The 62,660-nt window shown below is 42.4% G+C and overlaps 1 protein-coding gene across 1 annotated transcript; it reads left to right on the forward strand.

Moving 5' to 3' along the window:
- Positions 1 to 13,929: 13,929 nt before the first annotated feature.
- DNAJC27 (DnaJ heat shock protein family (Hsp40) member C27) lies at positions 13,930 to 44,288 on the forward strand. The gene is made up of 7 exons (XM_080813889.1): positions 13,930 to 14,165; positions 22,361 to 22,443; positions 26,176 to 26,245; positions 30,738 to 30,902; positions 31,557 to 31,679; positions 37,070 to 37,230; positions 40,366 to 44,288. The coding sequence occupies exons 1-7, from the start codon at positions 14,079 to 14,081 to the stop codon at positions 40,496 to 40,498; spliced, it is 822 nt and encodes a 273-aa protein (XP_080670015.1). The 5' UTR covers positions 13,930 to 14,078; the 3' UTR covers positions 40,499 to 44,288.
- The last annotated feature ends 18,372 nt before the right edge of the window (positions 44,289 to 62,660 follow it).

The raw sequence follows: 62,660 nt of genomic DNA on the forward strand, positions 1-62,660 counted from the left end.
TCCTCTTATTTTCCAGCCCTCAGCCCCTCTCCCAGGCACCCACAAATGCCAGACTCTCTGCAGGTCCAAAACCATGGGTGTGCATATTCTTAAAACAAACAAACCAACAAGAAACCTACACATGGTGGTGCTGCTTTCCACCTGGCTTTTTCCTTATCTATCTCTTGGAGAGAATTTCCCATCGCTGACACAGAGCTGCCTCATTCTCTTTCCTAGCTGCCTATGGTCATACTATCATAGAACTAAAGCTCCTCCCAAAGGACGTATGGGTGGTTTCTGATCTTTTAGTCTTTGTTTTCATGATTGAAACTGTTAATCAGATGAAGAGAGATGAAAATAGCTCTTGAAAACCAACAGCCTCAAGGTTGTCACCCATCCTATATAAGTCTTTGTCAGACTCTATGACATCTCCCACACAAATCAGCTGGTGAGTGCTTAATGACTCTTGGCAGGCTTTCTGTCAGATCTTGGATACCTGCTCAAGAAGACTGAACATCTCCTGATGGGGGACACCAGGCATACATATGGCCAATTTTGAATACTCATCTCTAGGTTCCCCTCTCTCTTTTCTCTCCTCTGTTTTTATACTATACGTGATAAAATAGCAAAATAAATGGCATAAACAATAGGGAGCATGAGAGTTTGGAGGAAAGAAATTTACATGAGCTGGAGAAAAAAAGAGATTTTGGAGAGAGTATTTAAATGGGGCTGGGCCAGGGGCTGGTAGAAAGGAGGGATTCATGAGTTAAGGCAAGGAAAACAGGGGCACTTGGCTGACTCAGTAGGTGGAGTATGCAACTCTTGATCCCAGGGTTGTGAGTTCAAGCCCCACATTGGTGTAGAGACTGCTTAAAAATAAAAATCTTTAAAAAAGAAGTAAAGGCAAGGAAAACAAGAAGAGCAAAGGCAAAGAGAGGGGAGGTAATAGCCCAAGGTTAGAAGACAGGGAGAACACCAGATGGACTCCAACGAGCATTTCATGCTGAGGAGTGATGGAAATATGACAATCTGAGTCATAGACAATCTGAGCTCATGGACCGAGGGTGTTACACTTCACATTGGAGGGTCTACAATAGGTCTGGCTACCTGGCAGGACAAGTTTTCCCAACTTGTTCTTTTTCAGGTGTGTCTTAACAAGTATTTGTCCTTTTCTCTTCCATATAAAATGCAGAATCACCTTGTCCGGTTCCTTTTGGGATTATACCTGAATGGCATTGATTCTATAGGTCAATTTAAGAAGAACTGACATCTTAATACTTTTTTTTGACATTTTTATACTTTTAATTTTTTTATAATTCTCAGGAGATTTCATTTTAATTCTCAGGAGATCTCTACAAATAATTTTCCCACTCGAAGTCAAAGATAACCCAGCATGAAGGGAACGAAGCCAACATGAGAGAAGGCGGGCCGAAGGAAGAGGCAATGGAAATAGACCAGCAAGGACGTCAGACATAGAGCTTCGAGGTACAGATTATGACATAACAATTCTTACTGGATTTAAATAATAAATAATAAATAAATAAATACAAGAATGGCTCACGAATGTTTGCAGGGATAAAGAAGCTATAAAAGTTTGCAGAATTGTTCACTGCTAAATGGCCAGGGCCTGGACCATTGCCTGGCACACAAAAAGTACGGAGCAAATAGTCGAGGAAATGACCGGATAGCTATACCCGCAGCCTCCTGCCTGGGCTCTTGTCACATATTCAAATGCCTGGTGGTCATCTTTATTAGGATGTTCTTTTCTTTGTTAGCCTCAATTCATGCTCAACATAGCAGAAATCTGCAGCATGTTCAACACAGACCTCACCACCGTGTACACTGCTTACCCTTTTTTCTGTCCGTGTTCTCAGCATTACCTCAGTTGGGCTCTAAAACTTGGGGTCCCCTTTTCCGCTCTCTGTTTCCCCCATGCCTAGCAATTACTGAGTCTTCTATTGTTCTTCCTCTCTCTGTCCCTTGCTGTACATCCCATTGTCATTGGAGTGTAGGGTTTTTCTTTTTTTAAAAGATTTTTAAAAATTTATTTGAGAGAGAAAGCAAGTGAGAGCACGAGCGGGGTCTCCATCCCAGGACCCCGGGATCATGACCTGAACCGAAGGCAGATACTTCACTGACTGAGCCACCCAGGCACCTCCGGAGTGTAGGTTTTTTATTACTATACACCTGGGTAACTACTGGGCTTATTGCCAACCATCCCTACTTCTGTCTACACTTTCTACAACCCCTAAATGAATCTTTCTAAAATGGCATTCTGTGCATGTTAATCCCCTCTCCAAAATGTCTACCTGTTGCACAGAACAAAAGCCAAGCACCTTGGCCAATACAGAAGTCACACAAGCACAGCTTCCTCAGAATATCTATCCCTTAGTCATCCAATTCTTCAACAAATACCAACTGAGATTCTGTTCTGTACCGAGCTTCGTTCCCAGTGCTGGGAAGTGAGTGAGTGACAGAGACCCAGTTCTTGCCCTCAGGAAACTTGCTGTCTACAGGGGAAGATAGCCACTTTAGGTAACAACCGCAGTCCTGTGTGACAAACGTTATCATAGGGGAAGTTCACAGCTGGTGCAGAAGCATGTGACGGAGAACTTGGGGAAGGTAGGTTTAAATAAAGAAAAGAAAAGAAAAGAAAAAAGTGTTGGAGAAGGTTTCTCAGAGTAAATAACTTTTTAAGGAGGTTCCACACCTAGCGTGGAGCCCAGCATGGGGCTTGAACTCACAACCCTGAGCTCAAGACCTGAGTTGAGATCAAGGGTCCCACCCTTAACCGTGGAGCCAGAGTAGAGAACTTTTGATCTCATTTCTTGTTATGTCCCCATTGCAACTTTCTGTTGCGTTAGTCATCATTCCTTCTGTGTCTTATCTTTCCTTCAAGATCCATGTTAAATTCCCTTCTCCCCTCATCTCACACCCATGGGTACCATCTCCTTCCTAGCTCTAATAGTAATCCTAAGGTGGTGCAGAGGCTATGTTGAACTTATGTATGTATGTAATATGTATACAGATGTACAGGCATACACACATCAGGATGAGTCACACAAAAATCACTGAATATTTAACCAATTTTACCCCACAACAATGGCAGTTCCTTATGGTCCAACCATATGACTTGAAAGCTTTTCCTGGAGCTCTCCCTGCATGAATCCATCATACAAACTTACAGTTTAGCTCCAAGACACAAACTTATAAAGCAGCCCCACAAATGCTCTCTCATGTACAGCCTACATATTTCCATAAGTGTAAATTCTCATTTACATATTTTACATCTGATCACACGTACGTATATAAAAACACAAAATGACAAACTCATTCACAAATGTCCTCACACACCACACACCCAATATACACACACGAAACTGACAGATGTACACGATGGAAACCTACACATGCTCTCTCACACACATTCAGCAGAACCAACACACTGGTGTACACATAGAGTTCCACAGATTTACTTACCCATCTCCAGATATATCCAGAATCATTCTCAAACTTAACAAAGCCAGACACACGTGCACCGATTCGGGGAAAATTTCACCACCAGCCCCCACTTTTAATTGGTCTTTTTATAGACCTAGAACACTGGATATCGAAGGGATATAACTATGTTTAAAATAAGAATTAGTAAGCTCTGAACAAAGACCTGAAGAATTCTGCTGTAGGTGAAGTGCACAGCCATGAACGCGCAGACTTTAACATTCATGGTCACCGCTTGAAGACGCTGTCAGGCTACTGCCTACAGGAAGGTTCCACTCTGGAACCCAGGTCAGCCCATAAGTAAGCTCCAGGTAGTGAGATGTTAGCGTGCCTCATCCAGAGAAGGCTCCTTCTATTTCAAGCTCCTGCCAGCCCAGCGCTCCTGCTGGGTTAAGGAAAATGGAAACCAGTCATGGAGAAGATGAGCTAGAGCAGGTTATGGGGTGGATTCCCACTAACTTACGACAAGCAGTCTTTGTCACAGTTGACCTAGGCAGACAGTTGTGTTAGCAGGGAACTGGTGGTAGCTTGAGTGGGATCTGAGAGTACGCTGGGATGGGTGGGGAGATGCCAAGAGTGTCTGTTCCTTTGTCGCACGTGCCTCTTCCTCAGGCTCCAACCCCTACTTGCTTGCTTTCCCACCACACTCTCTGTCTGGTTTCCATGGACACCAAGATCTATCACAGCAACAGCATGAGATACTCCAAGCAGAGAAAAACCATCGAGCCAAGGCCGCTATTTTAGCTCTTAGGCCCTTCTGAAAATTAGGTAAGAATTGTCCTTGTAAATGCCTTTGTGTTGAAGTGTAACATACTACAGGAACATGCACAAATCCTTAGTGTGTAGCCTGGTGGATTTTCACAACATCAACACACCTGCGTGACCACAACCCAGATCAAGAAATAAACAAGGCCAGCATCCGGAAACCCTCTTTACAGAGCTTTTCATTCACTGTGCCCAAAGATAACCTGAATCCTGACTCCTAATACCGCTGATTAATCTTATCTATTTTTGAACTTTATATAATTAGATTAATACCCTTTCTGTTTAACCTCTTAAAATCAATATTATATTTATGAGATTCACACAAGTAGTACAGTATTGTACAGCAACAGCATAATCGTCCATTGTAAGTATATACTGCAACTTACGTCTCCATTCCTCCACGGCTGGACAAATGAGTTGCTTCCAGTTTTCGACTACAATTTATAGGACCGGTACTTCTGCCAGCTGTATCTATCTGACAGAGGATACATATCTAGAATATATAAAGAATTTCAAATCAATGAGAAAAAATAAACAACTCAATAAACTGTTGGACAAGATGATTGAACAGACACTTCACGCAAGAGGAAATGACCTATAGACCAATAAAACAGCACCCAACCTCATTAGTCATCATGGGTAGACAAGTGGAAACTACAATTGGATACAATTACAAATCTATAAGGGAGGCTAAACTGAACAAACCGACAAAACTGAAGTCCAGTGAGAATGTGGAGGGACTAGAACTCTCTATTCACTGTTGGTGAGTATAAATTGATAAAGCCTACTTTGAAAAACTATTGGTACCAGCTACCAAGGCTGAATACATATCTATCCTATGACAAAGCAATCCAGCCCATAGACATGTGGACTCCAGAAATTTTGGTGGATTTTGCAAAATGTTAAAATTGCTTCAAGCTACGAATATGCATGACTAATCTATAGCAGACTGGTCTTTTAAAAATCTTTCCAACATAATCATCAGAGTTCCTATTTTTTTATGATTATTGACAACTCTTGTCAACTTTTCTGCTCTACCTTGACCTGAACTGCTGAAGAGAGCTGGGTAAGAAGCAGAGTCCTATGGCATAGCACTAGAGACTTCCTTTCTTCTTTGTTTCTTGTTTTTTTTTGGCGGGAGTGGGGGGTGGGTGGAGGGACTGAGGGAGAGAGAAAGAATCGCAAGCAGGCTCCATCGCAGACCCTGAGGGGGGGCTCAATCACAACCCTGAGAACATGACCTGAGCTGAAATCAAGAGTCAGATGCTTAACTGACTGAGCCACCCAGGCACCCTCCTTCTTTGCTTCTATTTTTTTGTCATTCCCTTCTTTTCCTTTCCTTTCCTTTCCTCTCCTCTCCTTTTCTTTCCCTTCCTTTCTTTCTTTAATTTGTTATTAGGCAGTGAGAAGTACCATTAACTGTAACTAGATTTGTAAAAGGAAAATGTTGGTTTATGCCAAAGTCTTTCCCCCCTGGGGGGGTTCCATACCAGTATGGCTAGAGCACCTGGAGATCTGAAGAACAGTGTTTCAGGCAGAAGGAAACTAAGTACAAAGGCCAAGAAGTTCAAATGAACTTGGCATCCCAAGAATGGAAGGAAGATGGCATTTGAGCTTTCTATAATTCACCTGGTACCCCAGGATGTCTACCCTAAAATTGGCACCTTGGTCTGTGCTCAAATTCCTTCATGAGGTTAATGGCAATTTTCTACCTGTCTACATTACTGAGTATCATCTGCTATATATTTCTTAACTGCTACATTCCGCTTCTTGTTGGCATCCTTGTTTCATTGCCTTGGCACATTCAAGATGGCTCAATCCCATTGCTGGCAAGTTGGTGCTACTTGGCATATGGGAACTCAGCTGTGATTGTGGGTGGGTGTGGAGGACCTCTGCTCCTTTCTATGTGGGCCTCTGCATGAACTGCTAGGGCTTCTTTACAGTTGATATCTAGATTCCAAATGTGAGCATTCCAAGAAAACTAGAATTTGCATTGCCTTTTATTAGTTTTCAAAGTGTTGTGATGTCAATTACACCATAGTCACAAGACTACGCAGTTTCAAGGAAGAGGGAACATGGACACCCGACTCCCATCAAGGGGAGGCATGTCAGTCCCATTGTAAGACTAGCATGAAGGAACCTTAAAGTCATTATGCTAAGTGATATAAGCCAGGCACAAAAGAACAAATACTATACAATTCCACTTATATAAGACATAGAGACAGAAGTGGAATGGTGGTTGCTATGGGCAAGGGGGAGGAAAAAAAGGGATTCAAGTGGGTACAGGGTTTTAGTTTGAGTAGATGAAAAATTCTGGAGATGGCTGGTACTGTACCAGTGGTTGTACAACAATATGGACATACTTAATGCCACTAAGCTGTACACTTAAAAATGGTCAAAATAGAAAATTTTCTATATATTTTAATTTTACCAAAATAAATCATGTGGGATGGGAGATAGTGTTTCATCCCCATTTGGAAAATGCAGACTGCCAGGCAGTCCTTGGGATGGTAGTAGAAAGAGTGTGTAGATGTCTATATAGTATCCTAATGTCCCTGTCCTTTGATACGATGTTGTACTTGCTCAGAATTAAAATCCTGTATGCTAATAGGTAAGACAGAAAGGGCTAAGCAGAGTTGGTGTGTACTCAAGTCTTTGTACTGATCGGGAGAAACTCATCCCATGCCAGTCATTTCTCCAAGGCTTTTACTCCCTTCCACCATCTGTCTGATTTTTATTACTTCACAATCTGCAGATAGCGGTTTTGCATTTTTCCCCCAGAGTTTGTAGCTGTCAGTGGGACCATTGGTCTGCAGGGACTTGCACTGCCACATCGAAGACAGACCTTCTCAAGAAATGGAATCTGTAGATAAAAATTTTTCATTTTCCATCATTCATTTTCTATTACCACATAACAAATTACCACAAACTTAACAGCCTTAAACAATAGGCATTTAATATCTCCCAGTTCTGTATGTCAGGAGCTCAGGAACAGAGTAGCTAAGTTTTCTAAGCCAGAAATCTCACAAGGCTGCCATCAAGGTATCAGACAGAGAGCTATGTTCTCCCTGGAGCTCAGTCTCATGTAGGTTTTTGGCAGAATTTGGTTACCTAAGATTATAGGATTGAGGTGCCCATTTTCTTGATAGCTATTGGCTAGGGGTTGCTCTCAGCTCTGAAAGGCCACTCTTACATCCTTGGTATGTAGTACCTTCCATCTTCAAAACCAGCAATGGAGAACCTCCCTCATTTCGAATCCCCCTCGTTCTTTGAATATCTCTTGCCAGAAGAAGCCAGTCCTATTTAAGGACTCACCTGATTAGATCTGGCCCACAGAGGATAATCTTTCTATCTTGAAAACAACTCTTATATTGTTGATAGAGCTGAAGCTGGGAAATGAGTATATGGAGGCTTGGTTACATTATTCTCTCTTCACATAAATTATTGTATGCATTCTGTCACATAAATTATTCCAGCATGGAAAATGAGACAAAATTTCCAAATGTTTTTTATGAAGCAAGTAGAACATGAATATTTAAATGAGCTGAAGTTTCACACAATTACTTAATCTGTTATTTAAGAATATTATTTAATTCCAATATTAAGAATATTAATGCAAAATTTCTCAAAATGTTACCTTACAGAATTGGGTAATATATAACAAAACTGGATATGCACTTAACTTTGACCCAGTAATGTTGCTTTTTAAGAAATTGCCCCTAAAGACATACCCACAACAATATGGAAAATACATAAATGCCCAGAAATATATTGAAAAAATCATAATAAATCTGCACAACGAAGTCCTGTTTCACATGGCTGCAAAAAAGAATGAGTATGATCTTTGTGAACTAACATGAGGTGTTTTCTAGGATATATTGTTAAGTGAAAAAAGCAAAGTTCAAAAGAACACACACACACTTTTGTGTAATAAAGGGGAAATGAGAAAACATACATGTAACAGCTTACTTTTTATAAAAAGAAACATAAGAAAGAATAAACCAGATTCTAGTGTAATTTGTGGCCCCCAGAAGGTCAGTGGGAAGACAGGAAGAGGATGGCAATGGGGGTGACAGTGACACTCTGCTGAGTACAGCAGTTTTTATTGTTTTGACTTTTTTTTTAAAGATTTTACTTATTTATTTGACAGACAGATCACAAGTAGGCAGAGAGGCAGGCAGAGAGAGAGAGAGAGAGAGAGAGAGAGGAGGAAGCAGGCTCCCTGCTGAGTGGAGAGCCTGGTGCGGGGCTTGATCCCAGGACCCCAGGATCATGACTTGAGCCAAAGGCAGAGGCTTTAACCAACTGAGCCACCCAGGCGCCCCTATTGTTTTGACTTTTGAAACTACATTCATGTCGTATTTGTTCCAAAAATTAGTAAAGTCAATAGTAATGAAGGGGAAAAAACCAGAGTAAAGTATGAACAGAAACAAAGGAACTTAACTGCATTTCAAATGAAAACTATAAGTGCACAGAAGAGAGAAAAAAGGATTAACCCAATTAACTTTTGAACATAATATTTATACTATATGAAACTATATGAAGAACTTTATTTGTCAGTTTGAGACAAAAATAGCTATGGGGTGCCTGAGGGGCTCAGTCAGTTCAGCGTCTGCCTTTGGCTCAGGTCATGATCCCTGAGTCCTGGGATCGAACCCCACATCAGGCTCCCTGCTCAGTGGGGAGCCTGCTTCTCCCTCTCCTCCCCACCTGGGCTCTCTGTTACTCTCTCTCTCTCCCTCTCAAATAAATAATTAAAATCTTTGTTTAAAAAAAAAAACAGCTATGGGGCACCCGGGTGGCTCAGTGGGTTAAAGCCTCTGCCTTTGGCTCGGGTCATGATCTCAGGGTCCTGGGATCGAGCCCCGCATCGGGCTCTCTGCTCAGCGGGGAGCCTGCTTCCTCCTCTCTCTCTCTCTGCCGCCTTGTGATCTGTCTGTCTGTCAAATAAATAAATAAAATCTTTAAAAAAAATTAAAAAATAAAAAAAATTTAAAAAACAGCTATAACAACAACAAAAAAAGCTATAACAATAGCTGTAAATAAATACTGAATTTTGGTTTAAAATGTTTCCATTTAAAAAAATAAAAAAAATAAAATGTTTCCATTTTTTGAAATAGTATGGTTTAGCATTCTGAAAGTACTTCCTATGTACTGTGGGTTGAGCAAATGGGTAAATATATTGAAGATAATGAGATCCAGGTTTCTTACTTTTGAAGCAGAGAGTTATAAATTTGGACAGGGGGAAGACTAGAATGAATTCTGTTGTGCTAAAATGGGGATATCAGTGTGAAATATGTTTTAATATATGGATTTAGATGCATATATATATAGACACATACATTTATGTATTTTTTTTTTTGACTCAGTTAATTGAAAGGGCCCAAAGCAAAGGCACCCAGATCAATGAACACACCTAGCACTCAAATTATGGTTTCTAAATACCATTCTTCACTAAAAGGACTTGGGGATCCAGGGCTCATTGTGCCAGAAAGCTCAGAAGTACTCAAAAACAACAAAAAAATGATGGAGACATATCAAAAAGACATGAGCCAGCTTTAGCATCAAAACAAATAATAGTAATAACAGAACATTCATGGAGTAAAATAAACATGTATGAAGGCATCCTGATATAAATGAATGAATGAGAAAGGAAAGCCCTCCCTTGTGGTAGACTACTAAATAATAAATGTAGGAGAAATGATGGAGTTTAAAAAATCACCATTTCTCATCCATCATAGCAATAATCTCTTCGGTCATGAATCCTCATTGGATTATGAAAACTTGTGGATAAAAGTTCAATGGAGAAAGGATATCTATATAATTTCTAAGTATCGCCTTATAGATTACTTATTATAAAAGGAAAAATTCACTTTATTGTGAATTAACCTAGTAAACACTGGACCGTAACTAAAGTTAACATACTATTAAGTGGAACGAATTGACATCACCCATTTTCTAATATGATACCCTTAAAAAGACATAATGCCTTTCCTGTGGTATTTTAGCCAAACATTATTGAATCTAATTATAAGAATATATCAGACAAACACAAACTGAGGGATATTTCAAAAATAACTGTCATTTTGGAAGATAAAGAAAAACTAAGGAATCATACTAGATAGAAGACTAAAGATGCATCACAACGAAATGATGCTGGATGAGACTCCAGACTGGGGGAGAGGGGAACAAAGCTATAATGGATATTATAGGCACTAATGATGAACTGTGGGTTAGATCAAGGTTTCCCAAATGTCCTTCATTCCAGGCACCCTCAGTATCTCCATTTTTTTTTTCAGAGTGTTCCTTGGTCAAAGGAAATATTCAGGTTCAAACAACTTATTAAATATTTATACCCTAACAATTTTAGTTGCCATTTAAAAAAATAATACACATAAATTGAAAAAAAGTTTTTTATTTCATCTTAACCACAATAGGATTTGTGCACCTGTTGGGCATTGCACAACTTCTCAAACCTTGGAATCAGATTAGACAAGAGCACCATCATTTCCTGATTCTCATTGATTTTGGTGCTATACTTGCTTATTTATCACAACCCCTGAAAAATCCAGCTTCCCAAATACATGATATATCCAAGGAATATGGTGCCACCTATTGTTGAAATTGTAAACAACCTTGAGCTAGTAGTTTTCACTTTGCCTTGAAAACTTAGAATGTAAAATATTCCACAGATAACCCCTTGGATTAGCCTGAGAGGATGTGGGGACCCCACTGCACAGTTTGAGAGCCATAGGATTAGATAACAGTGGTGTTGTTACAATGTTACATTTCCTGATTTCCATAAATTTCCTATTGCTATGCAAGGGAAAGTCCTTAGGAAATACAAATTGAAGTATTTATGGATAAAGAAACATGTGTAAACTACTCTCAAATTATTCAGAAAAAAAAGTGTGTGGGGGGATGCCTGGGTGGCTCAGTGGGTTAAAGCCTCTGCCTTCAGCTCAGGTCATGATCCTGGGGTCCTGGGATCGAGCCCCACATCAGGCTCTCTGCTCTGCAGGGAGCCTGCTTCCCCCTCTCTCTGCCTGCCTCTCTGCCTACTTGTGATCTCTGTGAAATAAATAAATAAAATCTTAAAAAAAAAAGTGTGTGTGTGTGTGTGTGTGTATATACACATGAATATATAGATAGTGAGTACAACTGATATAGTAAAAGAGGTATAATGTCAAAAATTGATGAATCTGGATGAAGTGTACATACAACTTTTTTCTGTTTTCTGAGTGAAATAATTTCATAATAAAGATTTTTTAAAATGCAACACAATACTACATTTTAAGGTGGTATATACATTGGTAGTAAAACAATTTTTAAATGCCTGGAAATTAAAAGAACCAATTCAGATAGTTGCAACCTTTTATAAAGAGGGAGGATGGACGTATTGGGAAAGCACATACAGTATTAGTGATATTTCATTTGTTAAGCTATGCGGTGGATGCAGAGGTATTCATTATATTATTCTGTATACCTTTAACCAGGTCCAAAATATTTCATAATTTACTTTAAAAACACAGATTTAAATATATGTAGTCTTTAATACATAAAAATAAAAAAACACGAGTATAGGAAAGCATACGGCTAGTTACTGGGGAACTATCATGTACTTCATGTGCATTATCTCTTGCAATCCTTACCCTCACCACATGCCCATCTTATGCCAACGAAAACTGTAACAGGGCTGACTCCAGAGTATATGTCCCTAATCCAGAGCATACATTCCTAACCCCCACTTTCTAGGTTTGTACTACAAACAGCTAATGCACACTTTCTTCCTTTTTTTTTTTTTAACTTTTATTATTTTTTTAAAAGATTTTTTTTATTTGAGAGAGAATGAGGGTTGGGGAGGGGCGGAGGGGGAGAGAGAGAGAGAGGGAGAGAAGCAGACTCATTGATGAGCACAATGTCTGATATGGGGCTCTATCCCAGGACCTGAAAATCATGATCTGAGCTGAAGGCAGCCGCTTAACCAACTGAGCCATTCAGGCACCCGCACACGTCTTTCTTCTTTCTGTATTAAAGACTGGAAAATAAAAGGGGTGGGGAGAACATGAGGAAGAAGAAGAAGAAGGAAAAAAAAAAGACTGAAAAAGAAAGCTAACTCTTTTGCCTTTTCATTCCAAATTAAATTGCACACCCAATAGTAAATATGGCTGTACATTTTCAAACCTCAGAAACATCAATATGAAACAATGGTAATAAATTTTAATCTTTGGACTGTTTTACTGCCCATATGCTCAATAGTGTCATACCTAATCAGTCTTTTAATAAGTGTAGGTTTGACATTTTGCAATTATTCTTCCACAACAGTTGTATTACAGGGCCAAAGGTAAACTAGCAAAGAAAAAGATGTTTATTGCTTTGATTTATTAAATTATACTGAGCGGTCAGCATCTAGATTTGTGAAGAATCAGTATAAATTCAATTTTTTTGAACTTTAAAATATCAAAATTCTGACCAGAACTTATATTTCATGGTTGTAAAAAACCTTAAAAGCTTCATCAAACTAAATTTTATTACTTGGTGATTATAAATACAACCCAGAGTAAGCTTCTTTCTTAAAAATCACTTTTTAAAAATAAAATGTTTGAAAATAAGAAATTTTAAGGCTTTATGCGCTGTCTTCCTGGGATGTATTTCCTTTAAGATGTTTAAAGCTACGTGAGAACAGAAATAATGCTACTTTTGCCCTTGTAATTTACTCGGAAGTTGGCAGCCATTCTTTTTCAAGGTACTAATCATTTGTCAAGTTCTATTTAACTTCTGTAACTCAACATGATGACTCAAAAATTTACTGCTCCTTCCAGACTCTTTTTTTCTCTAAGCAGATCCTTTTCTCATCCCCTTGAATGAGAACAGAAAAGTGGTTTTCTTAGGATTCGCTATTATTCTACGGTCATATTAAAAGTACAGGGAAGGTGAGCACAGATATGGGGTTAAGTTTGAATGTGAGTGGGAGGGAGAGGAAAATGAAGGAGCAAACAGCTACAAGGACACACACACACACACCCCTTCATAGGACTGGAAGAGTCTAAGAAATGTCTAAATCTGAGCTTTCTTCCTACAGATAAGGACTATGTATTAAGAAGAGCAATGACTCAACTAAAATCCGTCTTGACTCCAAATGGACAAGATATTTTTTAAAAAACAATAGTTAACGGGATTCAGATCTTGCCTAACGCTCCTGTTCCAGAACCAGGGCCCCGACTTCTCCAACTCCCCGCAAGAGAAACATAATATGGGGAGGCGGGGGTTGTTCGCGCAGACGGGCCCATAGGGACGGAAGAATTCAGAAAAACACCCCCAAACGTACTGTGGTCTATTTCCGAATTTTTAGCGCGACTGGGCCTGGACCCTCAATTCCAAACACTCCCAGCCCGAGGATCTGCCCCAAACCCACAATACATTACTACCACTCGGAGGTGAAACGTTAACAAATGCCGCTGCCCTGGCGCCCCTGCACCCCCGCCGCGCTCCGGGGGTAAACCCAGCACTCCCCAACGCCTACTTCCTGCGGAGGGACTCAGCCCCGCACGTTGGCGCGACTCCTGCGAACAGGTAATCAAAACCTCGTCCCCAGAGCCCGGTGATGACGTCACGCCGCCCCTTTCTAGCATCGCGAGACTGTCTGCTCCCACCCCCAGTTCCCAGTGCTCCCAACCGCCCGCGCCCGCTGCTAGGCAGCGGCGGGGATGGCGAGCCGCGGAGCCGGGGCGGTGACGATAGCAGCGAATCCACCATTGGACGAGGAGCCCTGAGGGACGGGCCAGCCTGGTGAACAAGGAGATAGCGAGGCGGGTGGCCCCGAGAGAGCGAGGGCAATGGAGGCCAACATGCCGAAGCGGAAGGAGCCTGGCAAGTCCCTGCGCATCAAAGTCATCTCCATGGGCAACGCTGAAGTGGGAAAAGTGAGTACCGCGCTGGGAGGGGCGGGACCTCAGCGCGGCGGGGCGACGTGCCCATTGGCTGGGAGGGCGGCCACTCAACTGCCCGGGGCCCGGCCTCCTCCCCGCCCCTGAGCAGGCCGGGGTCTCCTCCTAGGGGATGCGCCTCCGCGAGGAAAACTCTCCTGACCTTTTTGACCTTTGGTTGCCCCCCCTCCTCCTCCACTGACGTCACTCTCCATAAGAAGGTGTCTCCTGTGACCGCTAACCCTTGAATGTATCCCCAAAAGAGTAAGGAGGCCTAGGTCCTTATGTCAGATCGTCGGCCTATTACCCTATCTGCCTTCTAGGTGACCTGTCCAGGACTTAGAGGTGGAGAATAAGTTTAGTTACCCCAGCAGTTCTTGGGAGCCTAAGGGAGCTTACTCGGGTGCATGTGAGGATTGGAGTTTCTGAATGTTGCTCCGCGGACATGGAGCCCAGAATCTATTTTAAGAGCGCAACTGAGGGTGACATTTTTCGCAAGGGAAGTGCAGTGGATGTCACGGAGCCTGCATTTTGTTTTGTGTATTGCTTTCCCGCCCCCCCCCCCCCCCGGTGGTGTCATCATATTCATTCTCTCAAAGCCTTCGTCCTACCACCTTTCTCTTGGCTGGATCTAGTGGGTCCCAGCTGTAAGCTCTCCCATAGTTGGGGGAGTGGGGTGGTTGTCGGGGGGGTGGGGCAAGACGGACCAAAGGCCTTCCCCCAAGTGAATTCTAAACTGTCTCCTCTTCACCCAAATTGTCTCCCTTTCTGGGTAAGTGGAAGCTGTTGGTTAAGAACCTCCCAAGGTCATCAAATCAATGACAGAGACAGAATTAGAACTTGAGTCTTCACAGCCTATTGCAGTTCTCACTCCATCATGGTATGCTGTGAAAATCAAAAGAGCCCTTAATGGAGGTGTTTAGGCCGGTGCTCTGCCCATAGTTGATGCTCAGTAAATGTTTATTAGTGCCTTTTCTTTCCATTTAGCAATATCCTGTACTATTTACGTATCTCTGTATATGTATGTATTAACAGAAGTTCACTGAAACTCAACATTTATTGAAAACAGCTATGTGTCAGGCATTAAAAAGGAAAGAATAAAGCCTTCAAAAGGTTTAATAATGAGCTGGCTAAGTAAGCATGGATCACTTTTACCATTTTCCTGTGCTTAATGGTGCAACATTAAAAATAGCCCGAAATGCCCAGTGTCACATTTTAACATTGTTCTATATTTATTAGCCAATGCAATTAGACAAGAGGAAAAAAAAAATGAGATACTGAAAAGGAGAAGGCAAAATGATTATTATTTGCTAATGATATGATTATTTATCTTGAAACCCAAAGAGAATTAACTGAAAAACTTTTAGAAACAATAAGAAAATTCAGTAAAGCAAAATTAATATGCAAAAATTAACAGCTGTAGTATATCAAATGGTATTTTTAATATATAATTGAGAAATTATTTTAATTTACAATAACAGCCAAAATAAAATGCCTAGGTTTAAACTTAAGAAGAAATAGGTAGGACCTATATAAAGAAAAATTTAAAGCTCTACAAAGTGACATAAAATTACTTAGGCACATGGAAAGATATACTTTCCCCTTAATTAGGATCACTCAACATTTTAGAGATGTCAGTTCTTTAAAATAATCTACAAATGTAATTCAATCCTAGTTAAAATACTAGTTAAAATAAAAATAGTTTTTTTTCCTTTCAGAACATAATAGAAAGTATTAAGGTCCTTATGAAAAACTAAACGTGAGAATAACTAAGAAAACTGAAAAAAAAAGAAAACACCACCAGATAATAAAACATATTTTAAATTACCAAGTTTTTCCTATTGATGCTGGGAAGGACATAGAGAGACATCAGTGGAGTAGACTGGAGTCCAGAAATAAATCCAAACACATAAGGAAATTCATAACAAATTTATAACAAATATAGTAAAGTGGTAAGAAAGTAGGGACCATTTAATAAGAACTGCTGCAACAACTATTTACTGTTTAGGAGTGAGGTGGATTCCTTTGCATTGCTTTCTCAAAAATGAATTTTAGGTGGATCAAAGATTTAAATGTAACTTAAAAGAAAAAAAAATTGCCAGGGCACCTGGGTGGCTCAGTTGGTTAAGCATCTGACTCTCGATTTTGGCTCAGGTCATGATCTCGGGGTCATGAAATTGAGCCCCATGTCAGGCTCCATGCTGGGTATGGAGCTTCCTTAAGATTCTCTCTGTCCCTCCCCCCCCCCCTCCCCTCACATGCACTCTCTCTCTCTCAAAAAAAAAAAAAAAAAAAAGCCTTGCTTATAAAAGTAACACATATTCATTTTAAAGAATTTGGAAAATACAGAAAGATAAACAATTTTAAGTTAAAAATTAAGACATACCCTAGTAAATAATCTTTGGCTCAAAGGGTAAATCAAAACAAATGACAAAATAACTAGAAAGCAGTTAAAGAGATTCTATACTGAAAACTTCAGGACAAAATTAAACCTGTAGTCAAAGGAAAACACATTATCTTATTCATTTCTAAAGAAGAGAGAGAGAAAAACTAAAGGAACTTAATGGTTTTACAACTTTGTGAGTGTACAAAAAACCACTGAAGTGTGTACCTTAAAAGTGTTAATTTTGTAATATGGTATATCTCATTTCAAAAGACTAAAAGAACTTAATACCTAAGACATTAGGAAAATGTCACAAAATAAACCAAAAGAAAGTTTGGAAAATGAAAATTAATAAAAAAAGAAAAGTGCCTTAAAAAATCTATTTAAGAAGAAAATAGAGAAAATGAAAAATTACAAGATTAGTACTGAAAGGGAGACATAATCACATACTAGAAGAGATTAAAAGAATGACTAGGGAATATTACATCCAGTTCTGTAAAAGCACATTTGAAAATGTAGGGAAAATGAAGGACTTCCTAGCAAAATATAAATGACCAAAACTGACTCAAAAAGAAGTAGAGGGGCACCTGGGTGGCTCATTGGGTTAAAGCCTCTGCCCTTCGGCTTGGGTCATGATCCCAAGGTCCTGGGATGGAGCCCCGCATCGCATCGGGCTCTCTGCTCAGCAGGGAGCCTGCTTCCTCCCCCTCTCTCTGCCTGCCTCTCTGCCTGCTTGTGATCTCTGTCTGTCAAATAAATAAATAAAATATAAAAAAAAAAAGTAGAAAACCCAATCTCCTAGTCACATAAGAAGAATTAGAAAAACAATGAAAAGATTTATCCTTCTAAAAGGTATCAGGATCAGATGGCTTCATGAATAAGCTTTATTTAAGCTTTAAATAACATATAATTTCAGTTACTTAAATAATTTTAGGGCAAAGAAAAAGATGAACAGCTCTCCAGTTTATTATGTGAAGTCATGGTAACTTAACTAGCAAAACTTGATAGAATATCAAAACAGAAAAGTATATCCCAATTTCACAAATATAGAGAGATGTATAATTTCTTAAATATCAACAAATAGCATTCAGTAGTATATCAAAAATAATTCCCTACTAGCAAGGAGAGTTTATCCCTGGAATGCAAACATGGTTCAATATTAAGAAGTTCGTCAACATAATGTGTTACATTAACTGACTACTGGAGAAAATTTTTTCAGTACTGGAAAAACATTTGATATAATCAAGTAGTCAAATCTAATAAAAACTTTAAGCAAAATCAGAATAAAATGAAACTACTTAAATATGAAAGACAATATTTATTATTAGCCAACAGCAAACATCATAGCAAATGGTACAATGCTAAGTCATTAAAAGAGTCATTAAAAGAATTTCCATTAAAATTAGGTACAAAAAGGATACTTGCTATTTTCCTTTATTACTCAGCATTGTTTTAGAGGTTCTAGAAATTCAGTAAGAAAAAGGGGATTTCCAAGGGCTTAATCTTCTCTATGGGAGAATCCTGAAAGTTCTCTGTGGTCTTTGTGTATATCTGATTCAGCGTTCTGCCTTGGCAGTCAACCTACTCCAAAGACTCAGTCCAGTTCTCAGTGTCCTCTAGGGTCAGACTCTTTGTAACATCCAACTTTGAAGCTTGCCCTAATTTCAGATTTCCAGTTATATTTAATAAATATTTTTCTGTTAAATTAGTTGAATTGAGTTTTCAAATGTTCTACAATATTATATATACTTCTTGGAGTTTACTTCTCTGTCTTAACAATAGATATGATAATCCCTCCAAGTAATCCGATACAGCTCTACTCTTTTTCATTTGTATATAGTCCACAGTATGCAAACATTCCTCTGTTGATGAGAATTCATGTCGTTTCCAGCTTTTCCCCTACTACAAACAATGTTGCAATAAATACTCCGTGTGTGTGTGTGTGTGTGTGTGTGTGTGTGTGTGTACACACGTAAATACTGGTTTTCTAATTTCTATAGACTAGATTTCCAGGGCTGGAATGCTGAGTTCAAGAGCATATTTTAAAATTTTCATAGCTATTGCCAACTCTTCTTCAAAACACTGTGTTTCTACCAGCAATATGGTATGGAGGTACCCTTTTTCTCATATCCCTGCCAACACAGGTGGTGTCATTCTTTTAATGACTCCCAGTCTGGTGAGTGAGAATTATTACTTTAATTTGCATTTCATGGATTACAGATGAAGTTGAGCACCTTTTCATATGCTTATTGGCTATTTGGATTTGCTGTTCTGTATATTTATATTCTGTATTCATTTTTCTATTGGATAATGTGTCATTAATTTTTCTGGTTCAGGGACATGAGAGATAATAACTTTTGCCAGTCATATAAATAATGAATATTTGTCTGGATATGTCACTGTCTTTTAATATTTTTACAAATATTTTGCCATACAATTGCTTTTGTTATTATTATTATTTCTTTTTTAAAATATTTATTTATTTATTTATTTGGTAGAGAGATACAGCCAGAGAGAGAGCACAAGCAGGGCGAGTGGGAGAGAGAGAAGCAGACTCTCTGCTGAGCAGGGAGTCCAATGTGGGCTGTATCCCAAAACCCTGGGATCATGACCTGAGCCAAAGGCAGACACTTAACTCACTGAGCCACCCAGGCACTCCTATTATTATTATTTTTTATATACTCAGTTGTGCCTGTCCTTGCTTCCTTCCTTTTTTTTTTTTTTAAATTTATTTATTTATTAGAGAGAGAGTGGGGGAGGAGGGTCTGAGGGAGAAGCAGACTCTCCGCTGAGCTCGATGAGGGGCTCAGTCCCTGGACTCCAGGATCACAGCTGGAGCCAAAGGCTTAACCGGCTAAACCGCCCCCATACTCCTGTCCTTTCTTTTATGGTTTTTGAGTTTCCTTTCTTGGTTGAAAATGTTTCCCTAAGGTTGTACATATGTTGCACATTTCTTTTGCACTTGATCTTAGCCAAAGGGCCGAGAAGTGTTGGTGCACATTTTCTTCTGAAATTTTTATTGTTTTATTTTTAAATTTTGAAATCACAAATTCATCTGAATTATTCTGTATTTAGAGAAAGGCCTAACTTGTGTAAGTAGCATTGTACCAAATAAGTCACTCTTTTCCCCTTAACTTTAAAGATTTTATTTATTTATTTGAGAGAGACAGTGAGAGAGAACATGAGAGGGGAGAAGGTGAGAAGCGGACTCCCCTTGGAGCTGGGAGTCTGATGCAGGACTCGATCCTGATAGTCTGGGATCATGACCTGAGCCGAAGGCAGTTGCTTAACCAACTGAGCCACCCAGTCGCCCATTTCCTCTTAACTTCAAATATCACCTTGGTCACTTTTAAACTCTCTTCTTTTAATAGGATCTATTTCTGGGCTCTCTCTTCTGTTCTACTGACCTATTTGTCTATTCTTATGCCAATATAATATTGTCTTGATTGGTTTCAGACTATATTTTAATATCTATTAAGGTAGGTTCCCTCTTCTTTCTATTGTCCTGCCCCATTCCTCTTTTTCCTATTTTTTTTAAAAGATTTTATTTATTTGTTTGACAGACAGAGATCACAAGTAGGCAGAGAGACAGGCAGAGAGAGAGGAGAAAGCAGGCTCTCCATGGAGAAGAGAGCCCGATGTGGGGCTTGATCCCAGGACCCTGGGATCATGACTTGAGCCGAAGGCAGAGGCTTTAACCCACTGAGCCACCCAGGCGCCCCTCTTTTTCCTATTTTGATTAGTTCTTCCCAGATAGTTGTTCTTTCATATGAATTTTGGAAACTTCTATTAAAAACAGAGGCCCAAACCTGTTAAGATTTTAACTGAATCTGTGTAAAAAAAGAAAAGTACCTAAAAATCTATTTAAGAAAAATAGTGAGAGCAAAACATTCTCTCTGTATTTATGTTATTTAACTTATAAGAGCTTATAAGAGCCTAAGGACCAGGAGCCCTATTTATGTAATAGGGAGTGGTTATTAATACAATTACTTAAATATGTGTCTTGTGAAATACTTATAACTAGTGTTTAAATAGTGTACTGTAGTTAAAGGACTGCCAGGCCTCTTAATCTCATGAATAATTTAGAAAAGGCTATATTCATTTTCCCAAGCCATTGTGAGAGAAAATATTTGTGAAGTGCGTTCCAGCAATAAAATGCTTTTAAAAGTATAGCCTCTTAGCAGTAGTCACTCCAAAGAAATTTTTCCTTCAGTTCACAGTAAGCTTATTAACTGCTTTTTAAATTAAGTATCCTATTTAATTTAGGTTAACATTCATCGGGGAAGGATTTGAGCAAAATAAACTCCGTTACTAGCACTCCCAAGTAAATTGTACGTTTCCTGAGTGCTAAGGGTTGTTATTAATATACAAGTCTTTTAAAATTGGTTTTCATGTCACTGAGCAAATTTCAATGGCATGAGCAAAAAGATAGAAGTAAAATACCAGCATTTGTTGTCCTCAAATAGTTTACCATCTAGCTGAAGAGATAATGTGAATATGTACATGCAAAATGATAACTTACAATACAAAGCCATGGGTGACTGCTGGTGTGTGTGTGTGTGTGTGTGTGTGTGTGTGTGTGTAATATATGTGTGTATATTAGTATGTGTGTAAAGTATTGGAAGAGTTCAGATGCAGGCAAGATCTCTTAAAACCTGGAGCTCAGAGCTTGAGCTGGGCCTTAAAGGACAAGTTAAGATTTGGAAAGAAGGGAGAAAGCTCATTCCAACTAGAGGGCTAGTCATGACAAAAGCTAGGAAGTCAGGTGTCCAGGAGTTTTGCGGAAATGGAGAGTTTGTATTAGAAGAGTTCAGAGAGGGAATACAGATTAGGGCCAGATTATGGAGGACCTTAAATAAAGGACAAAGGAATTTGGGTTTCAAACTTGGCACTGAGAAACCACTGACTATTTTTGAGTTAGGGAAGTGAAAAATGTCAGTGGTGTGCCGTATTGACTGAGGTTGGGAGGAAAGGAAGGCAGAAAGACCAATAAAGAATTTCCTACCGTTGTCTAGTAGATGATGAGAATCTAAACCAAAAATGTGTAAGTGGGGATTGGAATGAGAAGGAGGCAGGAAACCTTCAGAAGGTTTAGAAAGGCTCAGAATCAAACATGGCTTTAATATTCTGATCCTCTGCGGTTGGGAAAATGGTGGTATTAACAGAACCAGGATGTCAGGGGCGCCTGGGTGGCTCAGTCGGTTAAGCGTCTGCCTTCAGCTCAGGTCATGATCCCAGGGTCTGGGGATCGAGCCCCACATCAGGCTCCCTGCTCAGCGGGGAGCCTACTTCTTCCTCTCTCTTTGACCCTCACCTGTGCTCTCTCTCTCATGCTTTCTCTATCTCAAATAAATAAAAAAAAAAAAAAAAAAAAAAAAAAAAAGAACCAGGATGTCAGCAGGATGAACTGTTTTTATGTATAGGATTAAGCCATTTTGGGACATGTCGAATTTGAGGTAACAGCAGGACACCCAAGTAGAAAGTAGTCTTAGTATTGAAGGTATAGATGTGCTTTTGAGAAGGGAGGTCAATGCTAAACGTTTTGGTGGTATTGTTGAAAGCATAAGAGTAAGTCTTCAAAAGAAGAGAGCACAAGGATGGAGAACTAAACTGAAAACATGTTTGGTGTTAGGGAAGAATATTTAAGTAATTTTTCCTTAAAATTTTCACTTTTAGCATTTGTTTTGGCTCTTTGAAAATGCTTTCTCTCTCATTTTAGTGAGTGAAGAAACCATGATGAAGAACTGTGCTTATTTTGTATGTTTCCAGAGTGTATTTACTAAAAGCCTTTATTTTTTTACCTTTTTAGAGCTGTATTATAAAACGATACTGTGAGAAAAGATTTGTGTCTAAATATCTTGCAACCATTGGAATTGACTATGGAGTCACAAAGTAAGTACATTGTTTTTTTGGGCTTGTAAGTTACATAGACCTTTGAACTCCTATAAAATGATGTGTCTTGAAATAGGTACTCTGAAAATAAATCAGGAAAGATAGGAATAAGAGACCTTTACAGAAATGTAGTGATCATATAATTTGTTCATAACTGAGCACATTCTTTTTTGCCAAGCCCTCCCTTAGGTATAGGGTCTACAACAATGAGCAAGTTAATATAAAGCCCAACTGACAGATGTACCTTTTTATGACACATGTTTGTATAAATGGGTCCTATTAGCAGATGTGTTTATAGAGCATTTTGAGATATTCTTTCTAAAAAGTCTAAATGTTATGTGGAAAATTTTCTACCAGACGACATCATTTATTGGTTTATGATCTTTATAGCCTATTGGTATCTAGAAAATGATCTGAGAGAAGTAAAACTGGAAAGAAGTGGGGATTTATCTGGAGATGACTCGGCGTGGATTGAGCTTGGGGAGATAGGATTACATTAGCAGGAAATAATACTGCCAGTGCATAGAATTGAGGTGTATAGCACTCTCCCGAAGGTGGAATTTCAGGGACTTAATATTCTGGCCCTAACCTGCCTCTTCTTCCCTCTTGTTTCATTCCTTTACACACTTTACCCTCCCTCCACACTGCCCCACTGTCCTCATATTTTTCCTGTTTCAGTGTCATTATTTATTCTGTCCACCTGAAATGTCCTTTCCCCTCATCTCTCCATCTGTCAGACTTTTCAAGACGTGAAATGATCTTGTTCCCATGAGGTCTTAGAATACCTCCTTTATTAGTGAGGACTCTTTTTGGTTGCAAATGACAGCAATATTAAACTTTTCTATGCTGTTTATGGTACTTAGAATAAATTGCCACATGTCACTATTTTTATATGTTAAATGTCTCCTGCTAGATTATAAGCTCCACAAAGAAGGGGCTATTAGTATAAGTCATCCCCAAGTGCCTGGTACAGTGCTTGTACAGAGTAGATACTCAAAAACTATGTATTATTAGGTAAGATAGGACTGAAGAGGAAGTTTACAAGATTAGAATATGAGGGCAACTTTCAAGAAGGTGGACTAAAGTGGTGGGTGTATCTGTACTTCAGGACACAGAGTTTCATCAGTGATATGGCAGGAGATCCTGTTTAAGGCGGTTCTGTTTTGAATCCATATAAGTAGCTAATTTATTCCCCTAAGAAATGAGTATCACCATATTATACCATAGAACTGTGGTCGTTTAGTCAACAGACTATTCTATTTCGGGCTGAAAGTTTTTGGGAGAAAGATGGTTGTCCCATGGTGAATCAGGAGAGGAACCCAAGTCAAACCAGCTCAAACAAAATAATCATCATCATCATCATCATAAATAAAGTATATTAATAAATTCACATAATCCAGTTATAAGGATGGTGGGCCTTGGAGATGGCTGGAACCAGGGACAGAATAGAGCCACATCATTTACTACATCTCTCTCCACCTTATAGCTTCCTCTACATGGCTTCCAGCAGATCTCAGACTCACAGTGTGAATTTTACTTCCAGAGACGGACCAAAGTTAGTATACCAAGTTTAAAAATCCCAGGGAAGGGGCACCTAGGTGGCTCAGTCATTGAGTGGCTGCCTTCAGCTTGGGTCATGATCTGGGTCCTGGGATTGAGCCCCACATTGGGCTCCCTGCTCAGCGGGAAGCCTGCTTCTCCATCTCCCACTCCTCCTGCTTGTGTTCCCTCTCTCGCCGTCTATCTCTCTGTCAAGTAAAGAAATAAAATCTTAAAAAAAAAAAGAAAGAAAGAAAGAAAGAATCCCAGGGAAGGTTTGATTGTCCAGGTGGGGACAGGTGCCTTTCCCCAGCTCAGCTGGCTTTGGCCAACAGAGTGGGGTCGCTAAGAACGTAGAGCCGAACCCATCTGAACCACAACCACAAGAGGAAAGGGGAATACTCTGGGATAGTCAAAATAATGGATACCCATTCCATCCTCCCTGTTTCCAACATGGTGAAGCTCAAATTCCGGCATGCTGAAGAATTACTTGTAGAGTTTGTAAAAATGCAGATTCCTAGGACCCACCCATCAAGATTCTGATTTGCCAGGTCTGAGATGGGGCACAGGAATCTGCATTTTTAACGGTCTCTCATAATAAGGATACAGGTGGTCTTCAGGCCATAATCTAGGAAAGCACAACCTCGAGGTAGTGAATTACCATTTTTCTTAAAGTAATTGCCTCTGTCTGGCATCTGAATTAAATTAACCTCTTTGAGTTTCAGTGTGTGAATACATTTTTGTTCATTCCTGATTTTATGGCCTTTAGTTACATCCTCTCTCAGCTGCTATCTCTTTAAGGCAAAATTTTCTAGTATAAATTATTATACCAGATCTTCTCCAGATGCTCTCAGGCTCTGTTGTTATTTTGTTTTGCTGTTCTCACATCCTCTTTTGTAAGATGGATCCTGATTTCACAGATGTTAAAATGAAAGCAAATATGCATTTTGGAATTGATGAAATATGGTAGAAAATTCAGGAATAAAGAAATGATTAGTGGTTAGCTTAATTTAAGTCTACAAGTAATATAAAACAACTGTAGGAATTGTGATTTCAGAATAGAAAGTGGATGTTATAGATGCGGACAAGGGAATAATAACAATAAACAAACCAGGAGGTAGTACAGGGACAATGAGAACTAGTACTGATGTCCTTGTATCCTGGAGGAGGGGTTCATGTCAATGCTGTGTAAACTGAAACATGTCACTTAAAAACATAATGCTTCTACCCTGTTAATTTATTGCGAATAATTCCTATTCTTAACTTAGAGGGGTCTTTTAGGAAATATTTCTTGCGATGAGGAAACATATTTAAAGTTCAATAATTCTAGTTCACTTCAGTTCCCTTTTCTTTTGTTAAATTCAATAACAAGTACATTTCATACTTTTTATTTTAAAATAGCATAATCCCATTTTTATAAAAAAATACTTATGCTCATCAGTCATATCTATGCACAGAAGAAGACTGCAGTGATGTTCATCTATATTGACAAAGGTTTTTTCTGGGTGATAGGATTTGGGATAAATTTTAAACTTTCATCTTTGTATTTTTCTTTAGTGTTTGAAGTACATACAATATTTCATTAATTTATTTGCCAGTAGTGATTTTTCTGGAAAAAAATAAAAAGGTCCAGATGCAAATATGCTACCATGTTGAACAGTATTTAATTCTAATGTGAAGGTTATTATTTTTCCTTTTTGTTCTTTTCTCTATTTAAAAATTTTTGAAAACAAGTTGACTTGCTTTTGCTCAATGAAGATCACACAGTTATTGTCCTGCGTGGTAACCCAGCATGACCACTAGTAATTAAGATGTCTTCCTAAGTGAAATAAAATATTTTGTTTTCCTTCCTCTCACTCCTACTTGCCCCACATCAGTTTTCTTAGTTTCATGGTAATAGCCACCATTTGTTAGTTAAGGGGTACGGACTGAAGCATCTTGAGGTAAGCGGAAGGTAAATTAGGGCGCTTATTACAGTGGGCTCAGTGTTCTGAAAATAAGGAGGGCAAGATGATCTGCCAAATTACCAGCTTCTGTTGTAATGATTATCTGTTATCAAGAAGAGGCACTAAGAAAGCCTCTTTTCAATTTCATACACATACCTTCTTAAAATTAATAAATGACATAAATGATTTCAATGGGAATGCAGAAGCCATAACCTTCTTTGGAATTGTTTCCATTTGAACATTTCAGGGTACAAGTCAGAGACAGAGAAATCAAAGTTAACATCTTTGATATGGCTGGCCATCCCTTCTTCTATGAGGTAAGAAAGACTTTATGAGAAAATCTGCATCCAGTATTGTCCAGTATTGTCAGTGGGTTAGGGAAAGATCCCAAGTTATTAGAAACTACCAGTATGCAAATCATGTATAAAATGAGGTGAATTTAGCTGGTGGGTGTGGCTTCCTTTCTGAGCCTTAACTGAATGGAAACCTGTTGGTCTTTTGTTCCATCCCCTAGATAGTGGTAGGAAATTCCATTGCTAATGTTTCAAACACTTAGATAAGACATTTTAAATTTCAAAGGACTGTTGCTTTTATGCTTTATACATTCCTGATCGATGGTCGTCATTCATTCACCGCATACCAGTGTGCCAGTTTCTGTGTTGGACGCTGGTAATACACAGTCCCTGTCCTCGTGGAACATAAATATGTCAGAGAAGACAGATGTTAAACAAATGACAGAATGCTTGGGAGCATTTAATATCTAGCCTAGTATCTGGGAGGACAGGAAGTCTTGTTGAAGGAAGCAACATTTAAATTAAGCGTTGATGGATAAGTAAGAATTACGTAGATTGGTGGGAATCCAGGGATGATGTGATACACAGGATAGTTTTGAGTGGTACAGACTGTAATAGTTTGGAGAATGAATGTCTCCAGTGATGGGTCACACTGCCTCACAAGTTCATCCTTTTCACCGTTAAAAACTCTAGATTAACAACGCCCTTTTAGGGACGCCTGGGTGGCTCAGTTGGTTAAGCAGCTGCCTTCGGCTCAGGTCATGATCCCAGGGTCTTGGGATCGAGTCCCACATCGGGCTCCTTGCTCAGCGGGGAGCCTGCTTCTCCCTCTGCCTCTGCCTGTGTTTACTCTCTCTGACAAATGAATAAATAAAAATCTTTAAAAAAAAAAAAAACGCCCTTTTGAAGGCTGCCTTCCTTTGACTTTCACTATTGATCTTGGCCTTGTTTTTAGAACAACATAGACTGAGTCTGTGCTTCTACAATGGAACCTTTCTAATATTTGTTAATCTGCTCCTTTTCAGGTAAAATATTTCCTAGTCCTGCCCCAGCTAGGCTTCTCAACATCCTTTGTAGATAACCTCTAGTTAGCTAATGGGGAGATGACAACTGAGCACAACATTCCAGATATTGTCTAGTGAAAAACGCTGAGAGTTCCTTTACTTTCTGTCATTAGACACTAGATGTCTTATGAATGCAAACTGAAATTACAATAGCTTTTTCCCCCAGCAGCTCAAAAAGATAACAGTATAATTAATAGAAGTTTCTTGAAATCACCACTTCTGACGTAACTTTTCTCTGAATAGCTTTGATTTTTTCTTTTTTTGTCAAATACTTACTTGTCTGTAGCTCAAACCCTCCTTTTTGACAAGACCAAAGCCATCTTCTCCCTAAGCCCCAAACTGACCAAAGTATATTTTTGCTCAGCACACAGCGGGTGAAGCGTCCATAGCCATTGTCATGATCCCTGACTTCCCCCCATCCTGGAGGCCTGTCTTCCATTGAAGCTACTACTGTCATCTGTCCTCTCGACAGGTTTACCCAAAGGGCCTACTGAGAGAGGCCCGTCTGCTTAGCATGTGAGAGAGCACTCTCAGAGGAAAGTGTCAAAGAGAGGACCGCGAGGGAATGCCAGGCCTGTATCTTAACAGCGATTTTGCTTCCACTGATGCACACATCATTCTGGGACTTGCTGGTATGAGTTAGACAGTCTAGAAAATTCTTGAGGCCCGAGTGATATTAAACTAACAGCTTTCTGTGGCCTACAAGTTAGAAAGTTTACCATCTCTGCTCTAAGAAATAATCCCAATTCCCTTAGCATCCTACTTAATTAAACTTTGGATGCTGCAAGACTTCTAGGACTAACATCAGAGAGCTGTTTTGGGAGCTGAGAATAAGAGAGCTGTGGGGGACCATTGAGGCTTCTCCTTTTTTATTTTACAGATGGGAAAACCAAAACTGGAGGTGGTAAAACCACTTACTCAAGATTACAGAGGTAGCCAGTTGCTGAGCCCAGACTTGAACTTGAGTCAGTTGAAAGAGAAATCCATGAGGCTTGCCTAAACCTCTATTTACACGCAAATCTCCCTCTGGATAGCATAATTTGCATTTTGAAATTCTTTGGCTTCTGCTTACATTCTCTACATTCAGCTCTTGATTTAAAATGTCTTGAATACTTACACCTGGTAGGCCCTGTTGGCTGACACAAAGATGGACATATCAAGACACATGCCTGTCACTTGCGGCCTACTGGCAGCTGTATATGCTACCAACTATAAAACCAGACAGGAAGAAATATGAGCACTACTAGAAGCACAAAGGCTGTGGTATTTCAGGGATATAGGGGTTAGATTCTGTTTGGCAGGGGTTGGGGGTTAGATGATAGGTGTGGGGCAGAAAAAACTCCATGAAAGATGCAATGTCATAGCTAAACTAGAAAGATTAAAGATAAAGAGGTGTCTGTTTCAAGATGGAGTTAGAGAGGCACAGGGGAGGTTTAGGGAATGAGAGATTATCCACTTTGAAGGACACTAGGAGGAGGAAAAGACTGGGAAGCTGGTGGGGGACTGATCAGAAACTTTCAACACCAGTTAAAAGAATTTGAAATTTAAGGGGTTGGCAGTAGGGAAACACTAAAGAATTTTTGAACCGGGCCTTTGAAAAGATAAATATGCAATGTGTATAATGTTGCTGGGGAGGTTACTTAGAAAATTCTTGCAGTAGAAGTCAAGAGGTAGTGTAATGTTGGCACATGGAAATGGAAAGGAAGTGACAGGTGCAGGAAATCTGGCAGAGGCAGGCCCTACAGGATTGTTTGTACCTGTAGAGTGAAAAAGAAGAGGAAAGCAGCAAAGGTGAACACTAGACTTTCAATCCACATGGCTCAGAGAATGGTGTGCTCCTTTCATCACTAGAAGTTCAAGGGAAGGAAAAGATTGGGAAGGAATAAGCTGGAGGGCTTCCTGCTGTACATATTGAATTTGAGATTCCAGCAAGACATTGAGCCGGGAGAGTCTACAGTTAACTAGAAGCGCAGGTCTGGAAGCACAGATGAAAAGGCTCACCTTGGAGCTTCTCCCAGTTGAAATTATGCAGGTGGTTATGTTGTCTGAGTTGGAAGGAAGGACTGAAAAAGAAAGGCTGTGGGCCTGGGATGGGATTAGGGGAATTACAGCAGCCAGCTGGAGTGGGAGCAATGGAGAGAGGAGGAGTTGGTAAGAGACCAGACAAGAAAGAACCTGGAGAACGTGGCGTATGGGAGCCAAGGCAAGGAAGAGCCAAGCCTCTTCCTCTTCGGGGAAGAGGCAGAAGCCCATTTTCACTTCTGCAGGTGGGCTGAGGACCTTGAGAACTGAGGGGAGAAGCCTCCTGCTGTTCATCACTTTAATTCTTTCTGATTTAATTGGTTTTAATTTAGGAGATAACTGCTTCTGTTTCTACAAATTAATAGACATTTGCCTTCTTGGCCCAGGTGTCTGTCTATACTCAGAAACCTAAATTTCATGCCTGATGTGTGTAAGAAGTCTTCTTTTCTTACAACAGACTGGCGTGGGTGTGTGCATACTGGAATTCTCTGAGACGAATGAGTAATACATGGCCTCTGTCAAGGTTCTTACTGGAATTTTGGCCTGAAACCCCTGGTCTGTCAGTGTTACTCCTCACCCACTCGACTTACCCTTCCTCTGCCACTTTCATGTGCCCTATACTTCGTGCTGCCTCTTCCTAGAATTATAGATATGCCCCAGAAGCGAGTTGCCATTTCTAGCAAAAATATCGAAGGTGGACCATCAGAGGAGGGTGAGGAAGGCAGGCAGAAGATGCAAATACACATTGTTTCACAGGCACCGTTAGGTGCTTTGCCTTCATCATCTCATGTAATCCTCGGAATTACCCCGTGAAGGAAGTAGTACTGTCCCCATTTGATAGATGAGGACACTGAGACGCAGAGAGGTTAAGTGACTTGCCCCAAATCACACAACTAATAAGTAAGAGTGACCCCAGATTTGACTCTAGAGCCATTACACCACTGGGGCTCTGAGTTTGGAGTTCTGAAGTTAGTGTGGAGACCCTAGAGTCAGGGAAGCTCTACCCAGCATCCCGGGGAGCCTGCTCCAGGCTCTGGTACATAAATAGCCATACCTCTTGCTGATGCTTGTGTCATTTTTGCCTGAAGTTCTTCGTTCTTCCTGAGAAGAGCTTTATTCTATCGAATTTGTGTTATATTAAGCTCTACTAATGAGAATTGAAGATGGATTGCCTCTAGGGAGTGGAGCTGGAGGTGAGAAGGGCTGAGGCAGGAAGCTGTTACTTTCATCACAAGACCTTGTCCTCGTAGGGTTTTTCTTATCATGTTACTTTGATTTTATAAAAAGTCCTCCAAAGACCAGTAGATATTGAGATACAATAGCAAATACTATGTATGCACAAAAGAATGCCCTTTGTTATGTTAATGACTGTGAGATATAGTATAAAATCACAAAACCTCCAATATGCACATCTGTTCTTTTATGTGAAGGTTCGTAATGAGTTTTACAAGGATACACAGGGTGTAATACTGGTCTATGATGTTGGGCAGAAAGATTCCTTTGACGCCCTTGATGCGTGGCTGGCAGAGATGAAGCAGGATCTTGGACCTCACGGAAACATGGAAAATATTGTATTTGCAGTGTGTGCCAACAAGGTAACTGCTTTGGACATTGTATGCTCAACTTTCCGGATCCATTATGGGAAGAGTGCAGCTCTGAGTTTTGGGGAACAAATGAAAAAAAAAAAAAAAAAGAAATCCTTATTCTGTACTATAGGAATCAACAGATTTTCAAAACATACATCCCTAAAACATAAAGAATAAAAACACAAATTCCCGTATGTTGGGGTATTTATCCATTTTTTTTCTGGTGCTATACATGGGGAAGGGTATTAGTGACAGAGCAGGAGAAGGGGATCCTAATAATTACACTCTGGCCTTGATTAGAGAAGGGACAGTAATTAGGTGCGCTGTGTGGATTATGGAAAGGAATGGAAAGCAGACTTGAGTGTGGGAGACATCATTAAGCCAACTTTCACAGAGGTGAAGTTGAGGTGAGGAGTTTTCTTCGAGGATAAAGTGGGAAGTGTGGGAGCAGGCACTTGTCATTTTGCCATAGAAAATCAGTCTATGTTCAATATTGGCAATTTTTTTTTTGTCTCTTTTGGTCCTCGTAATTGTATATACTGGTGCTGGAGTTCATTTAAGAGTAGTTTTTGCCTCAGTAAAAGATTGATGAAGACCTCACAGGGCTTGTGCTAGTGGGTCAAGGTTGGGGTCTTCTCTCTGCACCCCAACTTTCTATTTCAGATTGACTGTACCAAGCACCGCTGTGTAGATGAAAGTGAAGGGCGTCTGTGGGCCGAAAGCAAAGGCTTCCTGTACTTTGAAACTTCTGCACAGACTGGAGAGGGAATCAATGAGATGTTCCAGGTAAGCTGGCCTTGTTTTGTTTGTTCCGAGGCTGACCATGCCAAATTTTAGTTTAAATTATGAGAAGCAAAAATGTAATAGGAATTTCTCATTAGAATAAGCTTGTTCTTTTCAGAAGCTGGTGAGAAAAAGATTGAGAGAGAGAGAGAGAGAGAAAATGTGTGTGTGTGTGTGTGTGTGTGTGTGTGTGTGTGTGTGTGTGTTTGGTATCTGCCTGCTGTGTACTTGAGACCAGATCTGGCTGATCATCAGAATAACTTTGGGAAATTCTTAAAAATACAGATTTCCAGGCTCCAGAACTCCTGGAAGCTTAGTGCTTGTGCTGGAGCTCGAGAATCTATATTTTGAAAAAGCTTTCCAGGTGATTCTGATGATCATCAAGTTTAACAACAGTTATTATATACTCATAATAGAACAAAGATTTTCTTGAGAACCACCTTTGGTTAATGGTGTTACATTTGCATGAATAGGTAGATGGAAGGATTACTTTGGCGAAATTGCCTTGCCATAGCTGATATAATCCTATATCGCAGGGGCGCAGTTAGAGAATAGGAGCCTGGCATTGCAGAGTCCAGCCAATCACACATAAAAATAAGGTCTTACCCACCAAGTAGACAATAGAAGGATGTACTCATATTGCAACCTGAATGGATGGTGATTTTTTAAAAATTACTAATCTTGAATGATTTTAAGGGACAAGGTTTATTTATTTATTTATTTTATTTTTTAGAGAAGGAGGGGGGAGGGCCAGAGGGAGAGAAAGAATCTGAAGCAGGCTCCATGCCCAGCACGGAGCCCAGTGCAGGCTTGAGCTCACAACCCTGAGACCATGACCTGAGCTAAAATCAAGAGTTGGACACTTAACCAGCTGAACCACCTGGGTGCCCAGAACAAGACCTTTTTTTTTTAAAAGAAGATTTATTATTTTAGAGAGAGAGAGAGAAAAAGAGAGAGCGTGAGCAGGAGGGGCACAGGGACAGGGAGAGAGAGAAACTCAAGCAGACTCCCGAGCTGAGCAGGGAGCCTGACATGGAACTCGATCTCATGACTCTGAGATCACAACCTGAACTGAAACCAAGATTCAGGTGCTTAACCAACTGTGCCCCCAGGCACCCCCAGAACAAGGCTTTTTTTAAAATAATAAATTATAAAGTCAACTCTTGATTACAGATACATTTGGAAGTAAGTGGTGACATGAATTATGCATTTTTTTCTCTTATGAATATATCTTGATATTTTGGGAATTTTTAGCATTTCAAATAATGTAGCTATACTGTAAAGAGTTGTTCTTAATTATTGAGTGGGATTTTATTTAATCTTTTATGCTGAATTTCTTTCTCTTAAGATGTCATTGCCCCTATTAGAAGACAGGTTTCATCCTTGGCTGACAGTTTGAATCGGGCATCAGTAGCTTCTGTTTCAAGACCAAATAAGGTCGATGTTGGCTTGCCACATCCTGTTCTATTGAGTACATGAACCTATGTGAGTTTGTACCTATTTTTGTGCAATAACGGTACTTGATCATTTGAATAGTGTTTTACTATTCTGGAGAAGTTCACATGTTTCATCTCATTTGAGATTTAGTGTGTAGCAGGTTTTATTCTCATTTCAGATTTTATAACATCTAAGAGTACTGAAGTGACTTGTCCAAGGGTATAAATAATGACTGTTGAAGATTAAATTTCTTTCAGCCCTTTAAAGAGGTTGGTCCATTCTCTTCTGGCCTCTCTTGCAACTCATGAGATGTTAGTACCCATTTGTACTCTTGTTTTTTTGTTCATAATGTGTTGGGGATTTTTTCCCCTCTAGCCACTTTCAAGAGTTTTTCTTTATCTTTGGCTTTTGGCTTTGGACTGTGTGACTAGATGTGATTCTCCTTATATCTATCCTGCTTGGTGTTTGTTGAGTTTCTCGGAGAGCTAAGCAGGTGTTTTTTATCATCATTTGTTAAAAAATTTTTTAGTTTATTTTCACTCATTTCCTTTCTGGACTCCAGTTACATGTATATTAGGCCATTTGATTTTGTCCCATAGTCCTTGAGACTATGTTATTTTTCTTTCCTTTTTCTCTATTTTTTGGATTGCATAGTCTCTATTGGTCTGACTTTCAGCTGCTTTTAAATCTGAGTTAATTTTTCAACTCCTTACTTTTCAGTCCTAGAATTTGCATTTGATTTTCTTGTGTAGGTCCTGGTTTTCTGCTGGGATTCTCTATCTGTTCACTTATTAAGACTATATTTTCATTTATCTCTTTGAAATATTTATAATAGCTCCTTTAAAGTCTTTGTCTGCTAAGTCCAATATCTGAATCATCTTGGGCCCTGTTTCTGTTGGCAGTTTTTTTTTCTTTTTTTTTTTTGCCTGACTATGGATCATATTTTCTTGTGTCTTTGTATGAATAGTGATTTTTGATTGAATACCAAGACACTGTCGATAATACATTGTAGAGCCTCTAGATTCTTTATTTTCCTCAGCAGAATATTGGTTCTTATTTCAGCAGGCAGTTACCAAGAGATTACATTGAATTTGCATGGGTTTGGTTTTTTGCTTTCATAGCAAGGATCTGAAGGAAGCCCAAATTGTTGTCTAAGCCTTTCTAATTTGGTAGAATTCAGCCTTCAAATTCTGTCTCCTTTTAGACCTTGTCAGCTCTTGGTTTTCGGTTTTGTCAGGATGAGTTTACTACCAAGCCATAGTCTTTCTGTGGTGTCTCAGCTAGATACTCGGGATACTAATGAAATAGTAAGCAATGTCTGCACTCTGGCAAGGTCAAACTGTACTGTTCCTGGAATGCCTTTTCCCGAAGCACCACTAGACTTCTAGTATATTGGTTCTCTTCTCAATCCCATGGTCAGCCTCAGGTGATCTCACCCTGTGTATTTATATCCTAGACCGCAGCTACAGATTAGTGGAGCACCCTCACATGGACTTCTGGGGCCCAATCCTGCCTTTCTCCTTCCTCTCCAATGCCCTGCTCTGCAGATTCCAGCCCCTTCAGGATCCTTAAACTCTGATCTCTGTCTCTTTCATTCAGTGGGACTGTGGGACTGCTCAGACCAGCTCTCTGTGACGTGGCCAGGAAATGGGCTCCAGGTAGAAACCGAGGGTCAGTACTGTGCTTGCTGTTGTCCACTACCTGGAAATAGTTGCTTCCTCTATCTGTCCGTTTTCATAGCAGTTTATGGCAGGAGTTCTAGCCCAGTCCCTGTCACTCCGTCATGGCTGGAAGTCAGACATGGAATGTAAACAGACCCTTGACTTCAGTTCTCCTGTTCTGTACGCCACACCACAGCTGGCGCTTCTAAACCATGTGTGTTATGAGTGAATGCTTGTGTCCTCAGAGATCTGGGAGTGTTTATATTTTAGTTTAACTGATAAACTAGAAGAAAACCTTACTGATACAGAGCAGAAGCAAACATCAGTGAACTGTGATGACTTTTAGGTTGCTTTTATCCTTTCAGATAAATCTTGGGTAGCTCTCAGGGATAAAACAGTGTGTTTAAAAACAGGCTAACAAGGAATGTAAAAAAAAAACACAACAAACTATGTAAGCAAACGCTTAGAAGCAGTGCTTTCCTGCTGGCTCAATTTAACTAATATTTTCTTTGTTTCCTATACACTCATAGACACCTTATGTCAGAAAGGAACTTAGTTTTGTCTTTTTCACATTGTGAGCAGAGAGTAAGACAGACTAATCACATTAACTCGTCTTTTGTCTTGGTATCTAGTGGCTTTTCCTTTGGCGCCCTCCTCACAAATCAGGCTTCTTGTTTAGGTTGTCAAGTCTATTAGCTATTACTGGAGATAAGGAGGAGGAGTCTAAGAGAAATGGAAAATTTTTGGACAATGACAGGAGTTATAGAAATATCTGAAAAAGAAGAGAGATTTAAAAAGAGATGGAGGGAAGAGGAGATGTGTCAATTTGAGAGCAGTATAGTGTATTAAATGAGTCTTTTGAGGAAAGTTATCTAACAATAGTAACCGAACTATGAGTAGGATCAAAAAATAGTTTTCGCTTTGAAAAACATCAAAAAAAATGGGCAAAGAATCTGAACAATTTAGAGAAAAAGGAAAGGCACTAAGCATATGAAAAGACACTCAGTTTCACTTAAAGAAACTTTAAATCCAAACTGTGTGCTATGCATAGATTTGGCAAAAGTGAAGCTGTGTGAGAATGCCCCATAGTGACAAGGGGATGGAGAAATAGTGTGTCGGACACTGTGATGGGGCTGTAAACTGGCACAGTCATTTTGTAGGAAAGTTGTCAAAATCAAAAATTAAAATGCCTGTACACTGTTACTTAGTACTTCTCCTTTTAGGAATTTATCCGAAAGCAGTATCTCCACAAGTATGCAAACACATAGACACACACACACACACAGTATTCATTAAACCACTGTGTGTAATAGCAACACCTGGAAATAATTGACTTGTCAATTGGGGAAATAGGGAGTTGGTTAAATAAATTAAGATACAGTCACATAGTGAAATACTGAATAGTCATTAAAAAAGATGAAGAAAGTGTCTATATGCACTTTCTCTTTAGAGAAAGAGTCCAAGGTGTATTTTTTTTAAAGATTTTTTTTTTATGTAATCTCTATTCCCAACATGGGGCTCGAACCCACAATGCCAAGATCAAGAGTTGCACACTACCAACTAAAACAGCCAGGTGCCTCTGTATTTTTATGTGAAAAAGTTTGAGGAGCTAAGCAGTACGTTTAATCTGCTTTCTCTTATGTCAGTGTTGAGTGTAGAGATGGATGTATCGGTATTCTTTTTTTTTTTTTTTTAAGATTTTATTTATTTATTCAACAGACCAAGATCACAAGTAGGCAGAGAGTCAGGCAGAAGCAGACTCCTTGCTGAGCAGAGAGCCCCATGCGGGTCTCAATCCCAGGCCCCTAGGATCACGACCTGAGCTGAAGGCAGAGGCTTTAACCCACTGAGCCACCCAGACCCCCCCGATATGCTGGTATTCTGATAGAAAATTTTTCTGGAAAGATACTCAAAAAATATTAACAATGGTTACTTCAAGGAGAGGAACTTGAGGGACAGAAAGACAATTTTCATTTTACACTTTCATTTACTATTTGAATTTTTCTAACAGTATTCACCGACTACCTTTTAACCTCAAGAGTGTTATTTGAGAGGAAGATTATGAGCCATTTAAAGTTTATTCCTTATACTTTTGTGTGTTAAAAAAATACACAAGCATGTGCATATACACATAAGCACACCTATAAGATAAAAGAAAAAAACCTTCCAAACTATCTATTTGCTTTATGGTGAATTTTAAGTTATTGTAATATATTAAAAGTCTTTAAGTTATGCTTAAAAGAAATTCCTATTTTCATAAAATCAGTTCTCCTCTGGGATGATTTCTTTTTGCAGACCTTTTATGTATCCATAGTTGACTTATGTGAAAATGGAGGGAAACGTCCTATCACGAATAGCAATGCTAGTTTCACCAAAGAACAAGCAGACACCATTCGCAGAATTCGAAACAGTAAAGACAGTTGGGACATGTTGGGAGTCAAACCTGGGGCCTCAAGGTAAGCTGTACTCTAGGATCTTAGTTCCAAGTTCTGTCCTGGGGAAGAACTCAGCTGTCAACATCGTAGGTCTGATATATCTTCTTGTCATTGACTGGAAATATGAAGATGTGTGGAAATGCATTCGCTTTTGTAATAACTTTTCTTCAGCGAATTAACTGAATGCCAGAGAAACAAAGTAGAGGACACAGTGGCCCGATGAAGGAACTCTGCAGTGTATTTGCATGAATACGTTCGGTAATGGTGTGTTCTGCTTTTGTCTGTGTTGAATAGGAGCCTTGAAGCAAGTGTAACCTTAAAAAAATACCTTACAAAAGAGAAATCTTAAATCATAGAATTTTAGAAGAAGAAAAGGATATTAGCAGCTTCTCCAGACATTTCATTTTATAGGTGAGAAAACTGGAATTCAGCGAGACTAAACACATGTTCAAGGACCCTAGGAGTTAGTGGTAGAATTGGTTCTTGACCTTGAACACTGTGTGTCTGCCTGGCTCTGTCTCTTTCTATGGCCCTCAGAATCCTGCTAGGTCCTCGTCTGTGTATGAATTTATGTTAAATGGTTTTATTTTTAGCCAAAAGAAATATTTGGGAGGAAGACAAATACAATCACTATTCTTTGTTGCTTGTGCAAGAATAAATCCTTGTTCGGTATGATTATATAATTTTTAACAATAGAACGCTTCTGTTACTGTACATATTATGATTTTTATTGTAATTGTAAGCGTTCTCAGGTTTTTTTATTTTGCACCATAACTTTCCTCCCCAACCTTGTCCCTTTTTACTTTGTCACCTTGATTCACACACACATGCACACAAAAGTACGTGTTGAAACATCTTGTTGATACCAATGGCATTAAGTTTCTCTTTTCCAGTTTGGTCTCCTAGCCTGTCTTCAAGCCCAGAAGGCAAGAGGGCAGGGGAAGAAGAAAACAGCTACTGGTCACCTCGACTTGCCAGGCCTTACAGAGAAGGCTTTAAACACACGAACATTTCAGATGATCTTGTGTAAATAGCACAGTTAATTGGCATCTTTTAAATGTCCTTTGGGATTTCCATAGTCTCATTCTAACATCTTCTGTTTACCTCCAAGGGAGATTGGCTCTAAAAGAAAGAAACTTATAGTTAACTTAGTACAGTGTTTATTAAAGAAAAAGAAACTTCAGGTTCCTTATTTATTTACTATCTATATTAATTGGAAGCTACCAAAATACACGGGAATTCCACAAGTTCTCTATCACTGACCAACATAAACGTGTTCTCCTCTTACCTCTTTCTCTGGGTCTATCAAACTAATTTTGTATGGCAGTGATCACATTCGAGCAGAACCTAGAAACAGTATTTTGAAGGTATAAAGAGTTTTAATGTTTGTTCAATATCATGTTTACTGTTCTTGAACTTTAAGAAAATCTTCATCTTCAGCAGAATTAATGTATTTGTTACTTTGTAAATGTATTTGTTAATACATTTGTTATTTTGGAGAAGAATTCTGGCAATTCGAATTTCTTCAGAGAGGGAGAATATGATTCTTGTTAGCTAATACCAGAATTGTGTATGTAAAAAAGCCCCATGCATGTTTTAGAACAAGAGAATTCAAGGGGCACCTGGGTGGCTCAGTCGTTAGGTGTCTGCCTTCAGCTCAGGTCATGATCCCTGGTCCTGGGATTGAGCCCCACATCGGGCTCCCTGCTCAGTGGGAAGCCTGCTTCTCCCTCTCCCGTTCCCCCTGCTTGTGTTCCCTCTCTTGCTGTCTCTCTCTGTTAAATAAATAAATAAATCTTTAAAGAAAAAAAAAAGGAGAATAAGAGAATTCAGGATTTGTTTAAGAGCAGAAAGCAGAAAAAGCCTTAGAATACATGCCCCAAGCCTAGAGAACTATGAACATGGACCTGTGACCTCAGTCTTTCCAAGTGGACACCCAAGACTTTCCATCACCTGCGAGATAATCACAGACCATCTCTCTAATTCAGAGAGCCAAATAGAAATCCTTCTGATAAAACATAAAGGAGAAAAACTAGAGCGTTTGGGAAAGCACCATATCCAGGCTAAAAGCATAACTGGAAACCTGAATTATAAAAAGAAGGTGGGAAATAAAACTATCTGGTAAGGACACCTTACTACACCTGACCAGAGGAGGACCTGGGTACTTAGAAGCTTCTGGAGGCCTAACACCGGAGGATGATGAAGAGCAGGGAGAGGGACAGGTGGTCTCCCAGAGCTCTCCTGGTCTTTGGGACTCACTTTACTGCCCCTTTCCTTTATGAGTAATGTTCCCTTCTCTTTTGTTTCTTCTTTGGTCTCAGGAGCTCGCTGGAGCTCTCCGATACCCGCATCTGCAGCGTCCCTTTCTTGGTCAATGGTGTCACCATCTTCCCTGAGCCTCAGCGTCCCCTTGACCCTGGAACTCATTTTGGCCCTTTTTCTTCCATCTCCTCGACCTATATGTCCAGTTCGTCACCTGCTTCTGCCAATTCTCTCTGTGTGTCATCCCTTAGCCTCCCTTGATCCAGACTCTTGTAATCGTGCTTGGCTTCTCGTAACAATCTCCTAACCTCGAAAAACAGCTTTCTCAGCACCTTTTTTGTCATAAAACACTTACTAATGTCATTGTTTATCAAGTCTACTTTTTTGTTGTTGTTTTGATTTCAAGGCCCCTCTCTTACTGACCTGTGCTTCCTGGCCAACTTTTGTTTTTGTTACCCCCAGCAAAGTCCTTGTGGAACTTCATGCCATGGCCATGCTGTTCATAGTCCCTAACTTCTGCCGGCTCTCTCCCAGTGGCTCAGTGTCTCCCCATCTCCTTCAGAACCCCACCCCACAGGCCTTTCCTGATCACCCCATGCCCTCATCACTTCAGAGAGCAAAGATTTGCCGGATGCCTGCTCTGTGCCAAGGACCTTTCCATGGATCCTTCTTTTACCAGGCATTTTCTTGGTGTTTCGATACTCCACATTATATTTCTTTCTCTGCTCATCTGTAACGTATTGTTTACTTGTTTATTGTTTGTTTCCGAGTCCTTTAGTCCCACTTTTGAGAAAAGGTAGTAATGCAAGAGATATGATGTAAGTCTAGACATCAAACTGCCGTGGGTGGGGGCTGACCCTGTCGCTGACATAGAACTTGGCTTCTTTCTTGTAGGGATGAAGTCAACAAAGCCTATCGGAAGCTCGCTGTGCTGCTTCACCCCGACAAGTGCGTGGCGCCTGGTAGTGAAGATGCCTTCAAAGCGGTGGTGAATGCCCGGACAGCCCTCCTGAAAAACATCAAGTAGGAAGTCAGAGAAAAAGACAAGTGCGGCCCTCAAGTATAAACTGACTGTCCCTAGAAGTGAAATAACCTCCATGGATTTTTTTTTTTTCTCCACAAAAATCTTACTGCTTTTTTCTCTTGTGTTGTCATTTGTAAATTAGAAATTCAGGTGCCTGTGACCATTTCAGACATTTTACAGAGCAGTGAAGACAACCAAGCGCCACTTGTACGTATAGTTCATTTCCTGTTTCCAAATAATCTGAATTTTGTTCCTCCTTCATTTGTGAACTCGGTAATGGTAGCATCACTCACGCACTTGACTCAGGACAGTCCAGGAGGTTTCTGGAGGGAGGAAGGGGCACAGGAGGACCTTTCGCTTTTCTTTTCCTTTTTTTAAAGTTCATCGGAGAAGGAGACAGCAGAAACAGAAGGAAACGATAACACAACCCCCAAATGTGTGGTGGGACCTCACAAACAAGTCACTGCCTTTATGAGTTCCTTAGGATTTGAACCACCGGTCCATCTGTAATTAATGAACTCTGGAGAGCCCTTTGGAAGTTTGTGAATCAAGGTAATACCGTTCCAAATTGAGCAGTCCTTTGTGGACATACACACTCTGTCCCCTTCTCCAGCCACCAGGGGGAGAGACAGGCCAGTCCTAGGAGAGAAAATGCAGTGGCAGCCACGAGTTCTGGAACACCAGCTGTTGCTCGTCTTGCCCCTGGATCTGAGGCCTTTCTCCAGCCCCGGAAGCGAAGCCGGTAGCAGTAGGGAGCATCGGGCACCCAGGAAGCAGGAGTCAGGTCCCACAACAGACGTGCTTGCAGGGCACATGAGAGCACATGAGAGCTTGTGTACGCATCCCCGAGGGCAAGGCCAGAGGCAAGGCCCAAGGGCACAGCCAGCCTGGCTTGGACTTGTCTGATGCCCCTCAGAGAGCCTGTGGATGAGGCTTCTGCCTTTTCTTGTTTCTGCATCCTTTGCCACAGGTAGGTAGGAAACGCAGGGGCACTCCTCTACCGCCTGGCCTCTTCACTTACCTACTTGAGTTCCTTCCTTTTCGTTTTCTCTTCCTTATTTATTTTTTTAAATATACCACATCTGTCATTTTTCTCTTGATTGCCTGGCTTTTGGCCACTGCCTCTAACATCCTCCCTTACGAGGCTTCACCTTACAGTCCTCCCGTACAAGCCCCGGTTGACCGGAGACAAGTGTGGATCCTTTGGGTGTTGGTGGAGGGAGAGATCGTAAGGCCTGTGTGGGAAGAATCTCTAATTTTTGCTTGGGCTCCATATTTCTAAATAGTAATATATTTACACTCTAGATTATGAAAGCTAATGTAATGTAGAGAAATCCATTCTCTTGCCATAGTCTCCTCCTTCATATCCACGGAACAGAGGAAGATCAAGTATTTAGGACCAGCCCTTCCTCCAGAGCTTTCAGAACTGGTCTGGCTGTTTGACCCATTGTGTTGTGAATCTCGGTACTTTACTCATCTTTTAGCTGCAACCACTCTGCACTAATTGGGCTTTAAGGTACATAAAATGTGAGTTTCAAGCAGCTATCCCTTATTGATCACCAGATAGCATTCACCTACCCAAAAAGAAAAGCCACTTGGGTTTCATTCCAGCCCTCTGCAGTCTTCTGGATCCTCCTCTCCAAAGCAGTTTCCCTTTGCGTGTCTGCCCTTGGGCTGCATTGAGCTTGTTGTTAGGAAACCAGAGCATTGTTTTCTAGTATGGCTTTTCATCTTGGTAATACTGAAAATGCTCCTTTTTTATGAATTGAGTCTAATACATGATTTCCTGGGGATTTTCCTCTGGACTTGTAATTTTAAATAGCTTCTGGGACTATAAAACGCTAACCCAAAGTGCTTCTGAATTTAAATTTTACTTAAGGCCTTCATCATGCCTAAAGTAATTAAAATGTGGGTCTATTCTTGTAAAGGAACTAGAGTTAAATAAACGAGGGACTGTGCATGGTAGCGTCAGCCCAAATTGACATGACAGCTCACTGAGTATGTGGCCCTGTATGGAGCCTGTGCTAGTTTTTATCACTGTTGCTAAAGACCAGGTTGGTCACCTCATTCAACTACATTGTGCAGATGAACAGTTACAACAGAATTTGTTAGTGCTTCCGTTCCTATATAACGAGTGACTTGTGGAAATTTAGCCTGATTTTGGTTCTTAGGTCTTAGAACTCAGTTCCTAACACCTTCATTATTAATGTTAAGGATGGCCATGAACTACTTCATTTATGTAAAAGAAAGAAAAGAAGAAAGTTAAGCTTCAGGGTCCTGGAATTTGTCCGAGTGCCATAATCCTTGAGTAGAATATTAAGGGATAATAAAGCATGATTTGCAATGCAAAGTTTTTTGGTACTAACTTAATACAAAGCTTTGTAGACCTCTGTGCATTAAATTTATATTCTCGGTGCAAATATGTACTTTGTAGTTCAACTTTATGAAATTCCTTCAGCCAGTTAGGATCTCAAAATACATCGGTGAGATTAACAACTAGCAGAATCATTCCATTGGCTAAAAATATTTGATGGAGAATCTTGTTTTTCAGGAAAGAATAAGAAGTTTGAACAGTGTGTATTAAAGCCATTACTTCCATGTCTGAGTCATCAAGAACGAGCAGTTTTAAAGCTTGTTAGAAATCCCTTGAGGTATTTCTAGCTAATTGCCCATCCTACCTAAGCACTTTAAAATACACCGTCCTTTTCTCCCCGTTCCCCTTTGAGGCTTCTTCTGAACTGATGTTCTCGCCTATCAACAGTTCTCCTTCAGCCTTGTTGTCTCGCGTCTCCCCACACATGTGTCCTCGGCTCTGTTAGCCTGTGAACTTCAAAGTCCAGGCCTCAAGCACTGTGCTGCCACCCAGGAAATGCTGTGGAGATCCTGTCGCTGGCACACTTTTCTTGAGGCTCACATTTACCTCAGGAAACTCACTCTAGTGTGTCCTCATGCATTGAATTCCCAACTGGTAAATAATTTCTCTCTACCCATAAACCAGTATCTAATTCACTGCTAGTTAAAAGAGCCATAGATAAGGCAGCTACATTTCTGAAAGAAAGCCAGAGTAAGTAAGCAACCCCTGTCAGCCCTGTATCAGGACCACACTTCCTCCTGGAACGGTGACAGAATCTCGAGAGGGAGGGAGGTAGTTCAGGCCCAAGTTAGAAAGGGTAGATCTGCACGCGGATTGCCACTGACAGTGACAGTGACAGCGCCCTTCTCAGAGGTACTTTCAGTGGGCGCTGGCATGTCACTCCCTTCCCCACTGCACTCCACCTAGCTCACTCTGAGTCTGCCAACGTTTTTGCAAAACTTTTGGAAAATGAGTTTAGCTGCACAAGAGAGCTACCCACCTTCCACTGCAAGTTTTGCAAAGTGAAAAAAGGTTCACACTTCTCATGTTTGGTATTAGCACAAGTGTAACGTTTGTACGTTGGTTTTTCTGTTAAACGTTTCTAGAGAAGACAAAAGCTTAGATTTGTGACATGGGGAAATTAGAGTGTGTCTAACAAGCAGTGCAATATTAAGCCGTGCCAAAAAGGCCCTGGTGTGAAGTGGCTTGTCGGCAGGTTGGATGGTCTGGGTTGGTGTCCGGCATCCTGCAGGGCAATTGTCCCCTCTGACTGTGAATGCAGAGTCTCTAACGATACCCTTCGCTCTTACGAGGTAATTTGCATATTTGCGTTCTGTTGAAATAACTGAAAATGTTCAATTTAACAGTTGTTTATGTCTTGTATAGAGAGTGTCATATGTATTTAAGTTGTGTATTTTTATAAAATAAAGCCAAAACTCAAACACCAGCCTGTGGGCTGCACTTCTTTGTTGAGATGCTGGTCTTTAATGTAAAACATACTAGTCTAGAAGCAGCCCAGGCCCTCACCAACTGAGGCCTGACAGAGGATATCTTGCTTGAGTTTCCAGTTGGGAAATGGAGGAAATTTTATTCCTCAGTCCGTCAGGTAATTCTAACCTTCTTAAGTCGTGGTGAAAGTGTTTTGATTTCTCTCTTTTTTTTTTTTTTTAAAGATTTTATTTATTTATTTAACAGACAGAGATCACAGTAGGTGGGGAGGGAGGGTAGCAGGCTCCCTGCTGAGCAGAGAACCCAATGTAGGCCTCGATCCCAGAGCCCTGGGATCATGACCTGAGCCGAAGGCAGAGGCTTAACCGACTAAGCCACCCAGGCGACCTGTGTCTTGATTTCTTAAAGATACTAATATTGTGTTGCATTTTTAATTCAGATAAAACTGACCATCCTATTTTAATAATGCAGCTCTCGGCTGAACAACTTACTCATTCAGTTACTGGTCCCTGGAAACAAGAATCCTTAAGTAACCCAGAATTTGAAAGTGAAAGCCTTGCAGGGCCAACCCGCAGAAGGCAGTGTCTCTCGGACACACGAGGGCTGTAATTTTCATTATGAACGATGTATGTTCTCACCTGAGAAGGCACGACACTCTTTTAGGGAACTGCTCTACTCTCCCCAAACATGCTTTCAAGACGAGCTGCCAAAGTCTCCTTTGCTTCCTAGCCACCCAGAATGGCCCATGAGCTGAGAGTGTCACCCAAGCCAAACCAATTGGCATCCTCCTCTGGGATCTTTCTCACCGGAGCTGGGAAAGCAAACTTCCTCTCAGGAGAGGAAGTAAGATGGGAGGAGTCCTGCTGATGTTGGCAACCTGATTCCAATGCCATGGAAAACATTCTGAAAGAATGCAGCCGACATTCATAAGGAGACAGAGTCCTGATGGCAAAGACTTGCCTTCTGGTTCCTGAGATCCCTTGAGCTGGTTGTTCTGCAAGCCACCCCCAGAATCCTTCCCACAAACCTCCAACCCCTGTTTTCTGCTTGGTTTAGTTGGAGTTTGCTTTCCATTACTTGAAACTAAAGGGATATTAGATGATAGTAGACCTTAAGGTTGTAAGCAAGGATGAGAAAGCTATGGCCTGTAGACTGGAATGACATCTGATAGGCATGTTATTACATTTATATATTATAATATATCCAATTACTTGTTTTTCAGTTGGAGTCTTTGGCTACGTCTTAACCCAATAGTCTCAAGCTGTAAACAGAAAAGCAAAATTAGGTTTATTCAATTTGTTTCAGGGTCCATTTATGCAAAATACTTGCAACTTCTTAAGTTTCTAATTAAATTTTATTGTTAAAGTGGTCATTTGTCACACATGTATTGAGCACCTACTATGTGCGAGCCCTGTTCTAGGCATGGAGGATACAACTGAGCTCAGGACCAACAAAAATCCCTGTCCTGTGCCTCTTAACATTCTAGTGTCTCTGTGTGTGTAGTTTTAAAGAAAAATTCTTTTTCTTTTCTTTTTTTTAAAGAGTTATTTATTTATCAGAGAGAGCACAAGCGGGGGAGTGGCAGGCAGAGAGAGAAGCAGACTCCCCGATGAGCAAGGAGCCTGATGTGGGACTCCATCCCAGGACACCAGGATCATGACCTGAGCCGAAGGCAGAACCTTAACCAACTGAGCCACCCAGGCATGCCAGTTTCTTTTTTTATTTTTCTATAGGCTTATTTCTTATTTCCTATAGGTTTATTTCCAAAGAGGCAAGTTTGCCCTTTTTGAGTATTCAAGATACACAATTTGGAATGAATACTCTGATTGTTACTATATGCTGTAGATCATGGGGGTTGTTAAAATGCTGTATTAAGGTTTTTTCCCAGGAAACTTAATCATTATTATTATCCAAAGCTCAATTTTTCATACTGGCCTAGAGAAAATAGTTCCAGACTTAAGGAGTCTCTTTATGTATGTTTTATATTTATAATTAATGTATTTTTCCCAAGCAGTTGATAAGTTTGCATTTATTTGGAGGAAATACCTAGAATTTAGGTTGTTTTAGTTAAAACAACAATCTGTACCTCTGATACCATCCAGTGAAGATTTTGTCGAGTAGACTGCTGTAAAGGGTGCTGACTTCAAGAAAATTATCCTCTCTGCATTCCAGAACAGTCAGTTGTTAGCGGTCATTTTAAAGCCAGCAAGTGCCGCCCATGATAGCATTTTATGGACAGGAGAGACGGTAAAAGTTTGCTACGATTGAGGGAAATGAAGACGTGAGGTGCCTACAGGCCTCAGATATCGGAATGCGAACATTCTGCTAGTTTCAGAGCATGAGAGAGAACAAAAAGTTTAATAAAAGAAATACTAAAGAAAGCAAAGACTCTTAGTGGTTCAAAAGGAAAAATACAATGAAAGAAACCGTTTCCATTCTGAGTAACAGGGAGCCAGGAAAAGCCCCAAGTCCGCATTTGTCAAATGTTTCTTTATGGACAGAACCCCATTATTTCTAGTGAACTCCCAACATGGGAACCCTGTATGTAAAACGGCTAAGAGCAACATTTTCGTAGGATGAATTTGTAAGATGACAGTTTCAACATCATTCCTTATAAAAGCAACCTACGGGGCAGTTCTTCCTCCCAAGGTAGATGGCAGAGTTTCTGTCAGAAGTCCTCATGCCGGGGCGCCTGGGTGGCTCAGTGGGTTAAGCCTCTGCCTTCGGCTCAGGTCATGATCTCAGGGTCCTGGGATCGAGTCCCACATCGGGCTCTCTGCTCCGTGGGGAGCCTACTTCCTCCTCTCTCTCTGCCTGCCTCTCTGCCTACTTGTGATCTCTGTCAAATAAATAAAAATCCAAAAAAAAAAAAAAAAAGAAGAAGAAGTCCCCATGCCATTCCCTCCTGCCCACAGGCACTGGTGAGGGGAGCACCTCACCCAAGAGAGTGAGGGCTCAGGGAAACGCTGTCTGTTATGAGCTGCTGGCAGGCACTCGGTATTGCGGGCAGGCTGGGCAGGGACTCTGTTTAACGAAGGGCCCTGATGACATTTTAGACATAAACGAAAATACTATGGCTTTGTGTCGGGAGGCAAAGACCTGAGTTGCTCTTCTTAAGAAACGAACAAGACTTCTGCCAAAAGAAAGGGAAGAAAGACCAGATAAGATGAGGCAGAAAGCTGGGGTCCCGAGAAGGATAAGTGGAAGGATAGTAGACATTAAAAATTATTAGATGTTAGGAAACAGAAGGATAGCCATAGGGAAGTACCCAGTGACAGAAACAACCAAAGGACTTTTAAGAAGATGGATACATTTTATAACATCACCATTTTACAGATGAGAAAACAGAGGCTCAGAGAGGTTAAGTGACTTGCTCCAGACCACACAGGAAGCTCTTCAGACCCAAGCTCGCTCAGCTCCAGAACCCAGGCTCGCAATCTATGCTACCAGCCTCAGGATCCAAATCTTAAAATATTCTGCTTTGTATTCCTGAGTAATATTGTACCCTCTTGTCCCGTATCGCGTAAAGGAATAAATAGGCTGTATTTTTTTTTGAAGACCGCAAAGGTACAACTTTCCTTACAATGACACAAGTTTAAATCCTGCATTTGGGGACGCCTGGGTGGCTCAGTTGGTTAAGCAGCTGCCTTCAGCCCAGGTCATGATCCCAGCATCCTGGGATAGAGTCCCACAACGGGCTCCTTGCTCATCAGGGAGCCTGCTTCTCCCTCTGCCTCTGCTGCCACTCTGCCTGTTTGTGCTCTCTCTCTCTCTCTTTGACCAATAAATAAATATATAAAATCTTTTTAAAAAAAAAAAATCTTTTTAAATCCTGCATGTGTGAACAGGAATGAAGGAAACTTCTTTCTGAGGGTGTCCAAGCCAAGAGGGAGTTAGCATGACAATGTAAGTTAATGTGTGTTAAAATACAGCATATAGGGGCACCTGGATGGCTCAGTCGATTGGGCGTCTGCCTTCTGCTCAGGTCATGATCTCAGGGTCCTAGGATTAAGCCCCTCATCAGTCTCTTTGCTCAGTGGGAAGCCTGCTTCTCCCTCTCATTCTGCCCCTTCCCCCCACCTCTGCTTGTGTGTGCTTTCTCTCTCTCTCTCAAAGAAAAAATTTTTTTAAAGATTTTATTTATTGATTTGACAGAGAGAGAGAGAGAGAACACAGCAGCCAGCAGAGAGAGAGGAGGAAGCAGGCTCCCCACCAAGCAGAGAGCCCAGGACCCTGAGATCACGACCGGAGCTAAAGGCAGAGGCCAAACCCACAGAGCCACCCAGGTGCCCCTCTCGCAAAGAAATTTTTAAAAAACATTTGAAACATGGAATATAATACATTTGGATATATTTATCAACAAGTTTGTTGTTTTTTTTTTTTCAGTGAGATTTTGAACAAGCCCTTGCCAAACCTCTGATGCCTCCAAACAGCTTGAAAATCATGTCTTAAGGGACATCCAGCCAGGTCAGCAACTGGCAGCAATTAAGCCTGTGGACCCGAGAGATAGATCCTTTACAGCTTACGTTTCTGGGCGATTTCTAACACCGTTAACTTATTCTCTTGTCGTAGCTAGAAGACATCCAGCCCTAAAAGGGTGGTGTCCCGCCCTCCCGCGCAAAGCCTAGCCCCGGCTTTCTGTGTCCGAATCACCAGCACTGCAGGAGGAAGGGTGGTTTATTTTCACCAAACTGTCTGGGGAGAGGGTTTTAGGGGACAAGGTCAAGATTGTTTGACTTTCGACCCTATACTAGTCCATATTAGTTGTGTTTTCCCAATGGATATAAACTATTTTAGTCATCTAAAAGGTTAAATAAAACAACAATGACAAAAACTAAATATGGTACCAGTTTAAAAAAAAAAAGAGACTCCAAACTGTGGGAACCTCTAAGGGCAGCTCTGGGCTGTAATTAAATCCTGCTTCTTCACTTCAGTAGAAACTTCATCCTAAGAGAGAAAAAGCTTTTAGTCTCTCACAAGTTTGTTTGAAAAGCTAACCTCGGAGGCACCTAGGTGGCCCAGTGGGTAAAGGCCTCTGCCTTCGGATCGGGTCATGATTTTAGGGTCCTGGGATCAAGCCCCACATCGAGCTCTCTGCTCACCGGCGAGTCTGCTTCCTCCTCTCTCCCTCTCTGCCTGCCTCTCTGCCTACTTGTGATCTCTGTCTGTCAAATAAATTAAAAAAAAAATCTTTAAAAAAAAAGATTAATTATACTTAAAAAAAAAAAAAGGAAAAGCTAAGTTCGCAATCAGTGCTGTCCAACTGGAATTTCAGATTCACTTACCGAAGTTATATATCTGCAATCTCTCTCTAACACAGAAGCAGTAGGACTGAGAGGGGGAGACCCGGGGTGGATCCTTCTCTCCCCTCGTAATTAAGAGAATAGCCTTGGGCAAGGGGGTCCTCCTTTCAAGGTGCACTTTCCTCCATTATTAGATGAGGCTCCTGGTTAAAGACCAGCCCTTGTTGAAATCCGAGGAAGGTCACGAACATCTCTCTATCATCCTGCTGCCACTCCACCGCTCCAAAAACAGGAAAGGGAAAGGAAAAGAAAAACGATGTTAGAAAAACGTTAGTGAACTAGGCTGGGGCTAAACTTAGGAATAATAGGCATTGTTGAACCCCTTCCTTTCTTTTAATAAACCTTAAACTCCTGCTACACGCGATCGTGATTTCCGCAGCTCGCTTTACAAAAGCAAATGGTGCTGGAAATTTTTAGTAACAAGTCCACAAGACTCAGATGTACAAAGACATTCTTTATTCCTATAAAACGGAAGTCATCTTGAGCCCTGAGCTCACATTTTCCACCAAAGGTGGGAAAACTTAAAATTCACCTCTTGAGGCAAGTTAGTCACTTCTGGTTTGAAACATGATCAGCTCTAGATTACAACCCAGTAAATCCAAGACCCCCTCCTCCCAACGATTCCATCCCCTTCTTTGCCCCGGGGAGACCTAGACCTGGGGCAAAGGGCGCCTTACCTCTCGTCTTGGCCAAGAGAAGTATTTTGGGGCCCTCTTGCTGTCCCCCCCACCCTAGTGGCCTCCCTGGCCTCTAGCTGGTCCCACCTGCTCTGCCATTTGCTGCTGACATCACAGGCGCACCACGGCCTCCGGACCCTAGGTCCAAGCGCTTGTCCTCCTGGTTGTCCAGGCTGGCCCTTGGCCTCTTCGCTCCTCTGCAGCCTGTTCACCTGGAGGGTCAGTAATTCCAGGCCACTTTTCCCCAGCCCCGCCCTGAGCCCCAGCCCCGCCCTGAGCCCCAGCCCCTGGGAGCCCTCTAGGTCTTGGCCAGTCTGGCTTCTGTGCAACTTGACACCAGGAGTCCCTTGAAATCGCAGACTCCAGGCTCTACCCTGGAAGCGACCTTGAGCTTTTTCTAATCTGGCCCTTGGAGTTGCCGGTGTGCCGGCAAACTGGCTCTCAGGGAGGGGGCAAGGAAATCCCGATTTGTAGCTTTTGCCCCTTTGTCATATCCAGACTGTCCTCATGGTTGACTTCAAGCTGGGAGGCACACCAGTGAGCTTTTGTGAGCCGTGATACAGCAAACTCCAACTCTTTGTACCCGGGAAGCAATGGGGTGGGCAGGGGGGTTTACGCAGCTTTCCCCACACCCCTCGAGAGATCTTCCCCTTTTGTCCCATCTCCTCAGCTAGATTGTTAGCTCTTTTGGGGCAAGATTACATCTCAAAGCCTCATCTCCCAAAGCATTTCTCCCAGGGACTTGGCAGGGGGCTCTCAGTGCTTACGTTGACTGATTACATTCTTTAACAATATTGCCACTAAAGACTCTTTAATTAAATTTTGTTTTTTTACTAAAGTATAATTGACATACAGTATTACATTAGTTTCAGGTGTACATCATAGTGATTCAATAATTTTATACATTATGAAATGATCCCTGTGATGGGTTTAGTTACCATCTGCTGCTAAGGACTTAAAATCTCTTTGTTTTGCCGTTAGAGGCACGAAGGTGGCTCACTCCTTGTGATTTTTCCCTGCACATCCGATGAAATTAATCCAGTGCCCCATAGCTCCTGAACACGCAAGCAGAGTGTGCTGGCCACATTGCTAGGGACTTTTTTTTTTTTTTTGAGATTCTGTTGTTTAAGTAATCTCTACACCCAACGTGGGGCTTAAAGTTACAAGCCTGAGATCAAGAGTCTCTCCACCAACTGAGCCGGCCAGGCGCCCCACCCAGGAATTTTTAATACAGCAAGGTGTGCAGTTTCATGAAATGTATTTAGTGGGATGGATTTGGTAGAAATCAAATTAATTTACATCGCGATTCAAATTTCTAGGCAGAAAGACCTGACTTAACTCACTAGCAGCCTCCAATCAACATTTTCAAATCGGTGTTAAGTCTTTGATCAACTTTTTAGCCCCAAGTGTATGAGTCATTGCAACAAAGACTGATTGAACACTTAATATTTGCAAAGAAGGTGCTTTCAGAACTGAGGAAATGTGGGGCACCTGGGTGGCTCAGTGGGTTAAAGCCTCCGCCTTTGGCTCAGGTCATGACCCCAGGGTCCTGGGATTGAGCCCCACATCAGCCTCACGTGGGGCTCTCTGCTTGGCGGGGAGCCTGCTTCCCCCTCTCTCTCTGCCTGCCTCTCTGCCTACTTATGATCTCTCTCTCTGTCAAATAAATAAATTTTTTAAAATCTTTAAAAAAAAAAAAAAGAACTGAGGAAATGTGTAGGACCGTGATTCTTGAAGCGGGGTCTGGGACCAGCAGCGAGGGGCCCCCACCATGGTTCCTTCACGGGCAGATGCAACTCTGCCCCGTCCCTTATCCCGAGAGACTGACTGAGCTGGGAACTGCTTAGAGCCTAGCCTAGTGCACCTCCACGGTCACAGGGAGAACAGATTTGGGAAGTGACTCTTCTTTTCCTCCCTCCTTACACACCTACTCTCCCTCTGTAAAATCGGCACTCCTTCCATTTATTGAGCACTTAAGGTAAGCCAAGTACTTCCTCAGCCATTTAAAAGCATTTTATTTCAAACTCACAATGACCCTTCAGAGAAACTTTTTTTTTTTTTTTACGTAGGCTCCACACCCAGCCTGGAGCCCAGTATAGGGCTCAAACTCATGACCGCGAGATCAAGACCTGAGCCGAGATGAAGATCAGTTCGCCGACTGAGCCACCCAGGTGCCCCCAGGACAAACATTTTAATCCCCATATTATGGAAAAGGAAATGTGCCCAGGAAGGTTAAGTAAATCATCTAATACTATAGTCGTGTTGCCTTATGGTCCCCCAAAGATATGTCCCTTCAGAGCCCGAGAATATGACTTTATTGGGCTTAGAGTCTTTTTATATGTAATTAGGGTAAGGATCTTGAGATGAGAATGGTCTGCGTTAGGGTGGGTCCTAAAGCCAATGCCAAGTCCTTGCAAGAGAAGGGGAAGAGGACGGGGACACTCGGAGAAAAGGAGACCATGGGAAGACGGAGGCAGACACGGAGTTACAGAGCCGCGAGCTAAGGAAGGCCAGTGGTTGCTGGCAGCTTCCGGAATTAGGAAAGGGGCAGAAATGGATTCTCCCTCAGCCTCCAGGGGGGACCTACCCTAATGACATCTTGATTTTGGACTTCCAGCCTTCAGAACTGTGAGAGAATACATTTCTGCCGTTTGGGGCCGCCCAGCTTGTAAAACTTCCTACGGCAGCCCCAGGAAACAGATACTAAGAATGAAACCCATGTGCAGCCGGGGGCCTGACTTCTGAGCCCATACCCTTTGCCACCACACGACACGGCTTTGGCCTGGTGTAATCTGGCCTCCTTCTACTATCTCTGCACTTAGATCTCTTTACCCTCCTGTGTGCTCTAGGCACACTGAACTTGGCCTTCTCTGAATACATCGTACCGTTGATGGCTCTGTGCCTTTGTAACTCCTGCCCCCTCCACCTAACACAGTGTGATGGACTGAATGTTTGTCCTCCCCCCTCCCCAGCCCCCCAGAGTCCTATGCTGAAGCCCTCATCCCCAGTGTGATGGTATTGGAGGTGGGACTATTTGGAGGTCATGAGCGTGGAGCCCCCACAATGAGGTTAGTGTCCTTCTAAGTAGAGGAAGAGACACCAGAGCTTCCTCTACCCACCACATAAAGACGCAGGAAGAAAGCAGCCATCGGCCAGCTGGGCGGAGCGCTCTCACCGAAGTCTGGGTCCACCGGCACCTTGATCGTGGACTTCCAGCCTCCAGCACTGTGAGAAATACATGCTTGCTGTCTAAGCCCCCCTGTTCTAACAGCCTCGAAGGCACACCCTCTCTCCCTTCTCCTCTTGGCCTGGCAAACTCTTACTCTCCCCCAATACGTTGCTCATTAACTAATCAAATCTTGGTGTAATTTTTCTTGATGAAATTTGTCTCAGTGTCTTCCTGGTTTGTGGAAGTTCCTTACAAAAATGACAAGAGAGGGGGCTTTGCTGGGAATCAGGGCTGGCCTGTGAGGGGCACCAGCACCAGCACTGTTGATGGCCTGTCCAATCGTCACTCCTCGCTTCTTCCTCGCTGGCAGATTTCTTATGTTACCCAGGAACGTATCCCTCCACAGGCTGGCTCAGTGGTGACTCAGGAGCGATTGGAACTGTCCACAGTGGGACCAGCTCTATGGCCAGTGATTGGTTTGGAAATGGGTATGTGACCCTGCCCTAGCCAAAAAGACATAATGGGCATTTTTTTTAAGGTTTTATTTATTTATTTGAGAGACAGGGAGAGCACAAGTTAGGGGAGGACAAAAGGAGAGGGAGAAGCAGACTCCCAGCTGAGCACAGTGTCTGTCCATTCCAGGACCCCGAGATCATGACTTGAGCCGAAGTCAGAGGCTTAACCAACTGAGCCACGCAGGGTCCCCCTTATGGGGAGCTTTTGGGAAGAATTTTGTATTCCTGGAAAAAGAGGCATTGGAGGAAACTGTTCCTCTTCTGTGGTACAATGGCCTATCTGCCTATGATGCTGGATTGTGGCGCCATCTTGCAGCCATGGGGTGTGTTAACTTACGATGGTGACGCAGATACGCTATGGGCAGCACGGTGTGAGGTGGAAAGTCACATGGACCTTAAAGACGGTATTTTACCACTGAGTAACTAACCTTAGACCAACACTGTCCAAAGACTGGGTAGAGGTCCTATCCGAAGACACAGCATAGAGGTAATACCGTTTCTCTGCTGTTTAAGACATGTTGTACTGAGTTTGGGATTACTTAAGACAGAAATCATCCCAACAACTATCGTACAACCCAACTGCCAAAAATATCTCCAGGCCCACCCTGGGAGAGAAGTCTGAGAACTCCACCATTTTCAAATTATTGAAGAAAAGTTCTGCATGTCAGACAGCAAGTGTACCCTGGAGAGGGATCGGTCACCGAGCTCTTAACACTTCAGAATGTATTTATTGATTCCTAAGCAGCCTTTCCCCCGCACATTTATTCTGTGTCTTTTCTGTGACAGTCGCTCTGCTAGACTCTGGGGTGAAGATATAATGAACAGTAAGTATCAACCTATAGCTAGCATGTAAATCTTCCTTTATGTCATTCTCTCTGAAGTTATTTTAATGTGCAGCTGAACTTGAACGGCAGGGAGAGGTTAAGGGCACCAACCTCCAAGCATTTGAAGATCTGAGTACAACTTCTGACTCCCCCCAAAATTAGCTACTGATAGTCTACCTTTGACCAGAAGCCTTAGTGAAAACATAAAGATTTGGTTAACACATATTTTGTGTTCATATGCATTACTACTGTATTCTTATGAGAAAGTAAACCAGAGAAAAGAAAATGTTTTCAAGAAAATCATAAGGAAGCGAACATACACTTATAGTATTATACTGTATTTTTTAAAAAATCCAGGTATGAGTGGACCCATGCAGTTCAAAACTGTGTTATTCAAGGGTCAACTGTAAATTATTTTTGTTTAAAGGCATATTTGAACTTAGACTTCATTAAAATAAAAAACAAAAAAACCCCAAAACTAACTCCCACTTATAACTACATGAATACAAAATTATCAGCAAGATGAAAAGTCTCCAGTTCCATCCAGGTTAGTGTCTGTGATTTGTGGAGAAGTTTTTATTAAGAGATCTCAGCTCAGGTCTTGAGCTCAGGGTCGTGAGTTCAAGCCCCGTGTCAGACTCCATGCTGGGTGTGCAGCCTACTTAAAAAAATGAATAAATAAAATAAAAATGGAGAAGCAAGGAAATGCAGCTCCTGAAGTGCCCCTACCCATGAAAATGACAAAGAGGGGGATGCAGGCCAAAGCTGAGCAGGCCAGGGAGACAGGAGACGAGCTCAGCACTCTAAGATGGGAGCAAGTCCCTGACAGCGCGAGAAGGAGAGAGCAGAGGGCTGCAAGCCAGCAGAAAGACTGAGTCAATGCTGGCAGCTCCTAAAAATAGCAGAGCAGGGCTATACGCTTTCCTGTGCAAACAGATTTAAGGCTGACAGGTAGCGTGGGCTCTGTGGGGCTCCTAACAAAGGGAAGGGCTGGAGCCATCTTGACCTGAATGCCTCCCACTGGAAGTTCTGGGCCCTCACTTGGCTGCGTGGAAAGCCGTTGGGGTGGGTGGCACGTAAAGCCAGAGGCATCCTAGAGGGGAGGGAGTGGGAGAGACACAACTGCTAAAACCCACTCTGAACCCATTTCGTTTGAATCAAACGAAAAAGTTGTAAATTAAAAACACTCAATAAAAGAAAAAAAAGGACTAAGCTCTTGATCTGGTTTTGAGAAAGCTCAGCACAGGGTCCACTGAAGATAACACTTTTGGAAGGTGACTGGCCTCCCCCACGCGGCACAGCAAGATTGAAAAAAGGATGACAAAGTGGGTAGCTGATTTATTTCCGCCAGCCCTTGCGCAGTAAACAGCCTCTTTTTTAAGAACTCAAGACAGAAAACAATGCCAGCATGAATTATTTAACAGCTATAAAAATTACTATCTGTAAAAACACGTGAATGTGCTTACCCAAAATCCCGTGTGTCTGGGTGTAAGTCAGCGTGACAGCTCACGCGCGAGGCCTGAGCACTTTGTGGAATGAATCCTAGAGAGCATTACTTAATTTGGACCGCTGTCTTCCAATAGTTTTTCTTTTGTGCCTCCTTGCCAGTTTTCCCTTGATAGTCTCTTCCTTTTCCAAACCCTCTTTCATTCCAAATCAATCCTCTGAGAGAACGTAGCTGGTCAGGACCTGTGGTTTGTCCAAATGAATCCCCAGTGACTGTCAAGCGCGAAGCCCTTGCTTTAGCTCGGCGTTCAAGGCCTGTGGTGGTCTGGCCCCATTCTACGTCCCTTGCCTCACCACGACCTCCCTTTCTACACCCTTCCACACTCCACCTGCATTCCTCATCCCCAGGTCCTGGCTGGACTTCCCCGCCAACCCGTCTCCGCTCACAGAGGCTCCCTCTGGGCGGGCTGTCCTTCCCTCATTCTGGGCAAATACTCTTTCCCGTTCTCCTTCCCAGATGCGCCCTACTGCACACAGCCTTTTCTGGTTGCCTTTTTTGAAGTAAACATTATGAATGCTGCTTAGTAGATTTCCACAAGAAGCCTGACCTGAAAGAAAGAAGGTAAGGCGGCCGCCGGACAGAAGGAAGGACATAGAAGGGTTGTCATGTGTTTGTGATCGATGATAGGAGCAGCTTTGTCTGTTGAGGGGAAAGTGCCGGGAGAGAAGGGGGAAAGGGGAAGTTCCAGAGTGGGGTGTAGGGGATGGTCTCCTGGGCGAGGGGAGGGATCAGCCCTGGACGGGAGGCAGGGATCTCTCTCTACAACCCCCACTGTACTTTTCGGATCATATACGATCCGATATAATGGTGGTGGGAGTGGAGGTGGGGGTGCTTGCAAGGCCACTCTGCCTGTAGATTGCCGTCTTCCCTCACCCACTTAGTGTGGTCGGAAAGGCCATCGATCTGACTTTTATTCCTTTGACCATCCACTGAAGGTGTGTATGCAGGTATGTGTGCATCTGTGTGTGTGTGTGTGTGTGGAGATCACTGGGAGTGGGCTACCTCTCCCTCTTCTGCTTCTACAGAGATCCCTGGGGGGGTTCTCCTGGCCTCATTAACTTTCTTCCGGTGAAATGGAGAACAGGAACTGATCCCCATCTTCTGGGCCCTCTCTCTCTCTGTTCTCGTTTGCTGGTTGGATGGGAGATGGCGTGCCCTTTGTCCTCCCCCTTCTGTGTCCCTGGGACAGGTTCTGTCCCCCCGGTGGGGGGACCTTTGGCCAGCCCCCAGGCCTGGGACTGAGTAAACGAGTTCAGGTCCAGAGCGAAGCACGATTGCAGACTGTGGCCACATGTCCAAAGTGCCAAGCTGTGCTCCACCTCCAACCTCAGGGATTTGTGCATCCCAGTGGAAGCGAGATTGATGCAGTAGCTTGTAAATCGCTCCAGCTTTGGGGCGGATCACTCTCTGGGGTCTGGTCCTGAGGAGGGAGAGACAAGAAGAGAAGGTGAGAGGCCCCAGCACGGGGGGGTGAGGGCGGGGAGGGTGCCCTTAGAGACCAAGGGAGACAATCAACCTCAGCTCTACAGTCCTGGGCCTCACTGTGTGCTGACTTGATAAATATAATCACTAAAGCTTGTACTCAGTGTTTCTTATTTTAAGATATTGAAAATGGGTCAGCGGTATGTAAATTAAGCTGACCTGAGTCCTTCCTGGGCTAGAACGCAGGCCTCCCCTTGGGTGTTGCCCTGTTGTGGGCCTGCTCTCTGGTTTTCCACCCTCCACTTGGGCTTCCTTCCCGCCTCCCAGGCTGGGGGACGACTCTGGATTTGAACAGACACGCCTGAAGGCAAAGGCCCAGCCTCTCTCCTGCTTTGCTTTCCCCCCGCCTGTGGTCCAGCTCTAACTTGACCCCTACCCAAGCAGTGGGGGAAGGTTACTGAGTCGGTCATTCCCGCAGCAATGACTGACAGGCGGGCGGATCAAATTGCTCGGCTCGTAGGTGCCAGGCCCTAAGGTCAGGTACGTGGGTATAAACTTGGCAGTGCCCTTTATCCGCTATGGAACCTTAGGTAAATTCTGAACCTAGTCTCAGTTTTCTCATCTATAAAATGGACATAATCATTTTACATCACAGAACTGTTGTGAAGATTGCAGGACATGAGGAGTTTGGGACCCAACCAAGGAATATCCTGAATGCTAAGGACTTTAGAATCAAATCTGAAAACGGTAAGAAAACCGCAGACGTTCTTGAGGAAGCGCAACAATGGAAACTGGGCTTCTGGGAGACAATTCCAGCGGCAGCACGGCGGGGATTTTGAGAGTCTTGGAATGAATCCCATGAAACTCAGGTGTCCGTTCTGCTGCTGGGATCACCTCCTGTTCCCAACCAGCCTTCCCGGAACAGCGAATCTGTCCTGTTAACGCAGTAGGTAACTTGGAACGGAAGCCCCAGAGATCTCAGGCAGATGAGTTCCTTCTGCAGCTTGCTCTTTTTTTTTTTTTTTTAATTTTATTTATTTATTTGACAGACAGATCACAAGTAGGCAGAGAGGCAGGCAGGGAGAGAAGGGAGGAAGCAGGCTCCCTGCTGAGCAGAGAGCCCGATGCGGGGCTCCATCCCAGGACGCTGGGATCATGACCTGAACCAAAGGCAGAGGCTTTAACCCACTGAGCCACCCAGGCGCCCCTCTGCAGCTTGCTCTTGCATTAAAAGATTTCAAGGGCCTCTTCCCTGTCAAAAAAAAAAAAAAAAAGCAGCCTTTCACAGACTTTTAAGATGGTTTATGATCTCCAGATTTAACCTGCTAATACCATTGAGCGCAGCACCAAGGTTGGAAACATCCAGGGAAGATTTGTTTAGGAGAAATGAGCTCACATGGGTCCTTGCTCTAATGGGCACCGCCTGGACATCCTAGCAGGAGCTTGCTGGGGGAGGCAGAACAACGACCCCCCCACCCCAAGCTCATTATCCTAATCTCTTTCAGAATGTTACTTTACATGGCCAAAGGGATTTTGCAAGTGTGACGGAGGACTTGAGATGGGAAATTATCCAGGTGGGTCTAACCTCATGCAATGGGTCCCTAAAATGGGAAAAACTTCCCAGGCTCTGGTCAGAGGGAGATGTGGCTATGGAAGAATGGCAGAGAGTTGTAATGTTGCTGGCTTTGATAGTCTCCAGAAAAGAATGCAGCTCTGCCAAAGGCATGACTTCTGCCCAGTGAGACCCGTTTTGAACTTCTGACCTCCAGAACTGTAAAATAATAAATCTGTACTGTTTAGACCCTACATTTGTAGTAATTTGTTATGGGAGCTTCAGTAAAGGAGTACATTCACTATGGGCCGACTTGATGCTAAGCACGTGAAAATCAACAGGTGAAAAAACCAAAACAAGGGTCACCTGGGTGGCTCAGACAGTTAAATGCCCAGCTCCTGATTTCCACTCAGGTCATGATCTCAGGTCTGTGGGATGGAGCCCCATGTCCGGCTCTGTGCTCACCGGGGAGTCTGCTGGAGAGTCTATCTCTCTCCCTTCCCCTCTACCTCTCTCTCAAATACATAAAAAAACTTAAAAGAAAAAAAAAGTGAAACAGGGCCCTTCTTCCAGCAGAACTCACATTCTGCGGGGAAGAAACAAGACTTGTGAGCAAACAAATAATTATGCACCGTTGTTCCTGGCAGACCGTGCCATCAAGAAACAAGCAGGGGAGGGGACGGATGGGAACACTTTGTCTACCTCTGAGGGCCTTGGCCAGTGGAAGACAGGTGAGCAGACTGTCCTCACAGTGGTTCCCAAAGGGTTGCCCCTGCTGGAGATCCGAGAAGACCTCATGGACCAGGTGACACGAGAAGGGGGTCTTTGAGGACGAGGAGTAGTGTGTCAGGTGGACAGTGGGGGAGGAGAGACCTGGGCAGAGGGAATGGCATATGCAAAGTGATGGGGGCATGAAGAGTGTGCTGGGAAGTGTGAGGAGCGCCAAGGGGCTGGGCTCAGGAGGAGTAGAGGGGCAGGTCCGGGGAATGGCGTGGACCGTGGGCATCCTCAGCATTCCTGCAGGTGTAGAGAGAACGAGCCCCCATGAGAGCTGGAGGCGTGGCCCAGAGATAGCCCCTTGTGTCCGTTTTCTTGCAGTCCTGCATGGCCAAACAGATACAGATCCACGTGTTCCACTCACCGATCAAGCCCTGAAATCAATCCCTGGTTTCGTGATAAAAATAGTGATTAAAATTACTTACCAGTTAAATCACTCAATTTCCTGCTAAGGGCGGGGGCGGGGGGATCACTTCTGATAAAACTGAAGTCTGGGAATAACCAGGAGGCAGATCTTGCCACCTCCTGGCACATCTCCGGGTAATTGAAGAAGCTCTGGGATTGGGAAAGAGGACCCAACAGACAGTTATTTTAACTCAGCGAGGCTCACTGATAACCTCGCAGGCTGGGCAGTCCAGGTGTGAAGGTGAATCAAGGCCTTGAACCTGGGCTCAAAGTCCAGTGAATGGGGTGACAGGTAAAATTACACCAAATCTTAGTAAGCATTCAATAAAGGTCTAGAAAATGTGCTGTTGGATCCTGTCTTAGGTTTCTGCAGCTGTCATAACAACCACAGCTGGGTGGTTTAAAACAACAGAATTTATTTTCTTGCCATTCCAGAGTCCAGAAGCCTGCAATCAACATGGTCGGCAGGGCCGCGCTCCCTCTGGAGGCTCGAGCGGAGAGAACCTTCTTGCCATGGGGCATCTTTGGTGGCTCCAGGGTCTCCCTGGCGTGGGGCTCCATCCCCCAAGCTCTGCCTCCCTCTTCACATGATCTGCTCAGTGCCTGTCTCTCCGAAAGGTGCTGAGCTTTGGGATTACGGCCATCCAAGCCGTCCAGGATGGTCTTCTCTCAAAATCCGTACCTCAATTACACCTGCAAAGACTCTTGTTTCAAACAAAGTCACAGTCACAGGTTCCAGGGATCTGGACCCCTTTGGGGGGTCACCATTCAACCTAAGTAAAAATATCACCGAAGTTCCTTTAGTGCCACTTGAAAGGGACGGTGACATCTGAGCACTTTACGAGTATTCTCTTATTTAATCCCCTAGCAGGTGGGAACTGGGCAGTCCTCCTACCTGGGAACAGGGACAGCTAGGGACCGGATTTTCAAAGAAGATAGTGATGAGATCAGTTCTGAATTTGGAAGGATCTCCCTGGTTGGGGGGTAGAGATTTGGCCGGCAGGCTGTACAGGGCAGGGTCACGGGTGATTCCTGAGATGGGCGTGGCACCCGTGGAGAGGGGAGGCTAGGGGGACGGGAGATTGTTCTCATCCGCTGGGACAGCTCTAGACCAGCCCTCTCTCTGCCCCTCCAGCCTGACCCCGTGGCGGTCTCAGCCTTGCTCTTCTGGGTGTTGTGACTTTCCACCTGTGAGAGGGACCGTGAAGGTGGAGGCCCCCAGCTCCTCCCCGCCTGGACCTTGTCTCGCCATCTCTTGTTGTTCTCAGATCTGTGTCTGCTCCCTCTTATCCCCAGCAGGCCGGGGGAGAGGCTCGTTAGCACGGATTTCTATGGTGCCTCTTCCCAGAGGGGCCCTGGCTTGAGTGCTTTTGGAAACGTGACATTTCCACAGAGGCCCCGGGATTACTCAGCATTCACACATTGTTTCATGCTCCATGGGCATGGGTCTTGCCTTCCCCAAATTTAACCTGTCTGGGCTTCGACTTCCTCATTGGGCTGGAACAGGATGATGCCTCGTGTCCCCTCTGACATCCGGGGAGCCACAATTCTACAGGCGGCCTCTGGCTGTCAACTAAACGCCAGGTCTCTGAGATCGAGTACACCCTTGGTTAAGGAAGCAGCAAATGACCAGAGGAAGCTTCTTGAGGATTCCTGCTTGAGCCAGACTTCTGAGTGGCCTAGTGCACATTTGGCATCCAAGCCTCTCTCTGCTGCCCCTAGCTGTGAGGTCACCGTGTCCTGGGAACGTTGGTGCTTACCTCGTTAAGCTAAAGGAGAGCCACAAATCACAGGGCCCCTAAGGCCCGACCCCACACAGCATGGCGGCTGCGGATACTGACCTCACCACCGACCCCGTTGGGAGGCCCAGGTCCAGCGCAGGAACACTGACATGCGGTTAGGGTTTACTTGATGTCATTTTGGTGGCAAGTTAAGGAGTAGCTGGTCTGTGTCAAATACTGAGCAGGGGGGACCAGGGGACCCGGTCCTGCTCCTGAAGGGATGCTCATACCCAGGCACGGGACAGACCCAGAAACGTGCCCTGCCCTGGAAGGCGGGTGCTGTGCTCTCTCTCTCTCTCTACTCGCTTCCCTCTGCCCATATGAGAGGCTGTGGAAGTCCCCGCAGGCAGTGAGCAGGCCGTACCAGTGGGCAGCACAAGTGGGGCACAGGGACCCGAAGGGGAAGCCGGAGCCACACCTGCGGGACGCAT

This window comes from Martes martes (assembly GCF_963455335.1).
Source record: "Martes martes genome assembly, chromosome: 9".
Classification (NCBI taxonomy): Eukaryota; Metazoa; Chordata; class Mammalia; order Carnivora; family Mustelidae; genus Martes; species Martes martes.

Coding starts and splice junctions, on each gene's coding strand:
- DNAJC27 (XM_080813889.1), top strand. CDS start 14,079: ATGGAGGCCAACATGCCGAAGCGGAAGGAGCCTGGCAAGTCCCTGCGC. Junction 14,166..22,360: donor GCAACGCTGAAGTGGGAAAA/GTGAGTACCGCG, acceptor TTACCTTTTTAG/AGCTGTATTATAAAACGATA. Junction 22,444..26,175: donor ATTGACTATGGAGTCACAAA/GTAAGTACATTG, acceptor TGAACATTTCAG/GGTACAAGTCAGAGACAGAG.